The 62,667-nt window shown below is 38.2% G+C and overlaps 3 protein-coding genes and 1 non-coding gene across 4 annotated transcripts; 2 read left to right on the top strand and 2 right to left on the bottom strand.

Annotated features, from left to right (window-relative positions):
• Positions 1–4,355: 4,355 nt before the first annotated feature.
• Positions 4,356–33,811, bottom strand: EMB2765 (P-loop containing nucleoside triphosphate hydrolases superfamily protein). The gene is made up of 14 exons (XM_077358237.1): positions 33,024–33,811; positions 32,841–32,930; positions 31,634–31,696; positions 26,334–26,420; positions 26,096–26,248; positions 25,862–25,980; positions 24,615–24,849; positions 24,371–24,481; positions 17,332–18,390; positions 16,920–17,186; positions 12,837–13,022; positions 5,406–6,557; positions 4,944–5,294; positions 4,356–4,852 (listed from the first exon to the last, which is right to left on the bottom strand). Exons 1-14 carry the CDS (start codon positions 33,435–33,437, stop codon positions 4,643–4,645), a joined length of 4,497 nt encoding a protein of 1,498 aa, XP_077214352.1. The 5' UTR covers positions 33,438–33,811; the 3' UTR covers positions 4,356–4,642.
• A 1,613-nt stretch (positions 33,812–35,424) lies between these two features.
• LOC143849058 (NDR1/HIN1-like protein 13) lies at positions 35,425–36,648 on the top strand. The gene has a single exon (XM_077358105.1). It carries the CDS (start codon positions 35,455–35,457, stop codon positions 36,277–36,279), a length of 825 nt encoding a protein of 274 aa, XP_077214220.1. The 5' UTR covers positions 35,425–35,454; the 3' UTR covers positions 36,280–36,648.
• An 8,884-nt stretch (positions 36,649–45,532) lies between these two features.
• LOC143848094 (putative trehalose-phosphate phosphatase J) lies at positions 45,533–48,555 on the bottom strand. The gene is made up of 12 exons (XM_077356900.1): positions 48,338–48,555; positions 47,950–48,246; positions 47,717–47,857; positions 47,520–47,591; positions 47,335–47,415; positions 47,141–47,197; positions 46,944–47,045; positions 46,776–46,853; positions 46,580–46,649; positions 46,373–46,443; positions 46,139–46,231; positions 45,533–45,924 (listed from the first exon to the last, which is right to left on the bottom strand). Exons 2-12 carry the CDS (start codon positions 48,244–48,246, stop codon positions 45,856–45,858), a joined length of 1,131 nt encoding a protein of 376 aa, XP_077213015.1. The 5' UTR covers positions 48,338–48,555; the 3' UTR covers positions 45,533–45,855.
• A 13,306-nt stretch (positions 48,556–61,861) lies between these two features.
• Positions 61,862–61,966, top strand: LOC143849214 (U6 spliceosomal RNA). Its single transcript, XR_013235592.1, has one exon. It is a non-coding gene; the product is annotated as a U6 spliceosomal RNA (small nuclear RNA).
• Positions 61,967–62,667: the final 701 nt, after the last annotated feature.

Here is a 62,667-nt window from a genome sequence, read left to right as displayed (position 1 = left end):
TCAACATACAAAGATCCAGAAAGATCCTAAGATAAGTATGTAAATGGCTAAATAAAGATTTTCCTAAAATAGACTGGTATCCTAATATGCCCTAGTTTGTTGGGGCACTCGTTGTACAAGTGCCGCACACCTATGCATGGCGGTGATGCAGCTGAAGGTGAGTTGGGCTGGAACCACAGTGGATATATCCATGGAGGCTTAGTTGTGGGATGCTAGATGAATGATAGCAAGAAGAAAAAAAAAAGGGTAGAGAAAATTTTTGCCAGAGGATATAAGATGAAATGGTAATAGCACTTCATTTCTTTTGAATTGCGTGCATGAGAGAGTAATTCACACTTCCAAGGAGATTGGTACCTAGAATCGACCCACCCATGATTTGGTACCTAGAATCGACCCATGATGATTTGCCCATTGAGGCACTGGTCCATAGTGACTCGTTCATATAAGGATCGGTATTCAAAACTGACCCATAAAAACTCAACCTTCGAGGCTTCAGTCTCATTCAACCTATTGAAGCATGATCTATTATGATCCTTGGCTTTTCAATCCATTGAGATGAGATCTGTTATGATCCAGTCTCATTCAACCCATTGAAGCAAGATCTATTATGATCCATTGGCTTTTCAATCCATTGAGGCAAGATCTGTTATTATCCATTTGCTTTCTTTATCACAAGCTAGCATTGTGCATCAATTGGATAGTTTCTAGTAATATTTTAGAGAACTTCATTGTCATTAAACCTATGTTGAGGGAGCATGTTAGAATATATGAGATCCTGAGATCCAATCGTTAGATCATGCAGCTCTAGATTAAGCAACTAGCTAGGACAGAGTAGGATACCAGTCTAGATTAGGAAAATCTTCATTTAGACATTTCCATATTCCAAGAATCTAAGAATTAGTGGAAATCAAATCTTTCACAAATTTCAAATAGGTTGATGATCTTAATGACATTTTAGCGTACAACAAACTGTTATTCGGTGCAATTTTGGCCTTATTGGAGTGCAGTTCATGTGCAAAAAATGCAATCTAAAAGCCCGAGTTGAACCCATTTTGCAATATTTTTTTGACCCGGAATTTATTTAGGAACTCGAGGCAGTACCTAGAGTTTTATTGATAGAAATAAAAGAACTACAAGAGAAGGACCACCTAACCTCTGAAACCCAACCAAAATACAGAACCACCCGTATTGCAATTATGTGTGTACATCGAAAGGCATTAAAGAAGCGAGCTATTAATGGCTAGGATCATCCAATAACCCATTTAATAGGCATGAAGATATACCAAATTTTAATGTATAACCCATATGCGAGATTTCCACAATCCATTAGATTATCTTCGAGGTGGATGGCATTTTAGTAGCTTCTGATGATATTTTAGACCTTGTTTATGTTTAAACGTAAAGAAACATGACCCAACTTTTAAATGTATGAGAAGTGATTAAAGCAAGGGTGCAATAATGGAAGGTGTAATGCAATCAAGAGCATATGGTGCAATAATGGAAGGTGTAATGCAATCAAGAGCATGGGAGGATGGCCCCTCGCACTTCCTTAGCCTTGTTTCCTACCTTCTTTCGGTGGGGTCTTGTTACTTTTATGATATGTATGCAGAGAACCCAAGATATAGCTAGATAAATGTTGCTTGTGTGTTGTCTCCACTTCTTTTTCTTCTTCTTCATCATCATCTATTTTTGTTAGAAGATTAAATTATCTTTGCCTTTAAAGTGATTGCCTATATGTTTATATTAAACAAACAATAGACTATAGATGAGTGAAGAAGACTGCAATGGATGGTATTGCAAGAAGAGGTAGGATTTCAATAGGAAAATAGGCTTTTTAAGGGTGAAATCAGATGCCGGCTTTCTCTATATAACTATTCCCTTTCTGGGGAATAAGAGAAATAGAAAGTAAAAGCCTCTCTCTCTCTCTCTCTCTCTCTCTCTCTCTCTCTCTGGTTAGAGAAAGGCATGAGAGTTGAGGGAGTGCAAGATAAAGTAGATGGTTGAATTAAAAAAAGGAAAGTGCACGCCATCACCATCATCCAACATCATAATGCGTGTGCTTTTTAAAACTGCAAACAAAGGGAGGGATGGAAAGTGGCATGAGTCAAAGTTTAAAAGATTCCTCTATTTGATAAGTAGCATTATTTGACATCTATTTTCATTTTTTTCCATAAGCACTCTCATTTAACTTTAACTTTGAGGTCCTCTCTCTCTCTCTCTCTCTCTCTCTCTCTCTCTCTCTCTCAGGTGCACTTAACTTTGAGGCCCTCATCCAAGATTCTTGTGTTATTAATGGAAAAGGAGCTTTCTAGTTCCACACTCCACCATTATGTTGTCTTACCATCCATTCCAAAATGATAAACGTCTATACCAAAATCCGAGAGATTGTATGCTAATTGCAAGATATTTTTCTTATGAAGTCCTCCCGAATCCGTATTATGAGAAGCTCCTACCATGAGAAGTCTAGTCCAAGCCCACGCCGACGATGTCAACATGATCTAGACCCTTTTTTTTCCGTTGGGGGGTGGGGGTACTTAAGAGAATTATCTTTAAAACTTCACTTATACTCATAAGCATCCAATAGACGGTATACACAATGCGGCATGTACACAATGAACAGCTAAAAGGGAAGAAGATTTTATATAGTGAATGTGCATGTAGACCGGGGTAGGTGGTACCGCCCTTGATATTTGATCCAACAGCAGCACAGTTTTTAAGGTGTTGTTGCTGGATCAAATATCAAGGGCGGTACTTCTGTCGTACGGCCAACACCGATCTACATGCACATTCACCATAGCATTGTTTTACAATAAAATGGTTTTGTCATTTCGAAGAAAAGCTTGCCTATTCCTAATTGTCATATCTATAAACAAGGATCAAGCTGCACATGCATTACTCATTGTAAATGCTTTTGGCAGTATCATTCCTTGCATAAACTTTGCTGAAATTATTCAATTATTCTTACGAATTTTTTTGGCTCTTAAACTTCAAGATAACAAAAAAAAAAAAAAAAACTTCAAGATAACTCCCTCTGCTTTTCAAATTTTCAAAAGTTTTCAATTATCAACGAGGAGAGGTTGGTGGGCTTGTGGCTTGATGACATGACAATAGGTCTTTCTAGGGCCTAGAAGACCAGTGGCTACTGTCGGGTTAGGTAGCAAAATATGGTGGTCCATTGCCTTTTAACATTTGACTTCTTTGCAGCCTCTATTGAAGAGAGGTATCCGTAGACATCATTTTTGCTCTGCAGACAACATTTAAACGATTACTTGTGTATTCAGAATGGTGAGATACTTTCTTTCTACGAGACATAAAAATTGAGAAAACAATAGAATCTTGCTTTACACTAACAATGCTAGGATTTGACCTAAAAACCATCTAAAAAACAACAACAATACTTAATACAAGCAAGTTAAACATTTAGGATCTTGTTGACTTCGTTTCATTTGTAAAAAAAATTTCAAATATCTCTAGATTCAAATACATTTTGCCCTGTTTTCACAGGTGTCGTGGTTCGATTATTTATTTAGTTGTACATCGCCCAGAAACTATTTTTTTACCTGATTTGGAAAAAGGCATCCTCCTAGCACTGAGCCCTACAGGGCAGGCAATTGGTTGAGGTTTTTCGGCCCTGACTCAGGGCGGATCAGGGCCGAGATAATGAGATCCAGGGTTGGACTAGGGTTTTGAAAAACCCGACCCTGTTGCAGCCCTAAAGAAAACCATCCTTCTCCATGAAGAAGAAGAGTGAGAAATACCCATTTACATACTCTAAAAAAATAAAAATAAAAATGAAACTTCAAAAAATCTCGACTAGAGCAGCTTGAAAGAACCTGTGGAGCATCACCACAACGCCCACCTTTAACATTCTTTGCCTTTGTATATCTTCTATCTTTTGTTTTTTTATTCTCTTGCCATCCTCGTTTAATAGGTAGCAAGGTTATATATATCCTATAGAGTTATTTCCATAGTTGAACAGACTAGGCTATTGCAAAATTAATTTTCAGGCCCTAAGCCTTACCCTAGATGGACAAATTTATGTTAAATCTCCAAAGAGCACATGCTTGTTTGGTTTCAGTGTAAGCAAAGCCCTTCCCACTCTTACCTAGGATGGGGCCCAAAAATGAATGGTTCAAATCATCCATTCATGTGGGCCTCGCTGTCTTTTTTGGGCTTCATGAGCGCTTCACATTCTCAAATTTTTTTATGATAAAAAGTGGTTCTAATAACGTAGGAATGCTTCAATAGGAAGGCACCTCATTGTAATATAATGCAACGCGCCCACTGCACCATATCGGGTCCCATATTGATTGATTCAAACCTAAATGCAACAGGCCTTGTTTTTTAATCTCCTATGGCCCAAAAATACACAAACAATTGGATGCTAATGATTAGATAATTAAAGTGAATTTTGGGTGATTTAAAATTATACAAGACAAATGCTCTTCAATCCAATCTGTGGCCCCATATTGAATAATTTCACATGAGTTACTTTGTCTTCTACATCATGGCGAGGAGATTCTTGTGTTTGCATGAATGAAACCATATGTCATCACTGACTGTGGAGGGGTGGAGAAGGGGTATCTCCTCTGTAGATTCACATTTCAAAGGCATTCAGCCAAGCCCCAATCGGATAATCGAGTCACTCCTCCATCTTGGTTTCATCTGTTGAACTGCTCTCAAGTGGAACATCTCCATTCTCACCATTTGTTAAGGGCATGTCAGTGTCCCCTGTATGGGGCGGGGAGGGTGATTGTTTGTGTTCATTGCGCTCCTCGTTCATATCCATAGCATCGACTACTGCCTCCGCATTAGCAACGTACTGATTGTAAGTGTGGCTCATGACTTGCGCCTGATACACCCAGAAAATAAAAACCATCACAGATCAATTAAACTCACAATCAATTAAAGGCTAGGAACAGCAATAACTAGCAGAAGTGTACCTCATAGATTTGATGCATTTTGAAATTAACTATACTATCCATCTCCTGAGCGCTACTAACGAAATGACTCCTCCCAGTGTCTCCGATAACACGTTCTGTATATGGAGTGGTCTCATCTAGATTCAAGGCTAGGTGATCGGGCCTCTGAAGGAGAAGCCGGAACGTTGGTTGCAGTTCATAGCATTGCTCAAACAAAGATCGACGGCAGAACACATACAACCCCAATCTTGCTCGAGACATAGCAACAATCAATCTTCTAACATCGCGAAGGTGGCCCACGAAACGGGTGCGGACAAGAGACAGTAAAATAAAGTCATTTTGCTGACCTTGAAATTTGTCTACAGTTGTAACCTGTCATGTGAAAAAACATATATTTTAGCAGGATAATTGTTAATCCAGGCAAAGGTAAATCCAAAATTTATGATAGGTAGAAATGAGATAGAAATTCCAGTTACAACTTACCTTGCTAGGTGGACCAATGCCATTTGACATGCACCGTCTACTGATAACATCACGGATAAGAAGTTTCTGGCCATTGTAAGTGGTCAGGATAGAAATTTTACTGGCAGGGTACCCAAGTAAACGCATATAAATGTAGACACTAACAATATATTCTGCCTCTCCTTCATTTTGATAGAACCAAGGAGAAGGAGCAGTCTCACCTCTTCCATGGTAATCAGGTACATCTACCAGCTGATATTCATAGGAAAGCCCAGCATTAGCTTTATGAAAGATAACTTCCTCACACACATAAGGAAGATCACCCAGATCTCTATATCGCCAGTTGTAAAGTTTGGCTATATTTGGCCTTGCTCTACCCTGGGCATTGAGCTCTATATAAGGGATACCTAGACGAACAAACCTTGTGAAGAGACTTTGATCCATGTGGCTATATTTCTGAAAAGCCATGTTTTTCACAACTGGAGGCAACTGGTGATGATCACCAATCAAAATGCAGCGTTTAAGCCGTGCATAACCATCTTCCTGCCTTTGAAGTAACATTGGAATGAATGTCTCTATCTCCAAAATTTGTGCACTTTCTTCCATGAGCAAATTGTCGTACTTAAACCCTAACTGAAGAAAATCCTTCCTCTTGAGAGCTGCGTGAGTACAGGTCATGGCTACAATCTTTGCTTGTTTAGTCATCAGATAATTCGCACGGTCAGCTGTTGATTTGAGCAACTCAAATGCCCGGCATTCTTCGAGCTCTTGAAACATGGTTTTAAGATGGCGGAAACATCCTTTTGCAGCTCGCATGTCTTTTTGGAATGAGTTGCCAGTAAAAAGTGGGTGAGGTGTCTTGGAGAAGAATTCCTGAAAGGGGAAACGTTCTTTAATATAGGTTGGTTTATCTTGATTTTCGGCACAATCGGCGAGAAACTGCTCCCAGTGTTTGTAGACATGGAGCAACCAAAAGTATCCGGCGGTTTCGCAAGTGTAGCCTACATCTTCTGGCAATTGTAGAGATCTTGCGAGTCTCTCGACTTCGCTAAGCAGCTCTAATCGGCGTACTAGCATAGCATTTACACGACCTTGTCGGCTGAAATCAAGATCAGTTGCCAGTTCTTGTTCACCTTGACCGAGGCGGAGAAGGTACCGAGCAGGGACATCCCTCTAACATGATCACAATGACATATATTATATTAGAATCTTAAAAAGAAGAGAATGCGTGATGATTTTGATTATGTCAAAAAGCAATAAATTAGGATAAGATTGAACAGTTAACAAAATCCAAGTAAATAAGGAAAATTTTGAAAAATACAAAAAATGAAGGAAGCATGATAATAAGAAAGGAAAAAAGGAAAAAATAACAAAATGAAGGAAGAATAGTAATAAGAAAGCTAGCTCGTCTCAATCAAAATGGTAAGTTCTATAGGCTCCAAAACAATTTCAGAGACACTTCCACACAAACCTTAACGCATTGAGGCACAAACCTCAAACTTGAGTCATTATTATTAAGACAATACATTAGAATATCCAGTGCGTTTGAAATTAAATACATGTTCAAAATAAATAAAAAACATAAAACGAGTCAATACGACCATAACAAGTGAAATGTTGACTTATGAACATTTCATAAGTCCAGTGTTTTTGCCACAAACCCGCAGATCGTCTACATGAGAGATAGTCCAACACTAGAACCGTCTTATGAACACCATCCTTGGATAAGACACCCCTACAAAGATCTAACATTTTATACAGCCAATGTGCCAGTCTCCATGGTCCGGAGCTCTTTTGAATTGCCCGTGATGTCGCCATCCATAAATCACCACTCACACGATAAACAAAATCCTCTAAATCAGGTAGGATGGCATAAATCCCCCTCTCTCCCTCCCTCCCTCTGTTTGACTAGGTAGTATCACAAATCAAGTCTCGCACCACCTAACCCTTGTCATTCCTAAAGATGCCACCAATACCCACCACACCTAAATTACCGAATGTACAGCCATCAAATTTTAACTTGGCAATATCACGAAGCAAGTCTCCAATGTAAAATGCTCCCTTTGGGCAAAGATAATTTCACTCGACTTCTTACAGAGATCAAGGATTGAAATACCCAGATCTCATCTTCGCAAGGAGTCAAGAGAAGACCACCATCTCAATGTCAGCAAGGATCTTCCTCTATGGGAAGAACTTTTTCTCACATGTCCTTTTGAGTTTTCCTTTCAGAAGGATGTAGGGACCATGTTCCAAAGAACACAACATATTTTCTAACTTGCCAACTCTGTTTTTCTTCCACAAGAAAACCAAAAGGAAAAGGAAAAACCTAGCATAAACCAAAACAACCAAGGACACAGCATCAAATCCTCCTTGCCATGCTGCAAAGAATGAAGATAAGACTGATGTATTCCTCACCCTTACATAAGATGCATCGGTTCACCATACGAAAACATTTCCTCTTTAGCAAATCAAGGGAATTAATCCTCGTGAGGGCCACAGTCCAGAAGAAAGCTTGAACTTTGGGAGCTTTGAATGATGCCCCACAGCGAATGATCAATGCCTCCCGTAGCCGTCAATCTGAGAAATTACTTGAAACAAAAAGGATCCTTTGGATTCACCAGCTCCTTCCCTACTGAACACAAGGAACAAAGGCCTCCTCAAGACTACTAATTACACTATAAATTCATTAGAACTCTTCCATCCTGCCGAAAAGTCCAAAACCAAGCTAAACTGCCCCATTTAAAATCCCTCTTATAACAGTCCACCAACGTAACCCAGACTATTTCTATCCTCGAGAAAATCAGAAAAGAATGAAACAGGGGGCTTTTCCCCAAATGTATCCGACAAAATCTAACACTATCCCCCCTCCCCACACTAAACTTAATCCCTTACACAAACTCCAACTTGAATGATATAATGGACTGACATGCTCTCAATCCTTGGCCTTTACCTAGATGGCTAGATCCTTGCAATCACACCTGCGCTAATCCTCCCATTATTTACATACTATGATTGTTCTCCATAGCTCTTTTTTTTCAATGGCAAGTTCTCCATAGCTCTTCTTCTATCCAAAACACCAAAAGCATCACACCTGCCCTAATCCACCCATTATTTAAATACTATGATTGTTCTCCATAGCATTTTTTTTTTTTTTTGAATAGCAAGTTCTCCATAGCTCTTCCTCTATCCAAAACACCAAAAGCAACTTACCAAAGGAGTTCATTGTTTCTAAAGAATAAATTCCCCAAACCTACACCACAAAACTTCTTTATTCTACAAACTTTTTCCTATCTTATTAATTGCTTCAACCGTTTACCTTCTTCCCTTCCCTCCCATAAGATTTTTTTTTTTTTTTTTTGCAACCTTCTAATAGCCTTCGCCGCCTCCATTGTGATCTTAGAAGCCAGTTTAGTGAACTGAGGGATGCCTTAATAAGTGTAATCCTAGCCCCAAAGGAGAGGTAGTTTTTCTCTCCTACCCCCAAAGGATTTTGAAGGAACACTACATGGTAGACCCAAATCATATGCATTTCTGTGTCTTGGATTTCAGTAAATACCAATTTGTATCTCTGTTCTTGTGTCTATGTCAGTATCCATATCTAGGTATCATAGGTCATAGGTCTAATAATGGAATCAAAGAAAAGGACAACCCAATTGGGAATTTTTTGCAAATTATGCCAGTCATCATTGTCAGCGCATTTGGAGTATGCGAAATCCACAACATGCAAAGCTGAAGGTGGTCAGTGGTCTCTGAATCATCCCAACTTGTTCACTCACTTGTTACTTACATCCATCTGAGTTACACCTTTCTCTTCTCTAGGATCTGGTCTTCACACTGGTTCTGATTGCAAAACTCTTTAGGAGGAAATGGAGAATATATTTACTTCGATGAACGACTGTTGGAGACTGTAACGTTATCATTTATCAGATTCAATAAGGAGAAAATGGGGGGAGGTCAGAAATTTTAAACTTCCAGATGTAAAGGACTTTAACAATTGCATTGACGATGCTCAGTTAATATGTTCCCTACCCAGTATTTAGGTCTTCCACTATGAGAAGATAAAACAAAGAAGAAAACATGGGATCCTGTCATTGAGGAAGTGGAGAAATGCTTCTCTACCTGGAAAAGAAGGCACATTTCTCTCGAGAGCAGGATAACTCCTGTTAAGATGGTGATTGCTAATCTACGTATTTACTACTCTTCGGTGCTCAGATGCCAGATTAGCGCAATCAAAAGAATTGAGCCATTGTAGAGAAATTTCCTTTGAGGGAATCGAACGAGAAAAGGATAATTCATTTTGTTAAATGGGAGATGGGAGGCTGTTTGCAGACCCAAATCAATTAGTGGGCTTGACATTCATAATCACAAATTTATGAATTATGAACTACTTGGGAAGTGGTTGTAGAGATTAAGAGGAGAGAAATCATTTATGGACGAAGATAACCGAGCAAAATTTTGGGAGCAGTCATGATCCTCGGATGAAAAGTATAACAGTGATATCGTGGTATGGAAGGACATACAAAAATTGAAGCCCAGATTCATGGAAGGTATCAGATATAGAGTGCATAAGGGAGACAGAATGAAGTTTTGGAAGACTGGTAGTGACGGGAGTCATCTCTATGGACTTGTTCCCAGACCTATTTGGAGTGGCGAGTGATTCAGATGCCACGGTCGAGAATTCCTTTGAGTGGGTTACTAGCAAAGTCTCTTGGAAAGTGACGTTTCACCGCAAAATTTTTGACAGAGAGATGGATTAGATGGCCAGGTTCCTTTCACCGCAAATTTTTCGACAGAGAGATGGATTAGATGGCCAGGTTCCTTCTTTTTTTTTGAATGATGGCAATAATATTAATGAAAAGGGAGACCGAGATGGTCAATACAGAAAGGACAAGCACAAAAAATAAAATAATATGACGAGAAAGAAGGCCAAGGCGGAAGGAAATCGAACAATTCCTTGTCCACCCCAGCCCTAGCATGAGAATCAGCGACATCATTAGCTGATCTTCTAACATGGCTAAAAACAATCGAAGAGGCACCCATCCTATCAAGAATCTCATCAAAAAATCGGTCAAACCTCCAAGGATGCGTATGAGAACCCTTGAGCCAGCAGACAGAGTTAGGAGGATTCCAGCAACCCCTGGGGTGTGTGCCTTCGGATGGTCCGCTGATGAGATTTTAGCGGTTGATCATCTAAGAAGCCAAAGATTTCCTGGTGTTGATCATTGTACGATGTGTTTAGAAGCAGGAGGGACGGTAGACCACCTATTTATTCACTACGGGTTAGCTAGACATGTGTGGATCCCGCATATTAGTTCTCTTTGGAATCCTCTGGGTTTTTCCTCTTGGGTTGGAAGAGTTGGTTGACAGTTGGACGCTAGCTCCTTAGCCAAGAAGAGGAAAAATCTTAATAGAGCTTGGTCTTTCTAGCTACCCTATGAACTATCTGGAAAGAATGGAATAACTGAGTATTTAGGGGTAAAGTAAAAAAACAAAAAAAGCTCTCACCTCATTTAGGTAAGGTGATTGTGCTTACCATCAGATGAGTGAAAGTGATTCCTTGCTTTAGATTCATTTCTAGCTACGCTCTAAGATGGTTCTGGAAGAAGGTGTGCACCAGTGGGGAGAAGACTGACACTGCATCACCTCAGTGGTCCCCCGACCCTTGGTTGGCTAAAGCTGAGTTTTGATGGCTTTAGTATTGGAAATCCAGGGTTGGTGGGAGTTGGGGGGTCCCCTGAGAGACGAGGCCGGATTGACTAAGTAGGTATCCGCTGTTCTGATTGGGGTGAAGATTCCAAAAACGGAAGTAACGGCAGCATTGAATGGCATTCGGTTATCTGACAGTAAAGTGCTTGACTGTTTGATTGTGGAAGGGTACTCCCTTGACATGATAAAGTGGTTGGATCCCAAAATCCCTGCTCTTTGGAGATGTACGGACTTGATTGAAGGAATCCATGAGCGGTTGAAGGGATCCCCAGTTCGATTTCAGCATGTTAGGAGATCAGCCACTGTTGAGGCTAATCATCTAGCTAGAGGCGGTGTGATCAGGACCAAAGTGGAGCTATTTAATCATTTACCTCCTTGAGTTCTTTGTAGTCATGTATAGTTTCTTTGTTGTTTTGTCTGTGTTTTGCCGTGAATCTGACCTCCTCGGTCGTGGGGTTTCTTCCCTTCTCTTTAATAAATTTGCTTTGCCATTCAAAAAAGTAAATAAGAAAAATACTCCAACTTTAAAGCATCATATATATTGAAGGCACAAAAAAAGGCCATTCTCAATCTCAACCATCATCTATTTATCTCACTTAGTGAATTACCAAAAATGAATCAAAATGTCACAACAATTTTCATTTTCACATTCTGTATACGTTTCAAGAATCTAGTGGAACACTAATAAAAGCTCCTATGCTAATATAACTATGGTTTTAAAATTCAACCAACATGTGTTGATTTCAGACAACATATGTTGACTTCTGTGGAGACAGAAGTCAGTCTAAAATCGAAGTCCATGCCAAAGTCTGAAATTGAACTCCCTGTGGTGCACCCACATAACCAAAAAAACCCGTATATCCAAGAAAATATTAATGGGATTCCATTAATAAGATAAGTTGAAAAGTCAAAGAAATGACATGATAATCAACTATCAAGACATGAGAAATACCTATGTTTACAACGAGCCTTATGTGCAACTGGCCAACAAAACACACGTCACTAAGTGTCTGATCCAAGGTTGCCAGAGCAGGAATCGAAAGCGGGAATCGTGAAGTCGCCAGGAGAGTCACCGGGGAATCACCAGGGAATTGTCGGGGAATCGCTGGAGAGTTGGGCATCGCCAGGGAATCGCCGGGAAATCGCGTTTCACATAACATTAAACCGTGGTTCCCAAAAGAAGGAATCGGGTTTCCAGGGAATCATAAACCACGATTCCCAAAAGTGGAAATCGGGTTTCCGGCGAATCCGAACCCGGATTCCCAGTTTTTAGGGATTCGAGAAGATTCCCGTTTCGGATTTGAGAAGCCGGGAGTCGATGTTCCCCACTCCCACGGAAGAATCATGCTTCCTTGGTTTGATCTTGTCGAACCATTATGGAAGGTTTGTCTACTTGTCTTGCTTCTGTAATGGTTTCTAGTTATGTATGCATGCTTATTCTAGTATTTCCTAAAGTTTCATCTTAAATTTTTAGTGTTTCTATAGACTTCCACAAACTTCCACAATTTTTATAGGATTTCCATGGACTTCTATAGGCTTCCAGAAAGGACATCCGCTTACATGGGGACCGAAGTCAATACCAAAACCGACATTTGAGAGGTCGCGCATAACCACATTAACCATTAACAATTTTGTATGCGAGCTTACATATGCATCACTTGCAACAAATATAATTTGGTAATAGAAAGATAGTCCCATGAATAATGTATTAAAGTTTTTTTTATGAGTGTGGATTAAAGTTGATACCTGCATGATCTTCTCAAAAAGATCATTTAACGCCTGGTTGGAATGAGTAATTATTAATGTTCTCTGAGACGGACAATTATGATAAAGAACATTCAAGATCTGCACAGCTGTATCGGTCTTACCAGTACCAGGTGGACCTACAACCATAGTCAGTCCTGGCTGGATACCTGATATAATTGCTCCGATCTGTAAGAGAAAGAACCAAAAAACAATATAAGATGTCTGTAAGAATAGAATATAAATATGGCATCGTATCTTTAAAAAAAAAAATGGCATCATAAATTTTTACACCCAAACGAACCAGGTTGATCACTGTTACAAATATCTGCGCGATACCTCAGATAAGTTATCTGAGCAAGGGCTCAAAAAATCGTATGGGCCCACATTGTTTGGATGATCCAAAGCATTCATTTGGATAGTCCAAAGATAGATAGAGTGTGCACAAAAAATCTGCTCCACAGGATTATCCTAACCCTTCGATTTGTGGAGGTTAAAGTGGATGGGTATAAACCTCCACAAATCTGTCCATTTCTAACCTCCAAAAATCGAAGGGTTAGGATGATCCTATGGAGCTGATTTTTTGGGTACACCCTATCTATGTAAGGGCCTATCAAATGAATGCTTTGGATCATTCAAACAATGTGGGCACACATGATTTTTTGAGCTCTTGCTCAGATAACTTATCTGAGGTATCACGCAGAAAACGTTTCCCCTATATATATATATATATATATATATATATATATATATATATAGAGAGAGAGAGAGAGAGAGAGAGGAATATGTTCGTGCGCTTGAGCGTTGGAACCAAATGGTGCGCTTGAGTGCACCATTCACATGGGTCCCACAATTTCTGTGAGGATCCAAACCATTCATTTGCAAGGCCCTATCATAGATAGGGTGTGTACCAAAAATCAGCTCCATTGAATCATCCTAACCCCTCCAAAAGTGGAGGGCAAAAATGGGCAGATTTGTGGTCTGTCCATTTTGACCTCCACAAATGGATGGGTTAGGATGATCCTATGGAGCTGATTTTTTGTACACACCCTATCTATGTAAGGCCCTTTCTTGTGAATTCTTTGGATCATCCTAACAATGTGGGCCTCATTGGTTTGAGAGCTCAAGCTCACCATAAGGTTCCAACGCTCAAGCTCACAATCCTTTTCCTCATATATATATATATATATATGAGGAAAAGGATTGTACGCTCGAGTGTACCTAACCTTAGGTACGCTCGAGTGTACCTAACCTTAGGTACGCTCGAGTGCCAAATCACATGGGTCCCACATTTTTTTTGGTCATCTAAACCATTCATTTGCAAGGCCTCATCATAGATAGGGTGCATACCAAAAATCAGCTCCATAGGATCATCCTAACCCATACATTTGTGGAGGTCAAAATGGACAGACACTGTTTGTCTACAAATCTGCCCATTTTGCCCTCCAGATAAGCTTATCTAAGCAGGAGAGCTCACAAACACATCTGGCCCCACATATGTGTGTGTGTGTGTGTGTGTGTCGGGGGGGGGCAAAGCATTCATTTGAAAGGCCCTTCCATGGATAGGGTGTGTACCAAAAATCAGCCATATAGGATCATCCTAACCCTGCCATTTGTGGAGGGAAAAAATGGGCAGAAACATGGACACACATTGTCTGTCCATTTTCCCCTCCACCTTTGATTGGGTTAGGATGATCCTAAAGGGCTGATTTTTTGTACACACCCTATCCATGGAAGGGCCTTCCAAATGAATGCTTTGGATCCCTCCAAAAATGTGGGGCCACATGTGTTCCTAAGCTAAGCTTATCTAAGCTATAGCTCTCTCTCTCTCTCTCTCTCTCTCTCTCTCTCTCTCTCTCTATATATATATATATATATATATATATATATATATATATATATATATATATATATATATGATAAAACTGTTGGTGAGCTTAAGCGCACCATTTTTTTGGTGCGCTTAAGTTGTTATAACGCCTCCCATTGGTGCGCTTAAGCGGGACCCAAACATTTAAACGAATGGGAGGCGTTATAACAACTTAAGCGCACCAAAAAAATGGTGAGCTTAAGCGCACCAAGAGTTCTCTCTCTCTCTCTCTCTATATATATATATATATATATATATATATAGAGAGAGAGAGAGAGAGAGAGAGAGAGAAAACGGTTCCTACACATATGTGTAGAGAGTTCTCTACACACTAGCTTAAAATACAGTGGAGGCCCACATTGTTTGGGTGATCCAAACCATTCATTTTTAAGGCCCTCACATAGATAGGGTGTCCACAAAAAATCAGATCCATAGGATCATCCTAACCATTCGAACTGTGGAGGCAAAAAATGGACTAATTTGTGAAGGTTTAAAGACATCCATTTTACCTCCACAAATCGTAGGGTTGGGATGATCCTATGGATCTGATTTTTTGTAGACACCCTATCTATGTGAGGGCCTTTAAAATGGATGGCTTGGATCACCCAAACAATGTGCGCCCCCACTGTATTTTAAGCTAGTGTGTAGAGAACTCTCTACACATATGTGTAGGAACCGTTTTCTCATATATATATATATATATATATATATATATATATATATATATATATATATATATATATATATACTCGTCTAACCATTGTTCCTGCTTACCTCCAAAAATGAAGGAGAGTGCATCTCCAGCTCAGTAGCACTTATGCCTGTCTTTTGGTGTTTATGGGGGGAAATGGGTTACCCATGGGATCCCCATTCTGATTTTATATGCACAACCTAGCAACAATAAAAACAAGTTTTTGGGGATGTCAGCCATCCAAAAATAGGGGCGCAACTTGGGTCGGGCTGAACCCAAATCCGACGGGTTCAACCCGATTTTGGCTCGCGTTGGGTTGGCATTTCCATGGGTTGGCTTGGGTTAGGGTTTGGAAATGCCAACCTAATTTAACTTCAGGTTGGGTTAGGATTGAGGCCTTGGCAACCCGACCCAACCCTAACCCGACCTATAATTTTATCTTGATTTTCTTTGATTTATTGTATTTTTTTTGTTTGGCCCAGGGTGAACCCGACTCAGCCCGAAAACCCGACCCGATGGTTAGATGAGTTGGGTGCAGGTTGAGAGATTTAAGGCGGGTTGGGCTAGAGTTGGGGTTACTCAACCCGAGGCTTTGGTTGGGTTGGGTTGAGAGATTTAGAGGCGGGTTGGGTGAGGGTTGAACATCTCAGCCCGAGGTTCTGGTTGGGTTGGGTTAGCGTTGGGGGAATTCTATCTCGGGTTGGGTTAGGGTTGGCGTCAGCCCGATCCAACCCGACCCAAGTTACACCCCTATCCAAAAACCAAACACCTTGTAAAGTTTCCATCTAAATAATGATGTGGACACAAGACATTTAGTTTATTTATAAAAAGTTTAATTTATAATCCATGATAGACAATTGAGAACCAAAATTACCTAACCAAACCAAGTAGCTGGGGATTGTTGACATGGTGTAGAAATCTATTTAGCCCAATACAGAATGTAAGATCCTGGTACCACTAACCATGTTGTCAGTTAAAATGATGATGCTGATGATGTTGATGACAATGACAAAGCTAATGCTAACTGAAGAAATATAATCCCTTAATGGTAAAGCATGAGTTACTTTAAAAAAAAACACTTTTTGGTATATAAAATTTTTGTTTAACATCACAATGAGCCAGAGGAAGAGACAAAATCAACTGGAAGAAACAAAAACTCAGAAGTATGAACAAGGTAAAAACTCATTTACAAAACAAAGTTCTGAGCATTGGGACTTATGACTCATACTAATTCAAATTGATTGCATCTGTCCAAAATCGTAACCAAGGCAATTGAGTATTTCCTCATTTGATAGAAGGCATTTTTAGAAATTAAATTCGATACTAATCACTAATAATACATAATAAGAATAAGAAATCCTTCTTCACAGCGATAGAAAGTGAAAATTACGGCAGAAGCAACGTAAGATAAACAAATCCAAGAATTCTGAATACATAAGAATAAGAAATCCATCTTAACAGCAATACAAAGTGAAAATATAGCAGAAGCAACGTAGAAAACAGTTAGAAAACAGCTGTTAAGTACCTGAGTGGGAGTAAATCTAACGGAGTTCTGCTTTGGCTGATCCTGGGGATAAGGCCCAGGATCGGGAGGGACATAGACCTCAACAATTAGTTTTTCTTTCTCAGAATCTTCTTCAACCGTTTGGGCATTATTCGTTTCAATTGTAATGGAGGACTTGGCATTACCCGGAAGTGCATGACTGTTGCTCTTCAATGTCTTGGGGAGCCTAATCCGAAAAGGGGGTTTTGGATGTTTGTCCTCTGTACCTTGTGCACTCATAAAGCAAACCTGGCAAAAGATGGAAACAATGCATTTAGGAAAATTTTGAATAATGCGTATGTCATAACAGTAAATGAGAGATTAGACAGTGCCCCACAACAGGAAAATCCCTACAAGTTCATAATAATAAACTTCACACAAGAAAAGCCCTTGCCTGATAATCTGGAAAACTGTCTCTCAAATGGTTTGCATCAATAAATGTGTCTTTGAAGTCTACAGTTTCCAGAAGATCAGGCATGTTTGTCCACTGTGCAGCAGAGGGATTTCCATAACCCAAAAATATATTATGCAACCAGTCAGGAACAATACAAGATTCGTTCATAAGGTCACGAATGGACTCTAAAATTGCTTTAAAATTGTTCTCCTTAGGTTTCCTTCTCATCAAAATGTTGAATGTCCCATAAATATCTTCTGCACCTTTTTCTGCAATATCACTGACATCCATATGGTACTGTGCTGTATCTAAGGCAACAGTAACTCTGCGAAGTTCACCTTTTGGCGGCTTCCATTCATCTCTTTTAATCCGTCCGGTAAAATCATTCATAAGAGTTCCCTCTTCATCACGGACCTCAATTACTTCACATCCACGTACATATTGAAGACCAAGCCTTTCAGGCACGCTCGACTTTGCAGCTTCCTCTGCAGACAGAGGCTCGAAAGAAGGCCGAATAGAAAGTAAAAATAGGACATCATGCTCTTTTAGTGCATTCCATTCCGATCGAATATGGGTTCTATAACTGGAAATGCTAAACGTAACCTCAGCTGTTACAGATGATGGCTTAACTTCTCCAATGTTTGCCTGTTTTACCTCAGTAATCTTAAATTGCCTGATTGGCACCGCCATCCTTGACCAACCTCTAAAAGCCGTATCTCCCTCATTATTAATGTATGCAAGAAGGTGTGGTATGGCTTCCTGAATATCCTCACGAATTTCATACGTTGATTCGAGACGAAAAAGATTGAAATTTCTCAACAGATAGTCATGAAGGGTCAGAAACTGTAGGTTAAGCTTTGGGAGGGCCAGGCACCCTTCCCCAGAGTAATTGATACTAGGTACAAGACTTTCATCCCACATTATTTGCTCATTTGGGTAGAGAGGAAGAGCATTTATGGCTTCCTTCTGGGACTGGCGCTTCTCGAAAAAAGATACGATGACTTCAATAAGGAAATCAACTCTCTTGGCCCATGGATCTTCACTGGATATCAATTTGAGCTGTAAATAGAAAAAGGTGTCAGTTTAAAGACAAGAAATCATGGTTTGCCAATATAATAGCCAGTATTATCAGTTTAAAGAGGGCGAGCCTTGGCGCAACGGTAAGGTTGCTCCATTGTGACCTGGTGGTCGTGGGTTCGAGTCACGGAAACAGCCTCTTTGTAAAAGCAGGGGCAAGGCTGTGTACATCCAACCCTCCCCAGACCCCGCAATAGCGTAAGCCTCGTGCACTCGACCGCCCTTTTTTTTAATTATCATTTTGATCCTTTGAAAAGGTGAAACAAGTTATGCTAGTTGCTCAAGCAATCACCTAGACATAGTTAAGACATCTGTGTAGACACAGAATGTAGCACAATGTTACAGTCAGTTTCTTTAAATATGAAATCCCAGAGATTCAAAATACAACAGGACGTAACCATGATGATAAAAAGTACAACAGGGTGTAACCATGACGATAAAATTCATGCCACCACATCCAAATAATATTACTGCTGCAGAGAAATTAAGTGGCAAAGGCCTTGATTAACTTCAAAACGTGTTTATTGGCATGCAAAATGTTGGGAATTTAACCAGGTAGAACTCACCCCTAAAAGCTAGCCATTAAGGAGAGGATGCCCATTCCCTTATAACCCATCCACATCCCTTTTGATTTTTCTGATGTGGGATTGTTGCTTTTGGGTGGAACCCCAACAATCTCCCCCTCAACGCAGAAGCAACGTGGACAATCTCACCCCTCCATGCGGCAGCAATGTGGGAACCACGAAATACTACACCGGAGTTTCTGAGATCTTCCCCGAGGGACATTTCCGTCCTCAGAGGCAAACCGGGGTCACCACGCCCTGAGCTCTGATACCATTTGTAGGGACTTTAACCGGGTAGAACTAACCCTTAAAAGTTAGTTGTTAAGGGGAAGGTGCCCGTTCCCTTATGACCCATCCACATCCCTTTTGATTTTTCCGATGTGGGATTTGTTGCTTTTGCGTGGAACCCCAACACAAAATCCATCCTAACAATAAAAAATTCCTTATAAGATCTATCAGATCTTCTTATAGTAATGTAAGCTAACATTAAAGCATTTTTTTTCAAATGAATGTGTAATGTGTATTTTGTATGTATCTAATCAAATGCAAATTTAGTCATCGTGACCTTTTCAAACAAATTTAGTCATCGTGCCAGATTTAATGCTTTTGAGATGCTAAAATCCTTTTAGCAAGCAATAAGTTTATTAAGTGAGGCAGATTGGACAGGTTCAGTTATAGATCGCATGCCCACTTCTCATTAGTGATTTATTTATGTAGATGGGGCATATAGTTTTAAGTCACTTATGGGCAACAACTTTGTAAATACCTGATTTTTTTTCTTTGAATGGCCGAAATTTCATTCAAAGCGAGGGACCGAGATGGTCAAATACAAGCACGAAAGGAAAAAAAAAAAAGCAAGAAAAATACACAAAAACATTAAAATACAGAATAAGGAAGGACCGAAAAAACTCGAGGCGGTAAAAAATCACATTGCTCAAGGGCCACCAAACGAAACTCATCCCCGGCAAGCCTATCTGCCACCCCATTGGCAGATCTCCTGATATGACGGAAGGAGATACTCGAGCTACCCAAAATGTCTTTAATCTCCTCAAATAGGTCTGCAAATCTCCACGGGAAAACATGTGATCCGCATAACCAACGGATTAATTTGAGGGAGTCCCCTTCTACCACCACTCTATCAAAATCTTCTCCCACTAAAAACTTGACGCCTTGATGGACCGCACGCACCTCCACCTCACTTGAGTCGGCCACTCCAATGGGACATGTGAAGGCCCACTTCACTGATCCCCCATCATCTCTTAGGACTCCCTCGATGCCATCCGGACCCTGATTTCCAAGACTAGAGCCATCAAAATTAAGCTTCTGGAACCAGGAGCAGGCGGCTCCCACTCTACACAATCGAAGGTCTCCTCCGCTCCGAACTGAGGCACACATCCCTCCACACGTTCCACCAGTCAAAAGCGGAAACAAAATTGAAGCTTGGAAGGGTCTTCACGCAAAAAATTGTAAGAGCTACCACCTTGTCTGTTGTTAGATAGATAAGAAGAGCTCTTAGCATACCCCTTGAATATCTTGGCATTTCTCTCTTTCCACAAAACCCAAACAACTGCAAGGAAGGATGTGTTCCATAATATTTTGCCTAAGGGGACATTTGCCAACAATCCAATAGATCAATAAGGTGCTCAGGGGGAACACCCAGATATTCCAAATCTTTCCAAAATGCCGCTCCATGTCTCCCTAGCTACCTTGCAATGGATGAAGAAGTGGTCCATTGATGAAATGTTAATATATAATGAAGATTGGGATTTCATTGGGCTACAGTCTCGCACATAAAATCCATTCTCCATTTCTTCTCTTCTATTATCCTCTCCTCTTATCCTCTCCTTTCTCTTTTCTACACTCCCATAAACCTTAGATTTCTACTAGAATGAATTTCATCAGCAATCTAATAAGAATTTTTCAGTTTAACTTGGTTATTTTTCATTCTCTCTCATAATATGTGTTGGAAGTTTAGCTCTTCCATAAGGGGCTGCACCAGTATGCCGTTTGATTATCATAAGCATTTTGCCGTGGTTTAGCGCAAGAGGGCTCTTGACGTGAAACACGGTATTTTAAATTCAAACCAACACAATAGAATTAATCGCATGCTATCGTCTTGTATCTATTTCAGCACTAGATTGAACCAGGAATTGATGTGTTCAGTTATCCTGCAGATTAAAAGTTCATAATATACAAAAATTAGTTGGGAAATTTTGATCCTATGGACTCCTTGCCCAATCAGCATCCTAAAAGAAAGTTTTAAACCCTTTAATGACTTAAAGACTCTCTCCCCACTAAGGTCTACAATATTAAAGCACGCATTTTTTTTTAATGATTGTCGATTTTATTGCCAAAAGGACCGCAATGGTCACAATACAAAGAGGGTAAGAGAGTAGATAAAACAAACAAAAAGCAAATACAACAGAAAGGGATCATGGAGGAAGAGAAGCAAGACACCCCTTCTCTAGCAAGACTATCGGCCACTGTGTTGGCTGAACGGCGCACGTGCTGAAACACAAAAAGGGAGGGGCTCATCCAATCAAGCATCTCATCGAAGAACTAACCAATTCTCCAAGGGTGACTTCAAGAAGCTTGAAGCCACTTAATAACATTCAAAGAGTCCCCTTCAACTACTACATTGGCCACTCTATCTCCAGTCAATAATTTTAGACCTTGGTGAACTGCTTGCACCTCAACCACCAACGCATCGGCCTCCCCAATGGGACCTGTGAAGGCCCAAATTACATCTCCTTGATGATTTCTTAAGACACCACCGATTCCCGCCGGACCGGGATTCCCCAAGCTAGAGCCATCAAAGTTAAATTTTAAAAGACCTATTTAAAGCACTCATAACTAAAAGAACTTAAGTGATTTTGATAAGAAAATACTTCAATACACCTTATGACTTAAAAAGACTTAAATAGCACTCTAAAAACTAAATAAATCTCTTTTAATACTAATGATGGGCCCCATCTTCTTAACTTCTTGATTTTTCATGTCATCTTGGATTGACCCCCATCATATGGTTCTAACCCCGAATGAAGTTTGAGAAGCATTTTTAGTAACAAGAAAGTGTGACAATAATCAGACACCATCAACCCAAGGGATTTTCTTCTTTAGCAGGTAAGACAGATTATAAAACCCATGAACTCAATGTTGTTAACTTTACACCTTAACACTAAGGGATGAGTCATGCAACAAGAATCAAGTGACATAGCTGCTGGGAATGGTTAGGGCAGTACTCATTTGGCTCATTTGTTGCCATTATTTCTATTCTTTTAATATGGTATTGATGCATTCTTTTTTTAATATGGTGTTGATGTAATCTTTTTATTTGGAAAATTTTCCTATCTGAGCTAATGATTTTTTTTTCTGCTCTTTTCCTTTTTGAATCATATTACAGTATTTTATTATAAATGCAAGGAAGCACAAGTAACCGAGAGGGTCATAGAATTTCAAACTCTAGAAACAAGACTGTAGGCAACAAGATGCTAGAAACCACATATAAGAGAATATAAAAAATAGCAACAAAAGATGGAATATGATCTCCCACAACTAAAGTCTCATGCGCACACCCTTCCTTACTAACAAATCTGCCACCTTATTGGCTTCCCTTAATATGCGCTAGAAGGTAATCTCTCCTAAGAGCGCAAATCTCAAGAATCTTCTCCTAAGGATCAGGAAATTTCCAAGAATATTTGCAGTCTCTGGAGGCACTCCTAATCACATGCTACGAATTTCCTTTGACAACCAAAGAGTCATTGCACAAGGAAATAGTTGACATGAAACCGTGAAGCAGAGAAAAAACTTCAGCTTCACTAATATTTTCATCCTTAAAGACCCAAAAACTGCTAGTCTATACATGTTGATATGATCTTTAATATTTCCTCTAATACCTGCTAGACCCGGACTAAAGGATGATCGTTGAAGTTAACCTTGAAATAATACACTACAGGAGTCGGCCATTTTGTTGTTCTCTTCTTCTGATGTAACTTTCTTGACAATATCTCAGTCCAAAATCCTCTGAAATTATCACTTCAAAATCCTCTTGAATGCCTCACTCTAGCCCAAGCTCTAATGTGAATGATGATATTCTCCTTTAGAGCCGCCACTCCTTGATTTTTATTGTTGAAAGACACGAGTGTTGTGTTTTTCCCCAAATACCCCTCCATGTGTAGAAAGAGAACACTTCCACAAACCCTCGTAGAAAAGAAGTCCAATGATCATGCCTTCAAGAAGGCATTGAACGGTGCAGCTATGGTCTAGCACACACAAAAAAAGGAGAAAATGTGAGGCCACAGCTTGCTGGTGATAGGACGGACAACAAAAGATGGAAAATCGTCTCCTTCACATAGAAGGGTTAAAAATGAAAATGCCGTCAGGTCATAAATTTTATACTCGATAGTCGGTTGATTTTCTTTTTCTTGAATGGGGAAAATATTACTAAGGGGGCAATGCCCAATGACCGAGGTGGCCACAGAAAATACAATCATCAAGCTCAAACCCAATAGTTTTTGCCCGACCTTCTAACATAATCCCTATCTAAAAGAGACAACACCTAACAAGAGAACTGATTGCCACATCTTTGAGATTTCCCCGGAGAACTAGTGACTAGAAAACCATATACACCAGCCTCTATAGATAATCCTAGACAAGAGCTTTTTGTTATAAGTGATTCCAATGTTGAAATGACACCTTAAAGAATCAATATCATATCATGGAGCCTCCAAGAATAGAACTCTATCCCCTGCACCTAACCCATACTTAATGCCCAAATTAAAGGACCCACACAGAGCATAAATAGCCTCCAGGCCCTCTAAAGTCTAACCTATTAACCTAGAGTTCCATAAGGAGCCCTGGCACCAAAATCCATCCCACACTTCCTTTTAGTGATTTGCTTCCACAATCCATCTATTCCATTTCCAAACCTCAATAGCCACATACCAAGGAGTGCAAGATTCATCGAAGATTCCGAATTCCAAGGAGCCCCCAATCATTTCAGATTGCAGACCTCCTCTCAGCTTACCAAATGGCGCTTCCTATTGTTTACATGACCGTACATTTACTATCCATATCATATAAATTTACATGTATATCAAAGTGTCAGGTTTGCCAAGGTGTTGTTTCTAAGTTAGACTACGTATCTGACCAAAAAGCATTTCATGATAAATGTAGGACAGGGCTAGGGGCTAGAAGTACTATGTAATTGCCCAAATTATATCTGCAGTTCACAGGCTACATTCAAGAGACATATGAGAATGAACTAGTTAATTAGTTTATGCCCCATTTTAACATTTAATTTTTAGAATCCATAAATCTTACAAACTGAATTTCTCAGGAGCAGCATCAATAATGGACATAAAGAAAAAAAATAAACTAAAATTATATGTATTACAGACCTTGTCGCAGATCAAATCTTGTAGCTCCTCAATAGATAGGACAGACAATTGCTTCGATAGATCAGAGCGTTTGTGAATTGATCCAATGTTGGCCAATGCAAGGTCACGCAACTACAATCACGCAGATTGAAAGATGGGTGGGTAGGGAAAAAAAAGTAACCACCGTGAGAAGTAAATAAACAATTAGTAAAATAAGTAAACAATGAATGGAGTCAATTAATGAATACACCATCCATAAACAAACCTTGGGAATTTTTTTAAATGCTAATAACTGGAAAGCTTGCACGCGAGAATAATGAGCAAGGAGCACATTGTCATCACTCAGTTGAGTTCCAACATGGTCGTCAATCTCAAAACCTTCATAAAATTGTAGCAGATCCACCAGTTGGGAAAAGAGCCGTCCCTTTCCATGAGTGTAAAGAGCACTTAAATGACATTTAGCGACAACAGCAACATCACCAACAATAGGCTTCAGATATCTGCAAAATACAGTAAAAAATAGATAGATAATGGTGATGAGAAGAAAAAGATTATGATGCTGATATTTGTTACTTACTCACCTGACATGGTCGAACATCACAAATTCATTCGAGTAAGATACAAGTTAACAGTAAAAAATCGAAATAGAATGACAGGTAAATAAAGCAATAATTAGTAACAACCACATAGAGAACCTTTAATTACTAAGAAAATGTCTTAGTCCACTGTCAGGCATACCACCTTGTAGTTGGCATCACAAGCAGAAGAATCAGAAGCTAAATGATTAAGTTCTTGACTTATTTCCTATAGAAAACTTAGCTTAATAGTTCATTTCTTCTTTGAGCAATATTATTCTGAATCCAAACTTATCTGCTACTAGAACATTGCATTCATCAACATCATCAGGTACACTATAACTGTGCCTAGCATTTCCCTGATTTAAATGCAAGATATAGGGCACGTTTGGCTACAATGAATTTTTTTCATGATAAATCCGGGGTCTCCAAGTGGGAGATGAGGGTGAAGGGGGTAAAAATCAGGAAACAAAAAACTAGAAAACTAGTGTCTCCAGTGACGAGAAGAGGCAAAAATCAGGAAACAAGATCGGATTTTGAGTAGTTTTTTGTTTCCTGATTTTTTGCCGCTTCTCGTCACCGGAGACACTAGTTTCCTGTTTTTTTGTTTCCTGATTTTTTAGCATTTTCACCCTCATCTCCACTTGGAGACCCCCCATTTATCATGAAAAAAAAAAAATCCATGGTACCCAAACGTGCATACTATTCAAAATGTGCATGCTCTAGAAAATAGAGCATGAGACAGTCCCTTTATCCCATCTAGAAATTAAGAATCAGTTGGCAATGGCAACAGCAAACAAAAGCAACCCAAAACATCAAACAAAAATTATCAGACAATAAATTTTGTTCCACCATGGTAAACATACAAAGAAACAAAATACAGCTTATGCAATAATACTATAATAGTAAGAAATAGTAAGATATTTGAGAAAATTACCTCCTAGTTGGAAGTTGGCTTAATAGATCAATCAGGAACTCCATAAACCTCTCACAGTACAAGACATGAGCATCAGCTTCCTCACTGTTAGAATCACCAAGGTGGGTTTTTTCTAGTATCTGGCAAAATAAGCCCACTGTAAGTGTTCATATGAGCTAACACTTGATATATTCAAAAGTACTTATGAATGCAGGAATGCAGGATAGTACTAGTTTATAAAAGTACAGATGATACCTCTAGAAATTCTTCAATTAGATTTCTTAAGAACCTCACTTCAAGCACATTTGAGGGTTCAAAGGGCTCTCCTCCTTTCCTAGCTTCCTTGGCTTCTTTCTTAGAAATTTTTTTCCACTTCTTGATTAAATGTGGATTAAGGCATAGCTCCATCTAAATGTGAAAAAAGGAAAACACTCGCTGAGTGGAAATCCAAATGGATAGAAGATTTTGAAAGCAGAAGCATTTCAATCCATACCTGAAATCGACCAAATGACAGACTATACCACAACTGTAGGCTGACCAATTTTAAAACAGTCTCACAAACAATCTCATCTTCCAGACTCTGTAACAAAGAAAAGAGCACATATCAATTATGGAATGCTAAACATAGATAACAGTTCTGAATGAATGCAACCTTCTAGAAATGCAGATTAAAACATAGGTCCTTAAAAAGAGGAAAATGAAGGACAAACACAACTATAAAGGGTAGATTAAGTATTTTAACTTTTTGATGAGGGTAATTTAGATAAATTAATAGGGGGAAAGTAGTCTGTATATTTCTATGTATCACTTGTATACAGCAATTGCTCTGCTATTTTATTAACAGTAGTGTAGAGCATTGAACCTCACTACCGTCACGGTCGATTGATTTTCTCGTTCTTCATGGGAAGCCATGGGGCATAGCAGGGCTCTGATACCACCTGGCGTAGCCGGAAGAGCGAAGAACAGGTCGGGGGTTGATCGTCGTCGACCTCCGATCGCATAGACCTTTGAATCCACGAAGGGGGCTCTTCGAATCCATGAAGAACAAGATTTTTTTCTACTGAAAACCCAAAATACTTTATTTAAGAAGAAGTAATATTCAATCATGCCACAACCCCCTGCACGTTAGGTTTATATATGACCCGTACTTTTCCTATTCCCACAATAAATAAAACTCCAATGTGTACTTGGACTCTTCTACAAAGCTGACAAAAAAAAGTAAAAAAACAAGAAAACAAAAAAAAAACCTATAAATTCAGAGACGTGTGTTTTTTTTTTTTTGGCTTGAACAGAAACGTGTTGCATTCAAATCCTTCTCATAGGATAAGCTGATAAGGGTACCTAGACTAGTTGACTACTTTACCTTTGGACCTGATTCTTACTACATTCACAGTGACATTCCTTTATTGACTAGTTCATGAGAATTCCGTCACAATCTGAAAATGAACCTATGAAGTTTTGATCCAGAATTGTCAATCCATGTATCATTTGCTGGTTGAAAGAGGAGGAAAATCTGAAATTCCTAGTGATGTAAAAGTTTTCTTTCCAGATTAGAATCCAAATCAATACAAATTCTATTCTCTGGTTTGGACATTTTCCTAGGATCAAACTCCTAACAATGACCTTCCACAACTTTTAAATCTGAGAAATTCTGTTCTTTTGCAGAGATTCAAAATGCAACACTGAGCTGCTGATTTGAAAAGAACCAGATCTTGCTCTTCTTCCGGAACTTTTCTGATCTTCTCCGTTTTACTCTTTGAATTTAATGTGGAGAATTTTCATTCCTTCTTCACTTCTGTTCTAGCCAGACTTCAGATATTGGCAGTTCAATCAAGAATACAACAGACCACTCAAGTTGTTTGTTCTTAAATCCTGAACATAAGTTCAGAAGTAATTCACTGTTGAACTTCCCAACGATACAAACAATTCAGCTCACAAGACTTGTGATTTGCCTCCGCTGCAATAGGACTTCAAAAAGAGAACAAAACCTCACCACTATCATTTCTAAGCACGCACACCCCAACCCCTGCTTGACCAAGATTCCTGAGGGAACATCTGAACAAAACCTCACCACTATCATTTCTAAACACACACACACCCCAACCCCTGCTTGACCAAGATTCCTGAGGGATCATTTGTCAAAGTTAAGTTTGATAGCTTCCTCCATGCCGGCTTCCTCCATGCAGCCACTTTATTCTTACTGGGGATCCCGCGCTCCCACCCACATTATTCTTTTTGGGAATCCTTCCCATGATAATAATCTCCCATTTGCGAACGAAATCTTGGTACGAGTAGCCGGTGAATTTTGCTCTAGCGAGTACCCAATGGATGATAGATTCCTTGGTTTTCCATATCCATCTACCATTGGGAGAGGGGGGTACCCTCAAATGCTGTTCTGTTTCTTTCCATCCATATGCTCCAAACCATAGAAGCCGGGAACGTCCTAGGAATGTGGGAAACGCGTTTCAAAAAGGAAACAGAACGCCTATTAAAAATTGGCGAAACGCGCGGGAAACATTCGGGAAACGCATGGGAAATGTGTCGGAAACGGTTGGGAAACGTATGGGAAACGTTTGGGAAACGCGTGGGAAACGAGTGGGAAACGTTCAGGAAACGCGTAGGAAACGTTTCACTATTGTTTCCCTTGTGGTTTCCCACCTTCTTGGCATTTTCCACCTTCCACGCTACAATCAAATGCATGAATCTTTCCTTTGCGTTTCCCTCGCGTTTCTTCACAAACGTTTCCCAAGACGTTTCTCTATCATTTCCCGTTTCTCGTTTCCCCTTTAATTTTTTCACGTTTCATTTCACGTATCCGTTTCCCAACCCGGTAACTATGCTCCAAACTGTAGCAATAAAAAGAGACATTCCATTGAAATCGACCCATCTTCCCACATGCTTACAATGACATGAACTGAAAAAGATCAATAACGGATCATGGCACAACCATCGTAAGCCAGACAACTGGAAGATTGTATCCCAAATCTGCGCCAACGCCTTACAATGCAAGAAGTGATTGTCCAATTCTTCCTTTTCTTTACATAGATAGCACCTGTTTGTGAGATGGAATCCCCATTTTGCAATCGATCAATGGTTTTAATTTTCTTCTTCTTCTTTTTTTTCTTTTTGAAGAGGCTAGTATTTTAATAGAAAACCCAACCAAGATGATCGGAACAAAGTCAGAAGATTCAAAGAGATTTCAAAAACCAAAAAACAAAACAATACAAACATAGAACAAAGCAAAATAAGATAACCAACTTAAGGCAAAAGAAGGTCAAAAACTTCGAAGCTATGCTTGAGGGGTCCCCTCCCTAGCAAGACGGTCGGCTATCCCATTAGCGGATCTCCTCACATGATGGAACGAAATCGAGGACCCCAATAAGTCTTGAACCTCTTCCAGAAGATGAGCAAATCTCCAAGGACACGGATTTGAGCCTTAAAGCCATTTAATAACATTTAGAGAATGGTTTTAATCTTCTTAAGCAGCAAATTTCACTTGAAAGCTTGGATTCTTGGAGGAACACGGGCATTCTGCACCTTCATCCAACTATGATAGATCCATCCGCACAGAGCAGATTGAAGAAAGACTTGATAAAACAAACAAACAAAGTCCACAGGATTAATGCCCCCACCCATTTTTCTTCTTCAGCTATAAATTGATTCAACAAAACAAAGGAGATTAAGGAGACTATTGAAGTCATTATCTTTCAAGTTTTGATGGAAACCCATCACCAAATCCCCCCCTTGTTTACTAATAACAATCCAAGACTAATCCCTCTTTCTTTATCAACAACCAATAGAGGTTCAAGTCTTCGGGAAAGCTTGGTTTAAAGGACAACTCCCTAACCAACTATCTCTCAAAACTTAAATTAATGTCCCCCCAGCCAACTTCCTCTCCATCCTTTCCACAATTGGCTTCCAAAGGCTGAAGGTTGGAATATCATAGCCAAACGAGAGGCCCAAGTAGGAGATGGGGATTTCTTGCTTACCACGTCTGAAAAGGGCAGCCAAGTTATCCAATAGCACCTAATCCATATTACAGCCCACCGATATGTTTTTCCTTATGTTTACCTACAGCCCGAAGACCAACTCCACCCACTTGAGAACCCTCTTAAGATTGCTGATTTGATAAGTCTCCATTTTACAAAAAAAGTAATGTGCCTTTAGCGAACTGAATATGGGCGATACTGCCCGCACTATCATGATAACCCCCACGATCAAACCAACATCATTGGCTTTAGCTAATAATATACTCCTACTTTCACCAATTATGCTAAACAAAAAGATATATATATATATATATATATATATATATATATATATATACAGAGAGAGAGAGAGAGGGTCACTTTGCTTACACCCCTAGAACTACTAAAGAAACCCTCCAGACCTCCATTGATGATAATGGAAAAAAAGTGGATTAGATATACAAACCTTTACCCATGCTCCCCATTTATACCCAAATCCCATTCTCATTAGAAGTTACTCCACAAAATCCCATTCCACATGGCCATGTGCCTTTTTTCTATATCGAGTTTGCAAACAACCCATTGAGCCCCCTCCCTTTTTCCAATAGTCAATGCATTTGTTGGCCACCAACACCCCATTTAATATCCGCCTCCCTTTCACAAAGGCTCCTAGGAAGGGAGATATTGCATATCCCAATGCTTTTTGAAATCGCATCGCTAAGGTTTTCGCAATAATCTAGAGTTATAAGGGCGACTGTCACATTTCTAACGAGTAGCGCCATCCTTCTTGGGTTTAAGGCTTTTGTTTATCCATCCTATTTTGAAAAATTCCTTCATTCTTTCCATCAAATCCCCGTTCACCATATCCCACATTTCTTGGAAAGCAGCCATAATAAATCCTTGAACTCCAAACCAACTAGCCTTCGATTCCTACCCCCTTTAATTGCATAAAGATCCTTGTACAATGAAACGATGGTGTCGATAAGGACATTCTCTACCATAACTTGGGAGAATACCAGGAGATAGAAGGAACCATATATACAAGTTCAGTTTCCAGCTCAGCCTCAAAACAAAGATGTCATCATTAGCAAATTTGAGAGTTTAATGAAAAATATAATCATGATTATCCAAAACTGGTAAATATGGTTTCAACCAACGTGGAAGTGGCAAGCGCAAAGCACCAGTGAAGGTGTCAATCTTCTCTTATTCTCTATGATGTTGGTAGAGGGGATTGTTGGATTTACTGTCCATTTTACCAAAAACCTAAGGTAAATACTAAAATTAGTCACACCCTGATGAACATTGTAAGAAAAAATAGTTTTGAATATAGGCAACAGGGCACTGCATCATCAGCTTCCACGGTGAACCGGAATTTCAATCAATAGCTTCAATTTATAGAGTTAAATCTTAACTTCAAGTTGGTTTTATAGCAACTAATATTTCACAGAAATAAACAGATTAAACAACTGGATTCAATAAACAAAATACAAAAGGAATTTTAAAGCAATCAACAACTGACAAGATATTTAGAAGTTTCGTATGTAGTATGTATGTACTGACACATATAATCATGGAAGATACACAGAAGATATTTACTGACAAGATATTTAGAAGTTTCGTAGGTAGTATGTATGTACTGACACATATAATCATGGAAGATACACAGAAGATACTGTACACAAAAAGGACATGAGTTATTAAACACACTGTCAATTTTGAGATACAGCAGAAACTGTAGATGGCAATCACTCCAACAACTCAAAAATTTATTGATAACAAAAGAGTGAGTGAGTGAGAGAGAGAGAGAGAGAAGATATCCACACACCTGAAAGGCATTTATCATGAAAAGTAAGTAATTGGTCTTCTCCGCTATATTTAACGTCCTTCCCTACAGCCACAAATAAAAGGTCAAAGATACGATAAGTGTTCCACAAACAATGAGTACTAGAATCTTTAAGTAGATCAAGTAAGACATTTAAGATTGGGTTTGAGAGAAAATGAGACAAGAACATTCTTCAAGTAAATAATCAAACAAACGAGCATATTGAAGGGATGACAATAGCCTGTAATGCACCCACTGTTTAATCAGTAACAAGGTTTGTAAGCATTCCTAATAGATACACGAACACCAACAAAGGAAAGTACGACTTCATGGGTATTGGCCACGAAATTTATACAACAATATAACATGCCAAAATAAACATTTTTGTTCAAGTGTTTGCTCTTGACTCGATATGATAGCACAAACCAAGCAGTCAAATGAGCAGAATTATATCCCCAGTGGGAGTCCCGCTCACCTCACCAGGGGTAATCAAACTCGGAGTGATGCAAATATTAGGATTTATTTCTGTATTATTTAGTTTCTAGTATTTTATTTCCATGTTATTAGTTTCTAGGATTTTATTTTCTATGTCATTTAGAATTAGGAAAGTTAATTATTTTCCATGGAATTTTATTTCCATCACATTGCCTCTATATAGGCCTCATTGTATTAGGAATCATAACTTTGATGATTATTGAGTAAAGATTGATTGGATTCTCCCTTCTACATGTTTCTTCTCCATCCTCTATTCCTATTCCCTTCTCCACTAATTTCTTCTTCAATTCTCTCTTTCCCCTATTCTTCTTCTATTCTTCTCCTACTCTTCGCTCTCTTCTCTACTTCTTCTCGTTCTCCCCTTTCTCCTATTTCTCTTCTCGGTCCTACATTAAGGAGCCTAGGAACTAGTGTTAAGACTAATGCCAAATGGTATGAGGAGAAAAGCATTGTACCACCAAGACAAGTTACTCACGCTCAATTTTAACACAAGCCTTGGAAATGCTTTAACAAAAATGTGCAAGATCCTTTTCCAAAAGATTGAAATTAACTGGTTATCAACAAAACCTTCTATGTTCATTTTGCCTAATTAAAGCTCTTAGTGTCAAAAACTCTAACGTGCATTCTCATTTTAGTGTCAAAATTTTTGTATGGTGATAAAAGAACGGATTCAAAACAACTACAATCACACACCAAAAAAAAAAAGGACACAAACCTCCTTCATCCGAAGAACTCTCCCTAAAAACCCCTTGAACGCGTCCTTCCTATCGTAAAAGCAAATCCAAGCTGCAACATTCTCTCGAAACTACGACATAAAGAATCACAAACTTCATAAACTTTCGTAATCTCAATTTAAAGCTAAAATAAAATCATTTGGGTTAAAAGGGAGGAACAATACCTTCTCATTGATCATAAGAATCATGGACATAATATGTTCGAAAGTCGAGGTTTCAGGATCGAAATTCGGCCACAGATAATTCTCAAGATACTGGCTAACCTCCAAGATCATGACTCTTTGCAATGGCACAGGCTTGAGGCTTCTTGTGACGAGAAGCTCTTTTTCATAAATCTTCTTAACAAGATCCGGATCAAAATCCGCATGCTCTGAATCTCCGGTTTTCGCCCAATTTTCGGCTGCGATCTGCGTCAATCGATCTCGCTGGATTTCCACGAGAGTGATTGAATTCGAAATATTTGCCGCTGGTCTCTGCTCAGGAGGTTTTTCAGGTATTTCGTGCCCTGATTCTACAGGATACTCAGCGACTCTGTGCCGCTTGAAATCGTAAGTTCCCGTTCCGTAAACCTTCGTCATTTTCTCGTGATTTGAATGGGAATCGGGTCTGGATCGGAGAAAAATTTGCAGCGGGGTTAAGGTTTTTGGTGACCTGTGAAAGGACTCCCGTTCTAGGGTTTTTGTTCCGAGCTTTGCTCTCTGGTTAGGGATGTTTCTTCTTGAACTTTCAGCACCCGTTCTAGGGTTTTGAAGGAGATCAAACCTTTGGTGGCAATTTTTTCCACGTCTTCTCTTTCGTCTTCCTCGCGCTTTAGGCGAGGTTTTGCCAAAGACTGTTCTAAACCCTCTTGTGGTAGAAGATTTGTTCGCGCCTATCCGCTCGTATCTAAAATATGACACTCCACTCCACTCCTCTCCTCTGAATGGTTACTTATGTCGGTTTCCAATTAAAATTGCGAAAATTATAAATTCGCCCCCATGTGCTCTGTTTCGTTACTTATTTTTGAGAAAAATATGGGGAAATGATTTTCTCCTAATTCGCCGAAGGTTGTTTGGTCGCCATTTTAGCAATTTTGGGGTCTTTGACCACCGGGGTTGTCGGGAGCCGGTCGGGTGATGTGGCGCCCTCTAAATTCTCTCCCCAAATTTTACCAAAACGTAGAAGTTTGAGGAGAGATAGAGTTGAGGAGATCTCCCACAAATCTTCAAGCAACTAAACAACCTTCCCTACATCCTCTCCTAATCTCCCTGTTGACTTATCTTCTTTTGATCTTCTTTTGATCTCCCATTGACTTGTTCTTCTCCTAATCTCCCACCCATCCACAAGCAACCAGAAAGAGCACAATTGATTTTTATTTTTTTTACATAAGATAGCCCTACTCCAATTTTTAGGGTGGGACTATTCCCTATGGATGCACGCAATCACCTGTAAACCACGCACATGGAGTAAGCTCGAGGAATTCGAACTCTCGTCACTGGAGAGCATACCCATGACTTAAAGCCAAAAAGCCGCACACGCAGGAGTTCGCCCCCTTGAACTTGACAACAAATCTCAATTGAGATGGGACTAGGAACATTCCATGAAATAATTATGTACGGTCGCCATAGTTCAATTGGGATGGGACTAGGAACTAATTGAATGATAATTTAGTAATTAGGGGTTGATTGACAAAAATCCCTAACAAGAAAACCACAACCAATATTTTTTTGGTACATAGTTGTTTGGCAATGTTTTAAATATATGCATATATTGTCATGAAACGGCCGAATATTTCTATTATTATCCCATCCAAATATATATTGAAATCAAAAGTATACCGAAATCGAGCTAATAACTTTATATATTTGACTATTTCGGTCAAAACTTAGAAGCATGCCCGTTTCAGATGAAAATTCTAGTGAAAGTTGCAGGAAATTTCTAGAGAAGTTTGGAAACCTTTCTTCTTCTTCTAATATTTCATGTTTTTCACCTCTTGTCCCAATCACGAAAAAAATGTGCCACTTGGGCACTGAGTCATATTCATTTGAATTTGTTCATCAGGCATATATGTCTTGCCAGTAGATCTCTTAAAACAAAGTGTTCAATAATCTAGTTATTTAAAAAAAAACACCGGGTAAATGCATTGTGGATTGTAATAAGAATTAACAGTTTAAAATATAGAGTAATTGTCCATTAAAACTATGCCGAATGCTCCACAATAACTTGGTTGGCCCAACTAAATTACAGCACCATGTGAGCCACCTTCATCCCATCAACAGATCCGGACCGTTCATTATCGATTATACTAGCAATTCAATGGATTATTAAGAAAAAAGTATAAGCAAATGGCTCAATTTCACGTCATGTTATCGAATGTTAGAATGCCTGATCAGATTTCCACTCTGTAATCTACAAATATAGTGGAGGGCCAAGATGAAGGGTCCAGATCATTGTCGCATCAGTGTGTGTGTGTGTGTGTGAGAGAGAGAGAGAGAGAGAGGGTTTGACAAAGTAAAAGATACCAAGAATAGCAGGGGTGGAGAGAATCCGGGCTGTCTGTCTCTACGTGTGATTGTCTCTCAACGTTCTCTCCCAACGCTTCCCTTTCCACCTCCCATGCACAAACTTCTCCTCTTTTCCTCCTATACCTGCTCCACCTCCATCTCCTCTCCACCCCTCCCCCATCTTTCCATGGCGGAGTGGGTCCTACCTCCCGATGATAAACCTGACTCTTCGCCGGAGCCGGCCCCACACCGTTCCGGCACCTATGTGGTACAAGTCCCCAAAGACCAAATATACCGCTTTCCACCCCCAGAGAATGCCGTCCTAGCCGAACGCTACCGCATCCCAATTCGCAGCAAGAACCCTTGTTGTCATTGCTTGTCTTGGCTCTTCGGCGTCATCGGCGTACTAATCTTCCTCCTAGTCGTCTCTGGAGCCATCTTCTATATTGTTGTAAATCCGAGGCTCCCCAGATACCAAATCCACCATGTACACGTCAAGAACACTCCCACTCTTCATAAGCATCATCCCAAACCCGAGTATCAAATCACCATAACATCCGAAAATCCTAACGCTCGAATGGATTTCTCCTACCTCAAAGGTGGTAGTGCAACCCTCTCATATAAGCATCAACAACATATAGCTAAAGGAAAACCCCCGAAATTTGATCAAGGATATCGAGATTCTACCGAATTCCAATTAGCCCTTACCGGATCGGACGTTGGGTTACCACATGATGTCGAAAAGAGCTTGAAAAACGAACAATCGAAGATCCATATTCCTCTCTCTCTATCGCTCGACCTCCCCGTGAGGATAAAAGTCAGCGCGCTAAGGTCGTGGAACATGAACATGGCTGTGAGGTGTGATATGGTCGCGAGCTCGCTCGCAAAGGATGCGCACATTGTGTCTCAAATGTGTCAATCCAAGCTCAAGCCCTAAGTAAAATGTGGTGTTGGTGGTTATGAGATGGTGTGGAGACTGCAGATACTCTCTTTCTTCATCTTTTTTTCTTCCTTTCAATTGGGTTAATTTTTATCTACTTTTTTTACCCATATTTTTAAAGTCCGGCCAATACAGGAAAATGGTAGATGGGCTTTATTTCTTTATCTTTTTAGGGTCGGAACTTTTATTATTTGTAAGGGCGTGTCCTAAATTGGAGATGAAGACGATTAATTCTCTCTTTCATGAGTCTTTCTATTTCATTATGAGATGTAGGATCTTTTCATCTTATGAGTTATGATACTGTACATTTCGTTCTGGGACTGACTTTAAAGACGGTATATTTCTTCTAATCTTTCTTTTTTTTTCTTCTTTTTTCTGGATATATATTGGATCCTTAGAAAAATACTTTGAAGCATGTAATGAGTGATCCTAACCATCTATTAGAGTTTATGAATGTAGGTCCCATGGATGAACGATCCAGATCATTTTGATGTTCTTGTAGGTGGCAAGAATCACTAGTGGTCTGAAGAATGGGCTCATGAAAATATATCGCCATGGTCAAAGTAACTCCTCAAGCTGTGTTTTTGGTTGCAAATGGGTGGGCCTAAATGTTCTAAAACGAGTTGTAAGGGTATGTGTTCAATCTGTTTTGTGGGTCAGACATGTCTAACCATATTTATAAACAGGGTCGACATGTCTAACCATATTTATAAACACGGTCAAACATTAAATTTACTAGCTGGGCTTTTGAGGATTGTTATAAATGGGCCTGTTTTGGGATTGTTAGAAATTGTAAGTATGCTTAATGAAGAAGAATAAGAGTATTTTAGAGATCGTGAAGGCTGTCATCAAATGTTCAATGACTGGCTTTAGGTTGTTTTTGGGTGGTTTTCAAGTTCTAGTCAACCAATCTTTTAAGACCCAAGCCCATCCTAATATAAGTTGGGCTTGATAATTAAGCCCAAACCCAGATCTCAAAAATTTATAAATAGGGTGTCAACGGAATCTCCGATGGATCCAAAGGATCCACTGCTGGCCAAACTATGCTCATTGGATCCATATTAGGATTGAAAATATTTTGGATCCCAACCCAGACAATGCCATTAAATCCAACGGAGTGTTCTTACTTTGGAATCGAGGGCGCCATTGTGCGAAAATTCCCTTCATATTTTTGTTCATTTACAAGGACTGGAATCATTGGCTAACCTGTTACTTAATTGATGGAAGGGGTGGACCCATATCAATTTCAAGGAAAGCTCCAAAATTCTCTCATAGTTTTAAAACATGGTTCCTATAAAATATCGCTATATATCAGACCTTTAAATATCCTTATATATAACTCGATATATCATAATAATACTGCACAACAATTTTTGAGGATATAAAAATAGAGAAAAGTGTTCCTCCGCTGAGAGCTCCTTGCGCTTAAGTGGCTTATAATGCCTCCCATTGGTCACTTTTTGTGGACCCGCTATATGAACCAATGGGAGGCTTTTTAAGCCACTTAAGAGCAGGGAAGCTCCCTGCGCATAGACCTGGCAAACGGCGGGTAACCAGCGCGGGTACGGGTACAACCCGTGCGGATACAATACCCGCGGGTACGGGTAAAAAATACCCGCGATTCTACGGGTAGGTTTTTCCTGTGCCTAGACCCAACCCGCGGATAACCCAATAAATTTATATTTATTTTAAAAAAAAAAAAACTTTGCGGCAACGACTATTTCATTCATTTTGCGGCCTACATTGTTGTTAATTGTTGTAAGTTTACCAACCATTCGTTGCAATTTTTAGCACCCAATTAAAGTTAATTAGGTGGATCAATCCCAACCATTGAAATTTGGGTCCCACACACAAGGACATGTAAGTGCAATCAAGACTATTGGCCACCCACAAAGTCTGATTGCTTTGCTTGCTTTGTTCTATTTTTAACTGTTTAGTGTTTAGGCCTTAAGAATAAAAAGTTGAAACCGAATGGCGGGTAACCCGCGGGCACCAGTGCCCGACCCAAACCCACCCGCGGGTCACGGGTACGAGTTGGTGCGGTTTTTTTTTTGCGGGTAATGAAATTGGTACCCGTACGCCTGTGGGTACGGGTCCCATTTTGCCAGGTCTACCTGCGCAGCTGCACAAGAACACTTTCCTCATAAAAATATTCTCCATATAATATATAAAGCATAATTATGTTAAAATTACTGCACAAAGGTCAAAACAGAAAGTTCAGATAGGTTTTTCAAACAATACAAGATTTTATAATTTTTACATATAGTTATATTATTGAATTAACTTTGAAATTTTTTAGAGGATCAAGCTAATATATTAAGGCTTCATTAAAAAAAACTCAAGTAAAAGAAGGTGAAAGTTCTTTTTTCTTGAATTTACAAAATGGACGCGGGATGAAGAAAAATTGGCATGAACTCAAGAGATCATTCAAGGTGAAAAAGCTTGCTATCAACCACAAAAATTCTAATTTTTGGAATTGATCTCCTACCTCTAAGGGATTGAAGATGAGCCTTGGATCAGTATCAAAGAACTTTTTCTTTTTCTTTAATTAACTAACCAAGTCTCAAAACAGTCTTCAATGTAACTTGGATTTTACCAAAAAAGGGTTAAAGCTTATAAGATGAGTTTTCAAGGATGGAAAATGGAGGCTTCTAGAAGGATAATTTTCCAAGATTTTCTTAAGATTTTCTCTCATATACCCTTAAAAATCGTATTTAGATAAGTTAAGATTGAAGTATTTGCATGAAGGGACAAGTGTATGATTGGTATGCCATGTGTATGCATGGGAAGAACATGTGTGTGTATGGAGGCAAATGCAAGAGATGCCATATGTTTGGATGATGGGACATGTGTATGCAAGAGAAGGCATGTGTTCGGACAATAGGACATGCGTATGCAAGAGTGGGACATGTGTACACCAGAGTGAGGTGTGGGACAACTAATTCCAATTCCAACCCATAAAAATTCTAATCACCATGTGCCCATCTAAAATCATTTACTAACTTAGAAATACATGTCAAGTCTTCTTTTGACCAACAACCTAGAATGCCCTTTTTTGAATGGCAAAGAAATAAATTGTAAAGAAAAAGAACCAAGGAATTAGCCTAGGGATCGAGATGATCAATGTACGGCGCTAAAGAAGGAGAAAAATACAAAAATACAAAAGAATGGTCATAAATTGGGTAGAAAATCAAAAGCTTCCAATGAGGCCCTGGAAGCCCCCTCTTTTGCAAGACTGTCTGCCTCACTGTTCACCTATCTTCTTATGTTGAGGAAAGAAATCAATGATCCCCCCACTCGATCCATGATCTCATCAATCCATTGAGCAAACCTCCAAGGATAGGGGGAGACCTGATTGAGCATGCTATGATCAATCAATCAAATTCCTTGATGAATGGCTCTAATCTCTGCCCCATTGGAGTCTGCAATCCTAATAGGGCCTGAGAACACCCAATTTGAATAACCTCGATCCATGATCCTGAAGAAGACCGCCTGCACCTGCAGGCCCATGGTTCCCTAAGCTTGAGCCATCAAAGTTCAGCTTAAAGAACCCTTCCGTAGGCGGATCCCATGACTGAGCCACTCTCGTCCTCTATATTCTTCAAGGTAAAATCCTATGAATATAAGATTGATCACTACGATTTGTGTAATGTGGAAACAGAGGAATGCTAGGGTGTTCAGGGGCATAGTAAAAACTCCTAATTTCCTCTTCATCAAGGTGAATGCGCTAACTATTGCATTGGTCAGGGCCCTTCCAATTCATCTCAGCAGATCAATGTTACATAATACCCAAAGCTAGGAAGGGGCCTAACCCATGCAATACCCTAGAACACCGTTAACTTAGATACATTTCCTATCTTGTCCTATGAATCATAAAGGATACCCTTGGCTTTTATTTATTTTCGATATTCTCCCATGAATAAAAAATGGACATCTACTCCCTTAGCTTGCATTTATTCCTATCTTGTCCTATAAATCAAAATGTACATTTATGCCTTAGAATAAAATATGTTAATGTCTAATAATTCCTAGCACACACACAAATTTTTTTAATTACTAATTTCTTCCGATGGGTTGAGTATTTACAGCTTTATAATAAAGTTGTAAATACCATTTATTCCCAAAACACCGGCAACCATGGAAATAGTGAACTCTCAACATGAATCTTATCTATAAAGAAAGAATCGAGCATACCCTCCTCTCGCTCAGCACACTTCTTCAAATTTCATTGCTTGCTATATTATAAAAATTAAAGCTCAAGTGTTAGATTTCAAAATTTTCTAACTCCTTTAAAAGTGTGTGCACTTTCTACAACAACAAAAATATAATCATCCCAACACGGGCTCTGCTAGGAATTTAACGGAAAGGGATTCGGTTGCTGTCTTTTTGTACGAGAGAAGACCCACACGAGCTCACTTTTCAACAAATATAATCAACCCTTCATTGCTAGGCATCTTTGTCACAAGGGAGGGATACACGTGACCATAGCTGGATGCATTGGACGAACCCATGTACCATATATGCCAAGACAAGGGCTCCCCCAATAATAGAGCACTGGGTGGCTCGGCCCCATATGCGGGGACCGGTCCAGGCCGCCGACACGTGTATGAAATTGATTAGATTACCAGTTCTTCTCGATCTACACGTGTGCTTTAGGACCATCCCCAAATCGAATGGGTCATTATAATAGTATTCTTTTTAGTAGATACGTTGGGATGGAACTTGTGACCATATTTCAAGTCACTAGCAACTTAACCGCTCTGACACGAGGGTGAGACCTTTGTTCTTATTTATCGTTGTGTCACTGTTATTATTTATCATTTTCTCTCCTTTTCAACTTTAGAGATGGCATGAGTCGATAAATAATCAAGGTAATGGAACTAGTACATTTGTTTTCTTTGTTATGATGGGTTAGATGTATAAATAATGAAGGCAATAGTAGTATTTAATTTATTTTCTTTGGTCTGGTTTGGTGGGAGCATGGGCAACTCAATTCAAATCGTATCTAAACTGCCTTGAAAGACCTCTTTCACTTGTTATCTATTTTAATATACTTAAACATAAGGGATTTGCTAGGGACCATCTTGCTTGAGAGAGTAGCCACCTCATATGAATTAAATAAATAAGATGAATTGAATGAATAAGACAAAATCTGTTGAAAAGATAGCCTATGTGGCTAATCTATCATGCAACAGCCGGCCCACGAAATCCCTTCAGCGATGGTCCCTAGCAAATCCCTAAACATAAACATGTATGTATGGGACTTGATGTTTCCACTCCCCTTCCCAGCTTGTTCAGCCCCTCTGGTATTTTTTTTCTTCATAAAAATGGCTGCATTCCCACCTGTTTTGTTTGTCTATTTCTTCATTTTCAAGAGAACGACAAAAAAGATGGTGGGGAAATTTTGAGAAAGAGGGTGTTAATATCATTTTCTGATAAATGCATACCTAAAAAGCTAATTAATAAAGTGTAAAACTGAGTGTGTAGTGCTATTATCAAAACACGGCAGCATACCTCACATACCTAGCTTTGGATTTTGATTTGTCTGGTCAATTCCTTCTTTATTTGTTTCATTATTTTAAATATATTTAGGGGGATATATTTTCAATCCCCTGCAGTACGCATTCGCCCCCCTTATAACGTGAACAGTGAGCAACTTTAACGCCTTTTGACGTCCAATCCCGTTAAAAGGGAGGCGAGTGCGTACTGCATGGGGGGTGAAAATATCGTCGCCTGTATTTATCGATAAGATTTTTTTGTTGATTCAAGGGTACTTACGATATTTCGGCTTGGGACGCATTTTATTTGGCAATTTTTTGGATGTTAAATACCATAGGATGGCCTTGGAAGCACATCACACTATGGAAGGGTAACGTTTCAACAGATTTTGTCTTATTCTTTGGGGTGGCTGCTCTCTCATGCAACATGTGGTCCGCGAAATGCCTCCTGTAATGGTCTCTAGCAAATTCCTATATACATATAAATATATGCCATTGAATCTCTACCTACAACATCGAAATTGTAAATCTAAGGTTACTTTTCTATGATTTCCGTGAAAGACTTGAATGATTGTGTAGGATTTTTAGTGCTTAGTGAGGATGAGTTGTTGCTTTGGGAGGTCCCTTCCCACCAATTATTGGGGCTTACATGACTTAGTTTATTTGAGTTGATGGACCAATGATGGGTTGATTCTAGTGGACTCCATCTTTCCACGTTGGAGTGGGCCTAGTTCTCAAAGCTTTGAAGCATGTTAGGTCCCTGTTCGAAAAAAGAACAATAAAATGCATGTGTGTTCTTCACATCAAACCCTAAGTGGAATCCAACTCCTCATCAACCATAGATTCCTCCATATAGTGGGGTTTCCCTTTCACGACCTAACTAAAGGGGATATCCCAATGTTTTCAAACCCTAGTTAATGTTGAGATTCCCTTCCTCTAGATCTCTGGTGTGGGCCTGTTAGAGATCAAAACGTCCAATAGATCAGCCCCCTTCCTATGTTTCAGATCAAAACCCTATTTTTATATCTCCTAAGGCTAATAAGTTTGACTAATAGATCTTTTTGTGGGGTTATTGTGATCAGATGGGAGATGGGTTTGTCTTTGTTTCTTGGTTCAAGGGAATAGGAACCTAGGTTTTGATGTAAAATATTTTCAAAATGAAAAGGAAAGGAAAAGAAAAGAAAAACATCAGTTCTTTTTCTATTTTATGTATATATGTTGTACCCTATAATGCTGGCAACTCATATTCTATTTCAATGCGTCTTTGTACATTTGAGTTGGGGATGTCAAGGACAATACCTATTGGATAGCTGGTCGTACAAATATAAAACTCATTGGATGTTGTTTTGCTTTCTAAGAATAGTGTGAAAGGTAAGTGTGAAAGGAGGGACCAAAAGTGAGAGGCAATTCAATTAGAATATATGATTAGTTTAGCTCCCAATGAATTTGATATGCAATTACTTTTGCCAGATAGCATCCTTAAAAGAGGAGGGTGGGATTTATTTTCTATTATCTTTTCTAAGTAACACCAATTATTGCTCTATTGTGAGAGACCCAAGATAGATATGCTAAAATCCTGCAGTATTAGAAGGTAATATTCATTAAAAGATTGAAGCTAACAATTATTTTACAAATTTTTATGCTTCAAGATGTCTTTAGTCTATGATTCTTCCATGTGTTTGTTAGCTGCAACTAATACTATACTCTCTCTGATTAATAGCTCTTTGGAATCTTAGTTGCCTATGCAAAGTGGAAGATGGACAGATGTTGAAAATGGGTTCAAATAGATCAGCTAAAACCATAGCATTTTAAGCAATCTTTATAGCCTTGGATCATCTTCATGACTTTCAAAATGTGTTTATAAGCTGTCTTAGCCCTAATACACTGTATATAACTTATGATCTTGAACATATGAATATAATGATATATTCAATCTCAATTATCCTAATGCAATCTTCTTCATGGCAGTTATCTGACCTTCTAGGCATTTTCAACCATTAGATTAAATGTTCTGGTCCCCAGTTTCTTCACATTTAGATAAAGAAAAAGCCACACAGTTGTTTTCTCTTTGTTCTAAGGGAAAAGCCACGCACCAGGATGTAGATTTGGAATAACAATCATGAAAAGAGAATTTAACAGAAACACCAAACCTTTCTCGGCCTCATAATTGTGTCTATATAGTTTCTACCTTACAATTGCACCAACACAAAGAGAGATTAGCAAATGACTATAGGGTGGGAAATGACCTCGCCGCCTTTTTGACTGTGGGTGTGTGTAAACTCCAAAGTAACCCATTATATAATGTTTCAATGTCGGTAACCATGTCTCGCCGACTTAAGTAGAAATGGTTATATAGAAATGGTTTGAAAGTTAAATAAGATTATTTGCAAATAATGCTTGAAATAAGTTTTTAAATGATAGAAATAATGGTATCCCAAGCCGATCCCAACTAGTTTGGGACAAAAGGCTTAGTTGAGTTGAGTTGAGTTGAGTCGAGTTGAGTTGAGTTGTATAAATAATGGTATCCCAAGAAGCCTCATCAAAGAAATGTCGGTAACCTTTCAGCAGGTGAGAAGATCGGCTAATGAGGTGGCTGATAAGTTAGCAAGAGATGGAGTGTCAAATCAAGTTCTCACTCTTTATGATTTTCTCCCTCCTTAATTTCATCTCCTAGTTTTTGTTGTTTTTATTTCTCTTCTAGTTCTGTAAGGGGGACTCCCTCAGTCTTCTTTAATATATCATATTATCATATTACCATTCAAAAAAAAAAGCCTTAATGTCTCATTCAAAAATAATATATTAAATTTAATTTAATTTTATTTGCAGCATACAATTTTGGTGGCATGCAACGAGGCCCTAAGTCTGGTTTATTTTATCCTTAGATTGACTAGCTATTTGATGAAATAAAGGGGCTACTTTCATGAGGATACCAAGCCTGGGTTTGTTTTATCCTTGGATAGACTTGCTATTCTCTGTTCACGTACACCTTTACACTTGGATAAAATATCATCAAAATAAAATTGATAAATAGTGGAGGAGATAATTTCAAGATAAAATTATCTAAGCAGCATAGCTAATGTCAGGAATAGCTTATCCAAGGATTTCTATCTCCGAGGAGCTAGAGCATCCCAAAAGGATAAACTAATTGATACCAAGCAGCATAGCTAATGTCAGGAATAGCTTATCCATGGATTTCTATCTCCGAGGAGCTAGAGCATCCCAAAAGGATAAACTAACTGATACCACGTACCACAAATATGCTCTTGAATGGTATTGGCAAGAGGATGCATGGAAGCTTGGAATGAGTAGGAAGGACCTCATGTTTAAGATGGAAGGGTCCAACCATTTAGGTCAATAGTCAGATACCAACTGACACAATCTAATGATTAAAGAAAAAAAATGCAGAAACAAGAAAGAACCTGACTAGTTCCAGGCCAGGAAAGTTTATTTCTTTTGTTTTGAACAATTAATTCCTTTTTACTTCAACCAACCCAACTTCAAGTTGCATAATCTTTGTTAGGGAGGAATATTATTTGGTAGAAAGAATGAATGACCTTATTGAAGTTGAGCATAAATCACAATTCTATATATGTTCTAAAGAATCGAATTCCTTCATCATCAAATCAAAATATGAAATTTAGAATGCTAAGTAGCTAGTGGGTATGCTTTAAGGGTGCTCTGTATAAGCACCCCTACAGATAAGGCAAACTGACATAAAAATGTAAAATCAAATCAAATAAGACAAACTGACATGGGGGCAAAATGTGTAAATTTATTGGGGTCAACCCATAACAGTACCTTCTTCCATGTAGACAAAAGGACAAAATTACATTTCCTCTTTCTCATTATACATAAAACTAGTTACAAGAGACTCTGACTCTCGTGTAGAGGCAAGAAAGCCAACTTCAAAAGCTTTCTACCCAAGTAATAACAAAAAAAAAACAAGAGAAAATACAAAAGGCTGTGTTCTTTCTTCCTTTTGCTGGGAAACTCAAAAGAAATACAAAATATACTCCTCCACCAAATAATACATTTTCTTTGGCGTAGGGAGGTTTTTTTTTTTCCCCCTTGTCATTTACACCCTAGAGTGTCCTTGAAGTGACAGACGCTTCCATTCCACTAGGCGATGCAAAAAATCCATGACCTACACCAAAAACATAAAACCCAATTAGACACATTAATGAACAAAAGAATAAAATATATAGTCCCCCCCCCCCTTTTTCTTCCCTGGGCCACCCCCTTTTAGTGAAACTATGATTACTCTTTGTACACTAAAAGGGGTAGCCCAGGGAAGAAAAGGGGACTAGATACATAAGAAATGCATGGGATGTTCATGTAGAAATGTGAATGGGGCTTGCCTCAGAGGGTTCTTGGAGAGAATAAGAGGCATTTGTATCCTTTGGAATCTTGGAAACTAGAATGCCGAACCCTTGTCCTCTCTCTCTCAAAACCTATAACAGACATAGTATCATCTTCACATCTTGTCATGGCTGATTAGGATTCCAATAATATATAGTTGATTATAATATAATATGTTGTATTTCACGAGGAAATACTGAAAGAAATATACTAAAAAAAAAAAAAATGGTTACCTTGAAAGCATCTTCGTCGGTCCGATCGTCTCCTATGTAGACTGGGAACACGTCCTTACAGTTGGCAAATCCTAGACAGAGAGAGACATGGAAAGATAATCAAACAAGTGTGTCACCTTTGTTCACAGCAGGTTTTGATTATTTAAACACAATTAATATCAGCTTCTGATTATTTCTTATTTCTTCCAAGCTTGTTACATCACTTACCAAGGGACTCTAATAAAAATTCAAGAGCCTTGCCCTTGTCCCATTTAATTGTAGGACGAATCTCAAACACCTGAATTAACAGAAAATTAAAAAAAAAAATCTCTGTCACACATCCATGTCCTCCACATATTATATAACTCAAAAAAAATAGTCTAGAAGAACACGTGGGCCAATAGGAAAACTCCAAGTGTCACACCTTTCTTCCTTGAGTAAGCCTTAGCTTGGGGAACTCTTTCACAACTGATCTGACCTGCTCGGCCAGTGCACTCCATCTCTGAAATGCATGCATGTATATGATCAAAACAGAGGTCTTTATTATAAAAATACATAAAATAAATAAATGGGTGTGGTTTCAAATCTCAACCTTTTCATCAACACAGCGGAAGTGCACAGATAGGCAGAATTTATTGTTCTCCACTTTGGCACCAGGGGTAGATTTAATCATTTCCACCAATGCTTTGTAAGCCTAAAAATTAGAAAAAAAAAAAAAAAAAAAACCCATCTATTTATTGAGGATTAGAATTTTTTAACATAAAAAGAGAAAGATGATTTAAAACCAACCTCATCTATAACTGGCAAGAACTCACTAGCTGGTTGGAATAAAACTCCTTTATTACCCTGATAAGAAAAAAAAAACCAGACATTTTTATACATTCACTTTACTTTCTGTTTTCTCCCCATCAACCAATAGAAAAAAATGTTTTCTTTTCCTTTTCTTTCTGTTTTCCATGTTCTTGAGCTAATACAATACTCACTTTCTTGTATTTCGGGCCTTTGATGTCCATTCCATGGCTACCAGCATAGTAAAGCTCAGCTAACTGTACAAAGCTGTACACCTAAAACAAAAGAAGAAGAAGAAGACAAGAAAAAAAAATCAGAGAAAAAAAATGGGTATTAATTTTTCAGAGGAAAAAAAAATAATCGGAGAAGAAGAATGTACCTTGTCTCTACACCTCCCGCTCACAATAGCAGTAGGAAAATGTCTTGCCACGTCACGTACAGCCCCTCTCATCTGAACCATAGACAAAAGTAGAAATCCATTAAAAGACAATACAAACAATATATAGATAGAGATGCCGAACATATCAGGGGTGCGAGTATCACAGAATAGAAGGGTTGTGAATATCAGTTTTTTACCGCATCAGACATGAAAGCACAATCTGGGTCTTCTACAATAGGTGAAAGGGTCCCATCATAATCTAAAAACATAACGATTTGTTTCCCTTTTGAAGCATTTATAATCTGTTCAAACATGCTCAAAGCAGAGGGGTGGCGAACCTAAAATCACAACAGGGAAAAGAAAATCCTCGTTATTAATTTTCTCTATTAAAAAACGAACAAGAAACAGAGAGAAAGATTTGTAAACTTACAATCCATGACCCATGATCGTCGGTGGCCGGAAAAGTGGCCGGCGATTTGACGTGGGTCGGAGAAGAGGCTTTCATTGATTCAGCATCGACCCATGCATTGATAATTCCACCCCCTGTTTCTAAACTCTTCAGGTTGAGTAGCTTCTTTGGTGAGATTTGTATGTACCGACCTCCGGCGGGTTTCTTACCGGCCGGCGCCGGAGAATAAGGAAAAAGTGGCGAGTTCGTAACTGCGACGGTTATCGCCATTTCTATGCCGGATTTGGCATCAGTAAGGACAACATTCTGTTTCGTCATCTAATAAAAACCAAAAACCCAGAAAGATTTTACCCCAATGCTTGATAAAAATCAATAGGATAGAGAGCTTACATAAGAAAAAAAAAAAAACCTTTCTTTGCTCTGTTTGTTGAAGTTTCAAATGAAAAGAAAAAACCCAACACTTTCTAAGAAAAAACAGTTGGAAAATGGAGAGGAAAAAGCAGAAGAGAAGAAAGCTCTGTGCTGCTTCTTCTTCTTCTTCTGATAACTAGGGTTAGGAAAACTAGGGTTAAGATTTAACACACAAAATGGGTTAAACTTCAGTTATGGGTTTGAGGAGAGAGATTGGGGGTGTAGTCAATTTATAGTTGCTTGGAACAGAAAAGGACGAAAATCCTTTGTGGGTCCCACAAACCCTACCGCCCCAGAAATCCTGAGACCCATTTCGTGGGCCCCATTAATTCTCCTTTCTTTTTTGGGGACTCTTTCGTTGTAAATACGCCGTCACAACAATAACCCCTAGCCCTATGCCCACGGTCGACATCCTCACACGTGTCTTTCCTATTCCTTGGTCCCACTCATCCACATGATTCTCTTACGTGGCAATTTCCACTCTCCATGTCACTCATATACACCGGTTATCACGCCCACTGGTTTTCTTCTTCTTCTTATTTTGCTTGTGCTTTATAAGTAGATTCTGTAATAATGGTTTATTTATTTTTTATAAAGGCACCTAATCTCTTTATTCTTGAATCTTTATTCTTGAACTTGTGCAATCTTAACACGCTAACCATAACAATTTCAGTGGGGGAAATTAGGCAGTGGTCGGTGTCATACATGTTATGGTCTAAAGAATAATCTTTGTATAAATGTACTATTCATAACACCAAATTAGGCACATTGGCGTGGAACAACCAACTATTGCAAAAGCTTAAGTTGGAGTTCAATACTCTCCCTAACGTGTGGCCCGGCCCGGCCCGGCCGTAGACGTGGACTTTTTAACATTGAGTTGTTGTGAATTTTGAACCATAACAGATTGCTCTGATACCATGCGAGACAACTAATTACTCCGGAAGCTTAAGTTGTTGGAGTTGGTTTTATTTAATCATCTATACTTCAACAATTGGGAGTTGGATTGTCAATGGACCTAACCTTCTGATAGACCATTCAAATCCGAACTTAAACTTATGGATATTGACACATTCGTAGTATTTATGGACACATTTCAGATCCTTATGATGGGATCCTTAAAATTTTCAGATTGTATCCCCCCAACAACTAACAATAACCTATTGTACTGTCCTAAATCGGATTTTATTATACTATTTTGCTAAAATGCTCTCTAATATTTTATGTATTATTTCGGGGTTATTTCGTAAAAGTAAGTGATATGCATCTCTTTTTCCCAATTCCTATTTTTCTCATTCATTTCTCTAAAAATCACCATCTTCTCTTTCTCTAACCATTAACCCTAAGCCCCTAACCCAATGCACCGCCATCGCTCGCACTTGCCTTTTGAGATTCTGTTTTTTTTTTGTATGTAGTTTAACTTAGATTTATTGTTTTAAAGTATTATTTTAGTCACTGAGAAGTTTAATTTAAGCATAATTAATGACTATTTTATCTGAATAAACACATAGATACACACTAATAGTGGGTTGAACGTTCTAGTTTAGTTTAGAAATTCCAACTGTTTGCAATGTAAGTAGACCTAAGATACTTTAAGGGACGGTCCGGTTTGAAATGAATCATGACTGAGACATGGGAAGTACGATCCAAAGAACACTGCGAATCCAATCCCGATGTATGAGGGTTTTGAATAGCTCGTGGCTGATTATTGTTGAAGTATAAACTATTAATTAACACCAACTCTAATAGCTTAAGCTTTTGAAAAAATTGGTTGGTTCACATGGTATCAGAGTTATTGCCTCAAGGTAGGTCCTGGTTCAAAAGTCAAAAACTCATTGATATTAAAAATCCACGTGTAGGGTTAACCCAAAAGTGGGGCCACACGAACTCTAATAGAAGACCTTTTGGAGAAATTGATTCTTTCACAAAACATACGTGGGGCCCACCTGAGGTGTATAGCTCTAATGTGATGACGTTTCTCATTTTCTCTTGCATATCATGCATAATTGTTAATCTAAAATTTTTTTTGCCAATGATAGAGAAGTGTGCCAGTTTAAAAGCAGAGAGGGAATAAGTATTCCTTTCCACTCCATTATTTTCAAACCTAGCTATAGTAGGGATCGAGATTGCCGCTAAAGTAGTCGAGGTTTTGTCGGGAGAAAATTGAGAAAACAAAAACGCCCCTTGAAAACTCGCCAAACAAGCTGCCCAACTCATCTAAACTGTGGTACACGAAAACCAGCGGCATTATTTGATTCCCTCTCTTTATTTTGCTACGGTAACAACAAGAAATTTTTTCGTAAACCCATGTATAGAAATATTAGCTTTCTCCACCAACTCCTTCCTTTGCTTTTCTTTTTGCTCTCTTTTGTTTCTAGAGAACTTTCGTACGATGGGAAATCACGCCAGTCCAACGAACCCAGGCAACCCTATTAGACTCTAGTCTCCATTTTTTATATGAGCACTCCTTTTTTATTTTTTAAGTTTTCTAACAACAACACGTGTCCGGGTCTCCATGTTTTCTTTCTCAAGCTTTAATGGGGTCTGTACTATGAGAGTCTTTAAATCAAGCCAGCTGCCCTCAGTCACTAAAGTCGGTTGTTGTGCATTGAGTTCTTTTGAGATATAAATAAAAACAAAGAAAACAAAACAGAGACACGTATTACATAACTCATTTTCTTTTCTTCTTTGTCAGTCAAAACTCAGTTCAGAGAGGACTTTTCGTCTTTTCCCTTGGTTTTTTTACCTGTCAGCCCCTCCCATTGACACCCAAACAGGGAATTATTTTTTCAAGAAAAAAAGAGAGAGAGAGATACCCAAGTACCAGTTCAGTTGGTTACTGGGTATTTTTCTTTGAAAAATATTTTACGAGACTGAGACAGATTGACGGGTTAGAGAATCTCACCGTCCGGGGAAAATTCTTCAACCAACTAACTCCATTATGCAGTGAATCTCTTCTTTGCTTTTTTTTTTTTTTTTTTCCTTTATTTCTCCATTGTTTGAGAGAGTTCTTTAAGAATGAGAATCTCCAATTAGAAACACCAGTCTCTCCTTTCAATTTATTTCACATGCAATGGGCATTTAGCTTTTAGTCAAAACCGATGGCCATGGAAAAATGCCTTAGAACCAGTGGCTTGGAATTTGGATACCAATGAAAAAAGAAGAAAAAAAAAGGCAATCTCTTTTCTTAATTAGAAAGCAATCACGTTCTTTACGCGGTTTGATTTTCGCTTTTAAGCCTTTGTTAATTAAAGCCCAAATGGTCCTTTATTTCTTTCTTTCTTTTCCTCTGGATACGTGTTTGCAAGCAACCCAACAAGAAACATCCACGCAAAGCTGAGACTTTCCACGGTATGACGTGACGTGGCAATGGGTCCCACAATGAGGACAGTTAACGGGGTTGAGTGTCCAACATCGCACGTGTGGGCGTAGTATTGGGTTTGCGTGTTTGGTCGTCAACATGGGATTCTGAGTGGGCAGGATTCTGGAATAGACTGTATCCACATCACATGGATTGTAAAACCTGGGTTGCCCACTAAGGTGTTTCGCGCGTGCGATTTTGGAAAGAGAAAAAATGAAAGGTTTGTGGGACCCATTGGATCATCTCGGCGATTTCTCATGTGCTTCTTCTCCTAAGCTGAATTGTCCTAGAGACTAGGGCAAAAGGCTAACGCCCTGTTCGTATGAGACTGTGACAACTGATTGTGAGCCCCAAACCAATTATTCGACTCTAATTATTGGTTTGGGGCTCACAATCGGTCGTCATAGTCTCAAACGAATAGGGCACTTGTGAGTGCCAAATCGATTATTAAGCTCAAATTTAAATGTATTCTTTAGTCCAAAACTGATTATGCCACTCAAATTTACCTTTAATAATTGTGCCAATAATCTGTATGAGATTTGGTTCTCGAAATTGGTTACCTTTAATAAATTGATTGCCTTTAATGATCAGTTTTGGACTTACAATTGGTTCTCGAAATCCAGAAAAACAGAGCCTAAGCATTCGGGTCAAGCCTAGGTGTGATTCTTTCGGTATGACAATTGTCATTTCTTTCGGTGAAGTGCGTCCCCATGGAGAGGTTAAGTAAAATTAACTAAGGCCCTGTTTGTTTTGGATTTTGAGAACTGATTGTGAGTCCAAAATCGATTATTGACTCAAAATTAACCATCTTTCTTTTGCATTTTGAGTAGTGATTGTGAGTCCAAAACTGATTATTGAACCCATAAATAAACCACTTTCAATTTTGGGCCCACATTGGTTTAGCTAAGTACCTCATCCTTCTTTGAACCCAAATTAGCATGCAAAACTCTTCATTTGACGGGTCATTCTTCGAGCCCGTTCATTTTCTTGAAAGGTCTCAAATGGACAAATAGGAAACAGAGACTGCGCTTATTTATATATTAACAATTGTGTCGATACATCTACTCGTATTGAACAGTATCATCCATGAATAAATGTGAACATTGGAGGAACAATACATGGAAGATGCAACCTAGGGCGCTTAGTCACGTTGTACTTTAGAGAACTACGGAGGACTTGAGAAGTAACGAGGACTTGAGGTTACATCAACCCGACCTTTAGCTTCCGCCCCGAAAAAACCCAAGTTAGTCAGCAGGTCCTAGGTTTAACCTAGGAATTTTATCAAAATCCCACTCTCTTGTTATACTACTCACCTGAGAATCCTTCTCAAATAGGTAGAACTTGAAAGTTCTAATTGGCAGCTCTTTCCATTCTTATTAAAATGAAAAATATATCCTCGTCTCATAAAGAATGAGAAAAGGTAGGAAAATAAAAAGTTCTCTGAAAAGAAAAAAAAAATTATAAAATACCCATCATTAAAAATGGCCAAAATACCCGTGTATCTTGTAGAAAATTTTAAAAAAGGGAAAAAATCCTATAAAAGGGGAAAAAATCTAAAATACTCTTATGCCGTTGAAAATGACCAAAATACCTTTCTCTCTTTGAAAATGTGAAAAATTTGCAAAAATTTTAAAAATCATGAAATACCCATATATCATGGAAAATGAGCAATGCCATTATCTCATAGAAAATAACTAAAATACCATTATCTAATGGATAATAAGAAAAATTGATAGAAAATAAATATAATTCTAAAAAATAAAAAAATCCTAAAATACAGTTTTGTTATAGAAAATAACAAAAATGCCCTTATCTCATAGAGAGTGCCCAAAATAACTTTATCTAATGGAAAAATGAGAAAAAAATAAAACTAAATTCCTAAGATAGTAAAAAAACTAAGATACTCAAATATCACGGAAAATGATAGAAAATGCTTTCTTGCATAGTGAAGTGGTGGGAAATTTACATGGAGCAACCCAAGGAGTTTGAGAGCACTAAGAGTTCACAATACATGTGCAAGTTGCGGAAGGCTTTATATGGCATGAGACCCGAGAGCAAGGTACGGTAAGATAGCAGAGTTTCTTACTGCTTTCGAAGGGTTGAGCTATAAGAAATTTGCAAAGTTTAGAAAGAAACATGGTGTGACTAGTAGAGAGTCAGTGTTGAGGAGTGTTGAGAGTCATCGCAGACTCTACACGACATTGGAGGGGCCGGGCCGATGTGGGTCGACGTGGTTGTCCTACTTAAACTAAGAAACGGGGTAATCCTAATTAAACTAGGAGTTTTAGTTTAATTAGAGTTGTGTTTAGTTTAGGTAGTTGAGTTAGAATATAATTCTCTGTTAGTGTTAGTTTTGGTTGTTTTGGGTTTGTAAGGAGAAAAAGAAACTTGTTTTACATGGTGTTTTAAAAACAAGAACAATTAGAAACGTAAGTGGTTTTCGGAAGTTGGAGTCCTATATGTTGTTGGTATAAGAAAGTTGGTTTGTTAGAGTTGTTTTAGAAGAACTTTTGGAGTTTTACTTTAAATAGGTTTTATCTTCTTATTTTGTTTATAAAAAGGGGAGAGCAAGAACGTGAAAGCGAATCTATCTTGGTTGGCTCTCTAGGTTAGGTGATGGTGTAGAGAAAAGAGAGTTGTGTAATATTTTATAAGAAAATATTCAAAGAGAAAATTTTCTCTCATTATTTCTTTGTGGTTTTTTTTTTTTTTTTTTTGGATTTTTGCTGATTAGTCCCTACATGGCAAAATAATTGCTTATTAGTCCCTAAGAAAAGCATATTAGCTGAACAGTCCTACTTTTAGAAAATCTTTGCTAGAAGGTCCCTAAAACTCACGAAATTCAATTTTCTCCGTTAAAAAATTTAAAATGGCAAATTTACTCCCAGCCAATTTAATCAGTTTTAACAATTTTTTGATTTCCGTTCCAATATTTTTAGAAAAAAACTAGGAAATAAGCAACAATATTATCTCTTCCAATATTCTTCTAAAAAAACCTTCAACAAAAAAATCATTTTAGGAATTAAATAAATTGAAAATCCTTCTAAAATAAATTAAATAGGGTTGGTTTGAGTTATCTTTTCTTCATAGATAAATAAAGTAGAAAATTTATGAATAATTTTCGTTTCTAACTTTTCTAAGAAATTCCTATCTTGGTTGGATTGCAAGAAAATATCTCTGATGGAAAATTATTTCTATGGAAATTTTTTCTCATTGAGGAATTACGTCTAATTAATTTAGAAGGGTGACATCATAAACCGAAGGTCCCTAACTGAAAAATTGAATAGGGTTGGTACCTTATCTTTTCTAATTTTGTGTAAGAAATAAGAAATTTTAGATTTTTTTTCCTTTCCAAACTTTTCCAATAAAATTCCTACAATCCAACGGGGCCTAAGTAGAAGGCAGCATTTTGTAAGAGAAGTACTAATCCATCTTGTATTTAAAGAAGAAATTATATGGTGGCCGACCGTGAAATCACAAGGGCAGAGAGAGAGAAAACCTGCCACCTTGATTTTAGATCCAAAGAAAAGTTAAAAAGGGGGGCTTTTGATGGATTTAAAATCAAGGGAGGGGGTGTTTTCTCTCTCCGACATTTACATGTAAAGGTCGGCCATCATATGAAATCTCTATTTAAAGAGCTGTAGTTTCAAAAAATCTCTTACAAACCGATTTAAAAGTAGGAAAATGCTTCTAAAACAGGATGCCGTATTGAAAATCTTTCACTCTATCTGAAGTATTTAAATGGTATCAACACACATACATTAGGAACTCAATATATATTATGCATGTACACACATATAGATGTAAATAGAATAGTAGAATTCATATTCGAACCATCTCCAAATTTTCTATATCCAAGTTTCAAGCCACACTTCTAGCTAAGAGTTTATCCCATATGCTGCAATCAAATACTAATGTGCTACAAGTTTCAGAATCATAATTCAATCAACGACGTCATCCAATACTTGTGCGGAAGAAAATAACACCCCCCCAAAAAATTAGAAAAATTAAAATTCTAATCATAATCCTAGAGAGAAGATACGAATCACTCTATGAAACATGATCAAGCATGTTGCTATTATGCTTGATTCTTGATGTGAGATATATCAGCACGATTGTTCCAATGCTTCACCTGAAAAATAGAAGAAGGATAAAATTATAGCATTTCAAGCGTTAGTAATATGATAAATCATTTGAAACCATCTAAGGGAATTACTCAGAAATCACATTGATTTTGCATGTAAAAATATTGGAAGGGAAATAAAAAAACGCTAAAACTGATTAAATGGGTTGGGGGTAAATTTGCCATTTTAAAATTTTTAACCGAGAAAATTAAAGTTCGTGAGTTTTAGGGACATTTTAGCAAATATTTTCTAAAAGTAGGACTGTTTAGCGAATATGCTTTTCGTAGGGACTAATACGCAATTATTTTGCCATGTAGAGTCCCTTTTTTTTTTGGGTGTTTGCCTCTTGCTATGATCTCTTATTCAACAAGTGGTATGAGATTTAGAGTTTTGTGCTTTGATCTTGGTTTTTTAACAGATTAGAGGTAAGAAATATGGGTGATGGACATTATCTATCTAATCAATAATACTCTCTAATACCTTATATAAAATGCACTCACCACCCACATTAATTATTAGAGTCTCAACTGTATGTTTATATTTGAGATATTTTCAGCCTTGTAAAGTAATTGAGAGAATAAATGTGAAGACGATTGTAACCAAATGATCGGGAAGGAAGAACTGTTCTAGTGTAGGTCTTAGCCACAAGGAACCAAAAACACCTTATATCATTCCGGTGGGCCATAAGAGGGGTGCCAATATAACAAAGAAGATGGGTGCCAACATTAAAAGAAGAAAGGGATGTTAATATCAATTCCCATTAACGGCATGATTTTGGTGGCATATCTGATTCAGTTTCTCGTATTTCTCACTATCAAAACAGAAAACTGCTAAGGGAATAAAGAAAACTAAAGAACTGGATGTGGGACATGGTTTTGGTCCCAGACAACGAACTCTAGCCTCGAAGCGCCACAACCCTAGTGCTTATACACGCCACAATATCTTCCATACAACCCCCCTTCCCTCACCCAAAATCTGAATATTCTTTCCCCAACTCCTTTTCTGATTTCTCTTCATTTTAATATTGAAAAAAGGTAGGGTTTAAAAGAATGGTTTGTGAAGAAGATTAGCCCAAAAGAAAGAAAAGATTATAAAAAACCACCAACTTACATGTCTTTTAATGCAATCTCTCTTTCTAATTCCCTTATATATTCGAATTCCCATCTTTTCATCATTCTTCTCTACTTTTATATTATTAATGATTTCTTAAACTTTTTTCATCTTCCCTGGTTCTTCTCTAGATCCATTGTTTGCATGATAAGAAATTGGAAAAATTATTCTTGGAATTCTTTTTCCTTACTTTATTTTCTCTTGATCAATGAAAACATGATTAGCTACCACTAATTTGAAGTGCTGTTAGAAAGTAATAAATTAAAATGGAGGAAACCCATTTCTTATACATTGTTTATTGCCACAAAATGTGGTATAGCCAAAATCCATATCACTAATTAAACAGGGACGTCGTCCCAAACGCAATGCTTACGACATTCAAGGGTTCTTGCTACAGGTGTGTTGTGAGGAAATAAATGCATTAATAAGAAACCAGTTCTCACCTCTTTGCAAGAGATCGAGAAGAGCCACCATATAGCCGAATTTGTCTAATTCATATGAGGTGACACATCTCTTTTGAAACGTGCTTGTGAAATGATAATTTTGAGTACTTTTTCAATATTCCTACCCCTTTTGCTTGTCTTTCTTTAAAATGAGGTCATTTCAACATTCCATTTGTATATAACTTCATTTTAAAGAAAAGACAAATGAAAAAGGGGTGAAACTGCAGGGAAAGGGATCAAGTGGAAATATAATTTTCCTTTATATGTGTGAGGGTGTGTGGGTATATATATATATATATATATATATATATATATATATATATATATATATATATATATATATATATATATATGAGGAATAAGATTGTGCGGTCGACCGCACCAGGCTTAGGTGCGGTCGAGGGCCCCAAACTCATGTGGGCCCACTTTGTTAGGATGATCCAAAACATTCATTTGAAAGGCCCTCACATAGATGTGGTATGTACAAAAAATCAGCTCCATAGGATCATCATAACCTATCCATTTGTGGAGGTCAAAATGGACAGACACCGTTTGCCACAAATCTGCCCATTTTTGCCCTCCACTTTTTGAGGGGTTATGATGATCCAATGGACCTGATTTTTTGTACACACACTATCTATGATGGAGCCTTGCAAATGAATGGTTTTGATCAACACAAAAAATGTGGGACCCATGTGTTTGGGCTCTCGACCGCACCTTAAGCTTAGGTGCGCTCGACCGCACACTCATTTTCCTCTCTCTCTCTCTCTCTCTCTCTCTATATATATATATATATATATATATATATATATAAACAGGCGTGTATGTCCTTATATATATGACATCCAGGTTTTAAATATCAGAAAATATTAGCCAATATAAAAAATAAATACACTATATGTCGGTATCGGCATTCCTCTAACACCACTATATCAATCAATATCACGGGTTAAATTCAAAATATTTTAAAATACGGAAAAGTGTTGCTACTTGGTCTTGTAGCTAAGCTAATCTACTCGGTCGGGTTAAATACAGTGGGGGCTCGCATTGTTTGGGTGATCCAAATCATTCATTTGAAAGTCCCTTACCTAGATATGGTGTCCATAAAAAATCAGACTCATAGGATGATCCTAACCCATCCAACCGTGAAGGAAAAAATGGGCAGATTTATGGACAAACAAACATTTTTCCCCATTTCTCCCTCCACTGTTGAATGGGTTAGGATCATCCTATGAGTCTGATTTTTTGGGGACACTCTATCTAGGTGAGGGACTTTCAAATGAATGGTTTGGATCACCCAAACAATGTGGGCCCCCACTGTATCTAACCCGACCGAGTAGATAAGCTTAGCTAAAAAACCGAGTAGCAACACTTTTCCGTTTAAAATATCACAATATACCAAAACATTTAATGGCCCAATAATTGCGATATTTTGAAGGACATATATTTTTTAAACTATGATGCACATGATGCCATATATACTCATAATGTTTAATCTAATCATACTCAATACAAAAGCATATTGTGTATTATTACATATTCAAATATAGTTATATTATAGTTAAATTGTGAATAATTAATACACTATATACTCTTATAGTCAACACACCTGACTAGGAACATTTGATTTGAAATACAGGTTTCCATTTGATTCCAATCTAGAATGCTTTAAGAACCCACTTGATTTTGATATTTATATGAGCTAATAGGCCACAAATGGCTTGATATCTAAAGGATATTCAAAGTTTCATTTGATTTGAGCTCCTCCTAGTTGCATTTAAGCTAAAGAAAGATAAGAAAGGGGAACAAGAACCTTTGGAGGATTGAAGCAAGAAGATATCATTTGAAATCAAATCTGCAGATTGCATTCGATTGGGTGCATATACCGAACCTTTTGTATTGTGTACACTATTTCGAATGTGGGTCCTGATAAAGATCAGCCTGTTTTTTTTTTTGCTTGAAGTTGACCGCCAATCCAAATGAAGATGGAAACAGTTGAATATCTTATCACAACTGAAACAGTTATGGGATGGGAGGCCTAGACCTTATTGGAGTGCTACTTGGCAAGGTGGACTTCCACGTATCAAGATAAGAAGATATTGTTGATTCTCTACAATTATCAAATTGCTAGTATCAACCCCCAAGTTGCCACACACCATTCAAGGGAATCAACCCCCTCAAATGTAAAAACATACATCCTGCCAATAAGATGATAAAGTAAGCATCATCTCATTCCAAAAGTGCCAAAAAAAGAAGAAGCAAAACAAAAGAGAGAGAGAGAGAGAGAGAAAAAGAAGAAGAAGAAGAAGAAGAAGGTAGTTTGGTATCTTGCTATCATTTTCATAAAACGTGTAGATTTTTTTTAGTATAAAACAAACAATTAAAGCACCTTTTACAGGGGATTGAAAGTTTTCTTCATTAAAAATTAAAGGCACCATCAAAGTTGGGTACTTCTTTCCCTAACCTTATGGCAATTACTGTGTGCATTGCTTTTGTCACCTCTAGGATGAACTAAAGACTGCAACTTCTCAGAGAGAGAGAGAGAGAGAGAGAGAGAGAGAGAGAGAGAGAGAGGATACCAAATATTATTTGATTTGTAGTATTCCTATGCTAGATTTGGTTAGTGGGAGATTTGTAAAGTACACAAGCATCGATGGGTGGTTGGTGGGATTAGAATTTTCAGGCCTAACAATAAAGAAAATTTAGGTGTTTTAGAATGAAAGGTAAGATTATTAGTGCATGGAAAAGGCACACGTGTGCTGATCTTACTGTAATCTCTCTATTGATCCAATTGATGAATATAATGGAGCATCAAATATTTCATCAACTAATAAAGGCATTCATGTTGCAGCACGTTCTCTAATAATTTCAAATTAAGGAATCCCAACTAATTCCAATTCTCCATTTGGGGCTGATGCTCTATTCGGTAGGATATTGTTGGAAATTCTTCATTTCTCTACTGAATAGCTTATTAGTTTTTTTTTTTTTTTTTTTTTTTTCACTTTTGGTTGATTAGTTTTTGTTGGCCCCGATGAGATAGATAAACTGTCAAAAGGCCCATGTAGAGCTCCACCAAAATACAAATGTAACACAAAAATAAAAAGACTTTATATATCAAAGAACTTGCAAAAAATCTCTACACTTTTTCTCTCTTAATCCTTTACCCTTGAAGCTTCTCTCTAAGCTTACAATCTATACACAAATCACTTCATACTTATAGACCCAAGATACTCCTAAAATAGCCAAATACATTAAATACCTTGTTGTATTCCCAATGAGTCCTTTAGGAATCCTAAGCAACATTATGGCTATGTTCACTTGCGTTATCAGGAAATGAAAAGAAAGGAAAAGGCCCCAAATTTTCTCGGGAAACCTGAAATTCCACTGTTCTCTTTGTTTCACGAGAACGTATTGTTAATGATGTGGAAAAGAAAAAAAATACGTGGAAATTGTGTTTTCTCTCAAAAGCTTTCCCCTCCTTTCCTCCCAAATCGATAGGAAATCGGTTTTCTAACGTTGCAAGAAAACAAGTTTCCCGTCACAGTTTCTTTTCCCTTGGTTTCTGGGCAAGTGAATAGTGAGAAAACAGGGTTCCTGTCACAATAAGGACTATATATAAAACACACACAATACTCTCTGTTCACTTGTTTTCCCGAGATAGGAAAAGAAAAGGTTTCCCGGGAATTTGACGTGGCATTAGGAAAAGAAATCCAGGGAAAGTGTGCAGGAAAAGGTTTCCTGCGCCTGTTCACTTGGCAGGAAAAGGTTTCCCGAGAAACTGCTTGCCCACTTTTTTCACTAGTTTTCTTGGGAAAGAAAATCCGACCAAAATAAAGGGAAAAAGAATCTCACACTTGTGAGAAAAGACTCATTTCCACATCATTTTTCCCAATTTACATGTGAGATGTGACATTTCCCACCTAGGCTCCTTCAAAATCCCGTAAAAATAAGTGAACAAGCGAATTTTAGCTTTCTCGGGGAAAAATGGGTGTTTTCCCTGGATTTGGTCTCCCGGGATTGCGAGTGAACTATTTCTGTACATAATAACTACTCTATAAGTTTACAAAGATTTTCCACAAAACCATGCAAATTGATTTTGATTTACAATTTCCAACTGTTTTCTAATTCCTTGTAAGATATATGTATTTGGAGAAATGATCCTCTTGATGGCATTTTTTTTCTTTTTCTTTTTTTCAGTATTTACACCAATCAATCAGTGTATAACTGTTCAACAATACGTGCTGAACACTAATGAAAAAATTAAAATAATGATCAATAGTGTTTCAATTAAAAAAAAAATCAGTCCAGATACAAAAGCAAATAAAATTAGAATACAAGAAATTTACGTATGCAGTTCATCACGTTTTGTAACTACATCTGTTGGTGAAAGCAATCCAAGAGCTTTTACTATAGATGAAGACTACAGAGTAAAAGATCCCAAAAAGCCAAACCAAAATGTTGGATAGAATCCCAACCCTAATTTCAGTGTATCTATTTGGAGACATTCGATAGAATTGGAACAAAACATAGAAGATTAGCATGGCCCCTCCGCAACGTTAACAAGCACAAGTCAATAATTGGTCCAAAATCTTGCTTCAATTCTCCTTTCTGCCAATATTTCACCTCTCAAAAACAAAAAACAAAAAAAAAAAATTCATCCCCAGGCCACGCCCTTTTTAGTGAAAAAAAATGTAGTCATAAATACACTAGAGGGCGTGGTCTGGGGAAAAAAAGGGGGCGGATATGTCACTTACATAGCCAACGATTTTTTTTAAACCGAAAATTAATTATATGATTTTAATTTTCATATTACAAAATACCCATATTTTGTTCTTGGTGAGGGGGGATGGGGATTCAGTGCCCCACGTTAAGTTACTAGGGCTCAGTCGGTCAGTCCCATTGTAATTATAGAAAATATACATGGAATAAAATTTACATAAGCATAACAAACAGCATATTTATAAAATCCAGACCATTCTTCTACACTTACGTACATGTTCTTAATATTAGCGTCACTACTGTCGTCATCATCTAATCGTTGCTTTATTGTTATTATATTTTATCCGAGGGAGTTGCGATTGAGTCAATAATTGTAATATTGACTATAGAATGATACATTTACAACTAGTTATCCATGTGGGGTATTCACCCTAGTAATTCATAATTTGACCTAGGAATGACACATTTACAACTAGGTGTCTAGGTAGCTATCCTTGTGGGGCACTCACCTTTATTAATCCATTATTTAACCTTAGAATGATACATTTACAATTTGTTATCCATCCTTGTCATA

This window comes from Tasmannia lanceolata, unplaced genomic scaffold (assembly GCF_043159265.1).
Source record: "Tasmannia lanceolata isolate RefF3 unplaced genomic scaffold, GAP_Taslan_0.1 ptg000016l, whole genome shotgun sequence".
Lineage (NCBI taxonomy): Eukaryota > Viridiplantae > Streptophyta > Magnoliopsida > Canellales > Winteraceae > Tasmannia > Tasmannia lanceolata.
This window is presented reverse-complemented; position numbering and strand designations above follow the sequence as displayed.

Excerpts from the sequence above, each read along its gene's own strand:
- LOC143848094 (XM_077356900.1), bottom strand. The coding sequence starts at position 48,246 with ATGACGAAACAGAATGTTGTCCTTACTGATGCCAAATCCGGCATAGAA. Across the intron at positions 46,650-46,775 it reads GGCTTACTCAAGGAAGAAAG|GTGTTTGAGATTCGTCCTAC; the intron begins GTGTGACACTTG and ends CTGTTAATTCAG. Across the intron at positions 46,444-46,579 it reads ATTTTTATTAGAGTCCCTTG|GATTTGCCAACTGTAAGGAC; the intron begins GTAAGTGATGTA and ends CTCTCTGTCTAG.
- EMB2765 (XM_077358237.1), bottom strand. The coding sequence starts at position 33,437 with ATGACGAAGGTTTACGGAACGGGAACTTACGATTTCAAGCGGCACAGA. Across the intron at positions 18,391-24,370 it reads AAGATTTGATCTGCGACAAG|CTCAAATTGATATCCAGTGA; the intron begins GTCTGTAATACA and ends TTCTATTTACAG. Across the intron at positions 6,558-12,836 it reads TTTTTGAGAAGATCATGCAG|AGGGATGTCCCTGCTCGGTA; the intron begins GTATCAACTTTA and ends TGATCATGTTAG.
- LOC143849058 (XM_077358105.1), top strand. The coding sequence starts at position 35,455 with ATGCACAAACTTCTCCTCTTTTCCTCCTATACCTGCTCCACCTCCATC.